The sequence below is a fragment of the Palaemon carinicauda genome, chromosome 3, assembly GCF_036898095.1.
Source record: "Palaemon carinicauda isolate YSFRI2023 chromosome 3, ASM3689809v2, whole genome shotgun sequence".
NCBI classification, from domain to species: Eukaryota; Metazoa; Arthropoda; class Malacostraca; order Decapoda; family Palaemonidae; genus Palaemon; species Palaemon carinicauda.
This window is the reverse complement of record NC_090727.1, coordinates 22,646,640-22,718,728: the sequence shown is the minus strand read 5'-3', so window position 1 is coordinate 22,718,728 and position 72,089 is coordinate 22,646,640. Positions and strand designations below refer to the sequence as shown.

General features: G+C 44.4%; 1 long non-coding RNA gene across 1 annotated transcript; it reads right to left on the bottom strand.

The window, feature by feature from the left end:
• Positions 1 to 31,110: 31,110 nt before the first annotated feature.
• On the bottom strand, positions 31,111 to 67,950 carry LOC137636909 (uncharacterized). Its single transcript, XR_011043288.1, has 3 exons — positions 67,884 to 67,950; positions 34,748 to 34,906; positions 31,111 to 32,265 (listed from the first exon to the last, which is right to left on the bottom strand). It is a non-coding gene; the product is annotated as an uncharacterized lncRNA (long non-coding RNA).
• Positions 67,951 to 72,089: the final 4,139 nt, after the last annotated feature.

Genomic DNA, 72,089 nt, shown 5'->3' with positions numbered 1-72,089 from the left:
GCATGAAGAGGGTCGGGAGCGATACCAGGACCCTTTCATACCAAGGGTTCCCCTGACCTTGAAAAGGGGAACCCTCGTGACTACGAGTATAACTTATACCCTGTGAGAGGAGTCAGATGAGTTTCATACCTCATTTCCATTGACAAGTCCAGCCGAAACTGGTCACAGACTAGGATACCCAGATGGGAGGAAGAAGAAAGAGCAGAAGATAGATGGATGTTCTTCTAAAACCTAGTGTAACTCAGAATCCTCGATCATTGGCTACTGTCCCCTGAAAGGGCGTAAAGGTAGTTACAGCACCTGCTGACCTGCCACAATAGGTCCTATAGAAAAGGTGTTTAGAGACCTATGTGTCACATCTGATAAATAGTAAGAGGTGAATGTAGATTGGCGCTTCCAGACTCCAGCTCTTAAGACTTGGGAGACTGAGAAATTCTTCTTAAACGCCAGTGAGGCAGCCACTCCCCTAACTTGATGGGCTTTGGGTTGAGCTGCCTCAGAGTCTCCGTAAATGGCTCCCGCAATAACTTTCTTGAGCCAGAAAGAGATGGTGTTGCGAGAGATTCTCTTCTTAACCTTGTTGGTACTGAGGAAGAGATGACGGAGACGTGGTCTGAAAGATCTGGTGCGTTTCAGGTATTTCCTTAACGCCCTGACCGGGCACAGTAGCAATTTGTCAGTATCCTGAGATGCCCTAATGAGGCTGGAAAATTGAAATTCTCTAAACCTCTCATTGGCAGATGAAGGATTTTGGGTTTTGGACACAAAGCCTGGCACGAAGCTGAGAAAGACTTCCCCCCATCCTCTAGTATGGGTGACATCGTAGGATAGACCATTAAGTTCACTAACCCTTTTTGCCAAGGCCAGCGCTACTAGGGAGACAGTCTTAAGGGTAAGGAAGAAATCAGAGGCCCTATTTAAGGGCTCATACGGAAGTCCCTTTAAGGAGCGTAAGACCAGGGACGCGTCCCAGGGTGGTGGTCTAATCTCCACTGGGGGGCAAGATCTCTCAAAACCACAAATCAACAAGGAGATCTCTTCTGAGGTGGAGAGGTCAACTCCTCTCAGTCTGCAGATGAGGCTTAAGGCTGAACAATAGCCCTTAATTGCCGAGATTGACAGGAGTTTCTCCTCCCTGAGGTAAACTTGGAAGTCTGCGACTAAAGGAAGAGAGGGATCAAGTGGAGACACGTTTCGCCCTCTACACCAAGCTGCAAACACTCCATTTTGCTTGGTAGAGGTTTGTGGAAGATTGGCGCAGGTGCCTGGACATGTGTTCAGCCACCTTTCCTGAAAAGCCTCTGCTTCTGAGGAGAGACTGGACAGCCTCCAGGCGTGAAGTTTCAGGAAGGGAATTTTCCCGTGGGGGATACCACTGTGTGGCTGCGTCAACAGACGGGGTTCTGGAGGCAGGAACCTCGGCACTTGAACCAGCAGGGAAAGGAGATCTGCGTACCACTCTCTGCTTAGCCAAGCCAGAGCTATTAGTGTTAGCTTGCAGTCCCGTGAGATCCTGAGCTTGTTGATCACCTTTCTGAGCAGGCAAAAGGGAGGGAAGGCATAGGCGTCCAGGTTGTCCCAAGTGTGTTGGAGGGCGTTCTGGATCGCTGCCTGATGGTCTGGAACTGGGGACCCGTAGCGGGGAAGCTTTGCATTCAGAGAGGTGGCGAACAGATCTATTGTGGGTAACCCCCACAAAGCTATTACTGTCTTCGCTACTCGATGATCCAAAGACCATTCTCCACTCAGCACTTGGTGATGCCTGCTCAGCTGATCTGCCATGATGTTTCTCCGGCTTGGAATAAACCTGGCTGAAAGGGAAATGTTGTGGCTTTCTGCCCACTGGCAGATCTGGACTGCCAACAGACAGAGGTCTCTTGCCAGAGTACCCCCTTGCTTGTTGATGTACGAGACGGCTGTGGAGTTGTCGCTCATCAGAACCACCTCTCGTCCGTGTAGATCTTCTACAAAGAATTTTAGGCCTTTCCAGGCAGCTAATAATTCTAGGTGGTTTATATGGAGAGACCTCTCTATCGGAGACCAAACTCCTGATGCTAATTTGAGGCCTAGGTGGGAACCCCATCCCCGTAGCGACGCGTCTGATAAGTTTTAACTTCAGACTCGGGTTTTGGAGGGGAATGCCCTTTTGGGTGTTCTCTCTGGTCGACCACCAATGAAGATCTTGTAGCACCAGACTTGGAACCTCCACTGCCAAGAATGGGGAGTCTGACTTTTGAGACCAATGGGTCTTCAGATGCCATTGGAGACTTCTCATTCTCGATCTCCCGCCTGGAACCAGTTTTTCCAGAGAGGCAAGATGGCCCAGAAGGCACTGCCACGACTTGGCTGAAGGTGGTAGTGGAGATAAGAGATGGGGGATGGACTGATCCAGTCTCCAAAGCCTGTCTTCCGACGGAAACACTCTCCCTGCTTGGGTTTTGATGGACATACCCAGATAGTTTAAGACTTGGGTCGGAGTTAAGCAAGACTTCTCTGCATTTACAAGGATCCCCAGATCCTTGCAAAGATTCAGAAGTCTTCTCAGATGATCCAGAGCTAGCTCCTTGGACGAGGCCAGGAGAAGCCAATCGTCCAGATATCTTAGCAGACAAATTCCATGTTTGTACGCCCACGAAAATACGAGTTCGAAGATCTTCGTAAAGACCTGTGGGGCGGTCGAGAGGCCGAAGCACAGGACTTTGAACTCGAAGATTCGACCCTGAGCCAGGAAGCGTAGGAATTTCGGAGAAGTGCGATGGATTGGCACTTGGAAATAAGCATCTCTCAAGTCTACAGATGCCATGAAGTCTCCTGGACGTACTGCTTGGGTCATGAAGGCTGCTGTCTCCATTTTGAATGGAGTCTGCTTTACGAACTGGTTTAGAGTCGAAAGATCTATCACTGGTCTCCAACCCCCCGAGGCTTTCTCTACCAGAAAGAGGCGACTGAAAAACCCCGGGGAAGAGTCGGAGACCTCTTGAATGGCGTCTTTTAGAAGCATGCTCTGTATCTCCCGAGCTAGGGCTTGCTGTTTCCCTGGATCCCGAGGGACCTGGGAGGACGAGATCGGGGGAGGAATTAGAGGAGGAGGAGAGTCTATGAAGGGAATGCGATATCCCCAACGAAGCACCCTGATGTTCCAAAGCATGGCCCCCATAGCTTTCCACCTCCTCCAACTCCCCTTCAGGCACCCCCCTACGCACTGCGAGGGGGGAGACGAGGACCCCCTACGCACTGCGAGGGGGGAGACGAGACCCCCCTACGCACTGCGAGGAGGGAGACGAGACCCTATTTTTGTCTAGGGTTCCTCCCACTGCCTTTAGCCTTGGGAGGAGCCAACTTTCCTCTGCCCATAGGTTTGGGTGTAAAAGAGGGGCGGCTGAGGTTCTTGGCTGGCAGTGGAGTTGCGATTGTTGCCTTGGGTTGTGGAGTTGGCTGCTGTTGCATTGGATGAAAGGAAGCAGCCTTTTGCATTGCAGTGTCCTGCGTCTCCTTCCTCCAAGTCTCTAGGGTAGAGGAGACTGCTTGTCTAGAGAAGAGGAGAGGTTGTAGAAGATCAGAGTTTCTCAAATCCAATTTCTCAGATTTACCAATGCTCCTATGCAGTCTGGAGACTATTGATTCCCTTCTTTTGAGAATCCAGTTGCCCCACATCGTTGCGGCTGTAGCCGTAAGAAAGTCCATTGTCTTGGCCCCAGCAGCCAAGACTTCCTGCAGGGACTGCATGGAATTCTGGTTTGAGAGGTCCTCGTGACTTGCAAGGTAGCCCACTGTGCCAGACCATGAGTCAAAACAGGAAAGTGCCTCTAGAAGAGACATTGACGCTGCTTTCATTGTCGAGGCTTCTGCTGTGGTAAAGGAGACTGGAAGGGAAGAGAGTCTCTCTGCAGAGCAGCCAGGTGTAAGCCTTGCTGTGAGGGGGTCTAGTGTCAGAGGAGAAGGATTAGCGTCTCTGACCTTGTAAAAGCGCCTTTGCCTCGAGAAAGGAAGCTACAGCAGTTTGTGGGATCCTTGAGACTTCAAGGAATTCGTTTCGCCCGAGACCACCTGCGAGACCTTCCTCAGACAGCCTGCAATGTGAATAGACCAGGGAAGATTGATTCTGGTCTTAGGGTTTGGTGGAGGACGACATAGTCTGTCTAAAGCTGGAGCGTCGGTATGACGAGGCGACAGGTGTAAATCTCCGAGACCTGAGATATTACACATAGTTCTTAGAGCCCTCAGATAGGCGGACTCTAAATCTTTTGATGGCTGTTCCTCTGAGGAATCCTCAGGTCGTGCTAATTCCTCGTGAGGGAGGGCAGTCGAAGCCCGAATGTCTGAAGATAATGGCGAGGTAACATACTCCATTGCCGACAATCCAGAGGAAGGCTGAGTCCTGCCTGGAAGTTGCAGGTTTAGGCGAAGGCGACCGAACTAACAGTACTGTCTCAATAAGAGGAAGGGTTGATTGGCGGCCTGGCCTTTCTCCTCTGTTCTCAGCCGAAGAGGAGAAGGGCTGAACCCCTGTGTCTTCCTCCGAAGTTCTTGCGAATCCCATATTTCGTAATTCATTAGAAAGTACGGAAATGGGTGCTATTCTGTCTAAAACGCGAGGGCGCGGTGAATAACCTCGCGCGGATATATCCGGAGACTTGCGCGCTCGGAAGTTTGACGCACGGGAGTGCTCTCTCTCTGATGATACTAAGCGACGGCGAGAAGAAGTGTTCTCTCTCGCTTCCCCAGCGCGGAATGAGCTCCTCGTGAATAAATGTGAAGGAGAGGAACCACGCTTAGAGTGTTCTCTTTGCTTGGTTGCGCTCTGGGCACGATCAGATTTAACCTCGCCCCGACGGGAGTGCTTATTGCGCTTGAGAGAACCATCGTGAAGAAGAGCGCGAACGTCTTGTAGAGCTCTTCTTCTTATAGCGCCTAGATGATTCCCCGCGAGAGGAAGACGATCGCGAAGCAGAGCGATAGCGCGAGAAAACATTCCTCTTGTTTGTGACGAGAGCGCTTATCACTTCTCGGCGAGACATTACGTGACGAGATAGAAGGCGAGGAAGAACGAGAATGATGACGTCTCTTCCTATGTCGCCTCTCTCTCCGACGAGAACGTCTTGGCGAAGGAGAGCGAGCTCTCCTTTTCCTCTTCTCTCTCTCTACTATCCTCTAAGGACGAAGACGACGAGGACGAGGAGAAGGAGAAGGAGGAAGTATCGTGATGAACACGCTTGCGACGTTGCTTCATAGTAACGCAAGCGAGGGGCGAAGTAGGCTCCCCAGGAGCTGACGTTATTACCTCCGCTGACACTTCAGCGGCCGCCGATTGAGCTGACGGGATATCGGCGAGGTCCGGAACTCCCGAGGGTTCCAAAAAAGAAGGGACCTGAGGTAAAACTGTGCCTGCGAGGAACTGGTTCCTCACCTCCACCGAAGGAGAACCAGGAAGTCCAAGGGCAGGCCATACCGTTCGCATGTTATCTGGAAGAGAAGCGGTAATAGAATTATTTCCGATGACGGAAGAAACTATCCCACTGGAGGGGAGGGGTAACTTGATATTCCTGCCCCGGGGGAATGGGTGCTAAGTCAATGGTGCCGCTCTTCCTTGACTTCCCCCCGGAGGAAAGAGGCAAGGAAGAGTCTGAAGGAAGAGATCGAGAGGCCGAAGAAGAGGCCCGAGACTCCTTACCTTTCGACGGCGAACCTGGAGGTAATGAATTCTTCTTGGACTTCTTCTTCTTCCTCTTCATGAACTTATCCCACTGCGTAGGCGACCATTCCTTACATACTTGGCAGGGGAATCTTCAGCACACCTATGACCTCTGCATGAAGGGCATAGGGAATGAGGGTCTACCTCCTGTGGTAACATAAATGTGCCACAAGATTTTTGGGGAATCCCGGGACACTTTCTCATATTAGTGGACATCACATCTAATTTAAAGAGTAAAAGAAAAAGTTAATGACAAAAAAAAAAAAAAACAATTAAAGAAAGGCTAGTCTGCCAGTCAAACAAAACCGGGAGCAGAGGTGTTACCACTGCGACGGCTAGAATTTGATTGAAGGTACTCTGTAGCTACCGGCCGGCAGTCCCCCATCAAGGGGATAACTATCGGCCCGGTTGTTAACGACCTTGTTAAGGTTTTCTGCCGTATTTTCCAGCTCGCGCTAGAATATCTCCTATAGTAAAGAACGAGGGTTTGTATTTAGTGTGGGAACAAAGATTGCTTCAGTATAACATACAGCATTGAATTAACATTCTACTCCTGTTGTAGATTGCCCGGCACTTGTGTTACAGGCTCTTGCAATTCTGAAACCTGTAGTTTACTCGCGAATTAAAATCATTATAAAAAGTCAGCCTCAATCTCCGTAACTATGTATTGGACATCTGACCTGGTAGGCTATAACGAAACCACAGAACGAGCAATACTACAGTATAGTCCTGACAAAATCCCTAACACTTAGTACCCTCTTCCTATGTAGCATCCCTGAGACCTTTCTCCACGTGCTCTTGAGTTTAAGAAACATCAGAAAGGGGACCACATTCATCCCCTCTACTCTGAAGTGTACAAGTTACACCTAAATACCAGAAACAAGGATGTTGTATCAACTTTCTAGGACATACTGCAGAGTTTTTCAACTAAAATTAAAGAAATATGTTATTTTTATTAATAAAATAAATTTTTGAATATACTTACCCGATAATCATGTAGCTGTCAACTCCGTTGCCCGACAGAATTCTATGGAGGGATACGCCAGCTATCACAATACTAGAAGGGGGTGTACTTACCAGCGCCACCTGTGGCCAGGTACTCAAGTACTTCTTGTTGACACCTCCTCAATTATTCCTCGGTCCACTGGTTCTCTCTGGGGAGGAAGGGAGGGTCGATTAAATCATGATTATCGGGTAAGTATATTCAAAAATTTATTTTATTAATAAAAATAACATTTTTCAATATTAAACTTACCCGATAATCATGTAGCTGATTCACACCCAGGGAGGTGGGTGAAAACCAGTGTACAAGATTAAAGGATAGCTAAGTATCCCATATTTCATATAACAGTTATCTCAAATAACAATGAAATAATAAGTACCTGGTAAGGAAGTCGAATAGAACCGTTACTCTGCCTTTTTATTTAAGTTCGTCTTCCTTACTGAGCGCAGCGTTCCTCTTGGAGGCTGAATCAACCCAAAGGTGCCAAAGTACACGGGGTTGCAACCCCTACTAAAGGACCTCTACCAAACCTTTAACCTAGGCGCTTCTCAAGAATGAATAGACCACCCGCCAAATCCAAGGATGCGGAAGGCTTCTTAGCCTACCGTAACAACCATAAAAACAACAATAAAAGTATTCAAGAGAAAGGTTAAAAAAGGTTATGGGATTAAGGGAATGTAGTGGCTGAGCCCTCACCTACTACTGCACTCGCTGCTACGAATGGTCCCAGGGTGTAGCAGTTCTCGTAAAGAGACTGGACATCTTTCAGATAAAACGATGCAAACACTGACTTGCTCCTCCAATAGGTTGCATCCATTATGCTCTGCAGAGAACGGTTTTTATTAAAGGCCATCGAAGTAGCTACAGCTCTTACTTCGTGGGTCCTTACCTTCAGCAATGCAAGGTCTTCCTCCTTTAAGTGAGAATGTGCTTCTCTGATCAGAAGCCTTATATAATACGAAAGCCCATTCTTGGACATGGGTCTCGAGGGTTTCTTGATGGCACACCATAAGGCTTCTGACTGTCCTCGAATAGGTTTAGACCTCTTAAGATAATATTTGAGAGCTCTGACAGGGCAAAGAACTCTCTCTAGTTCGTTACCTACCATGTTGGAGAGGCTAGGTATTTCGAACGATCTAGGCCAAGGACGTGAAGGAAGCTCGTTCTTTGCTAGGAATCCAAGCTGAAAAGAACATGTCGCAGATTCGGTTGTGAAACCAATGTTCTTGCTGAAGGCATGAACCTCACTGACTCTCTTAGCTGTTGCAAGACAAACGAGAAAAAGAGTCTTGAGGGTGAGGTCCTTGAAGGAAGCTGACTGGAGAGGTTCGAACCTAGATGTCATAAGGAACCTTAAGACCACGTCTAGATTCCAGCCTGGAGTGGAAAGACGACGTTCTTTAGACGTCTCAAAAGACTTGATAATGTCTTGAAGGTCCTTGTTGGAAGACAGGTCCAAACCTCTGTGGCGGAGAACTGAAGCCAACATGCTCCTATATCCTTTAATCGTAGGTGCTGAAAGGGATCTCTCATTCCTAAGATGTAGAAGGAAGTCAGCTATTTGTATCACAGAGGTATTGGTGGAGGAAATTGAATTGGCTCTACACCAGCTTCGGAAGACCTCCCACTTAGACTGGTAGACTCTACGAGTGGAAACTCTTCTAGCTCTGGCAATCGCACTGGCTGCCTCCTTCGAAAAGCCTCTAGCTCTAGCGAGTCTTTCGACAGTCTGAAGGCAGTCAGCTGAAGAGCGTGGAGGTTTGGGTGCAACCTGTCTACGTGAGGTTGACGTAGAAGGTCCACTCTTAGAGGTAGAGTCCTGGGGAAGTCGACTAGCCATTGACGTACCTCTGTGAACCATTCTCTTGCAGGCCAAAGGGGAGCAACCAGCGTCAGCCGTGTCCCTTCGTGCGAGACGAATTTCTGCAGAACTTTGTTGATTATCTTGAACGGCGGGAACGCGTACAGGTCGAGATGGGACCAGTTCAGAAGAAAGGCATCCACATGAACTGCTGCAGGGTCTGGAACAGGGGAACAATACAGCGGAAGTCTCTTGGTGATGGAGGTGGCAAACAGATCTATGGTAGGTTGGCCCCACAAGGTCCAAAGTCTGTTGCACACACTCTTGTGGAGGGTCCATTCCGTGGGAATGACCTGATTCCTTCTGCTTAGGCGATCCGCTGAAACATTCATATCGCCCTGGATGAACCTCGTGACCAGAGTGAGGTTTAGACCTCTTGACCAAATGAGGAGGTCCCTTGCGATCTCGTAAAGGCTCCTCGAATGGGTCCCTCCTTGCTTGGAGATGTAAGCCAAGGCTGTGGTGTTGTCTGAGTTCACCTCCACCACTTTGCCTAGCAGGAGGGACTTGAAGTTCAACAGGGCTAGATGAACTGCTAGCAGTTCCTTGCAGTTGATGTGGAGAGATCCTTGTTCCTCGTTCCACACTCCCGAGCATTCCCGTCCGTCCAAGGTTGCACCCCAGCCCGAGTCCGATGCATCTGAGAAGAGATGAAGATTGGGGGTCTGAATGGCCAATGATAGACCCTCCTTGAGAAGGAGGTTGTGCTTCCACCACAGGAGAGTGGTCTTCATCTCTTGGTTGATAGGGATAGAGACTGCTTCTAGCGTCGAGCCCTTGTCCCAATGAGCTGCAAGATGGAATTGAAGAGGGCGGAGGTGGAGTCTTCCTAGCTCGACAAACAGGGCCAGTGATGAAAGGGTCCCTGTGAGACTCATCCACTGTCTCACTGAGCAATTGCTCCTCTTCAGCATGCTCATGATGCACTCTAGGGCTTGGCTTATCCTGGGGGCCGATGGAAAAGCCCGAAAATTCTGACTCCGAATCTCCATTCCCAGGTACACAATGGATTGGGAGGGAATGAGTTGAGATTTCTCTATATTGACTAATAGACCTAGGTCTCTGATTAAGTCTAACGTCCAACTGAGGTTCTCCAGACAACGACGACTCGTGGAGGCTCTCAACAGCCAGTCGTCTAGGTAGAGGGAGGCTCTGATGTTCGACAAGTGTAGGAATTTTGCTACATTCCTCATCAGATGAGTAAAGACCATAGGAGCTGTGCTTAGGCCAAAGCACAGGGCTTGGAACTGATAGACAACCTTTCCGAAAACGAATCTCAGGAAAGGTTGGGAGTCTGGATGAATGGGAACGTGAAAGTATGCATCTTTCAAGTCCAACGAGACCATCCAGTCCTCCTGTCTGACCGCTGCTAAGACAGACTTGGTCGTCTCCATAGTGAACGTCTGTTTGGTGACATACTCGTTGAGAGAGCTGACGTCCAGCACCGGTCTCCAACCTCCTGTCTTCTTGGCCACAAGAAAGAGACGGTTGTAGAAGCCCGGGGATTGATGGTCCCGGACTATAACCACTGCCTTCTTCTGCACCAGTAGCGACACTTCCTGTTGCAATGCTAGCCTCTTGTCCTCTTCTTTGTAGTTGGGAGAGAGGTTGATGGGTGACGTGGTCAGAGGTGGTTTGAGGCAGAATGGAATCCTGTAACCGTTCCTCAGCCAACTGACAGACTGTGCGTCTGCACCTCTCTTCTCCCAGGCTCGCCAGAAGATCTTGAGTCTGGCTCCTACTGTTGTCTGGAGAAACGGAGAGTCAGTTTTTTCCTTTTGATGTCCTGGATCCTTTCCTAGACTTGCTTCTGTGAGAGTCTGGACGGGAGCTTCCTCGGCTGGGGGCTCTACCACGAAAGGGCGGTATGAACCTAGTCGCAGGTGTATCAGCAACTGGGGAGCGATAAGTCTTGGGGACTGAGGTGGCAACCTTAGACTTACGAGCTGATGAGGCTACAAGATCGTGTGTATCCTTTTGTATCAGGGCAGCAGACAAGTCCTTAACTAGCTCTTCGGGAAAGAGGAACTTCGAGAGCGGAGCAAAAAGGAGTTGTGACCGTTGGCAAGGTGTAATGCTGGCGGAAAGGAAGGTACACAGTTGCTCCCTTTTCTTCAACACCCCTGATACAAACAACGATGCTAGCTCACCCGATCCATCTCTGATGGCCTTATCCATACAGGACATTAATAGCATGGCAGAATCTTTGTCCGCAGGAGAGGTTTTCTTGCTGAGGGCCCCCAGGCACCAGTCGAGAAAGTTGAACATTTCAAATGCTCTGAACATCCCTTTCAGTAAGTGATCCAGGTCTGAGAAGGTCCAACAAACCTTCGAGCGTCTCATAGCAGTTCTCCGAGGCGAGTCCACCAGACTTGAGAAGTCAGCCTGGGCAGAGGCAGGTACTCCCAAGCCTGGTGCTTCCCCTGTGGCATACCAAACGCTCGCTTTCGAAGCGAGCTTCGTTGGAGGGAACATGAAGGAAGTCTTGCCAAGGTGTTGTTTAGACTGTAGCCACTCCCCTAAGATCCTTAAAGCCCTCTTAGAGGATCTAGCTAGGACAAGCTTAGTATAGGAGGACTTAGCTTGTTGTACGCCCAGCGAAAACTCAGATGGCGGAGAGCGGGGAATAGCAGAGACAAAGTGGTCTGGATAAATCTCCCTGAGTAGAGCCAAGACCTTACGAAAATCAATAGACGGTGGAGAAAGCTTGGATTCGTCCACGTCTGATGAGGGATCAAGGTGTGCCTCCTCATCATCCGACACCTCATCACCAGAGTGTAGCGAAGAGATCGGACAAGAATGCTGAACCGCAGAGTCAGAACGGGTAGGAACAACAACAGAGGTTTCCTCTTCCAGTAACTGTTGAGGGAAAAACTGAGGCTCAGACTGCAAAGGCTGAACAACAGACGAAGCAGAAGGAAGGCGCATGGGTGAAGGAGGTTGACTCCTAGCAAGAGAGGTTGAACCCAAGAGTTGCGCTAGCTGAGCGGAGGACGGAGGCGGAGCAGCCCGTTCCTGTTCCTGTGATATAAGCGGAGCATGATGAGGTTGAGGCTGCGCAGAACAAGGTAAAGTTCTCGCAAGCTGAGGCTCCTGAGGCGCAAGTCCAGGGTGTAGAGGAGCTTGCTTAGAGGAGGGTTGAGCTCGCTGCAGCGATGGTTGAGCAGACTGACTCATAGACGGGAGAGGATGTTGTACCTCAACCGAGAGTTGCACCACTGGTGGAGCAGCAGGGAGAGGCGGAGGAAGAGTGGAATAATCCTCCTGATCCCAACGTAAAGGTTGCCTTAAAGAAGGCTGAGGTTGAACACCACTGGGAACAGCGAACTCGGAAAGTGGCTCAACATCGTACGCCTGGCAGATAGCGCTGCGACCAGGCGGAGCGAGCGCAGGCTGGGCGAGCACAGGCGGAGCGAGAACAGGCGGAGGGAGTGTAGGCGGAGGAGGAGGTGCAACACTCTCAGCCCGACACTCACGCATCAAGTCCGAAAGCTGAGCTTGCATGGACTGAAGCAGAGTCCACTTGGGATCGGCAGAAACGAAAGTAGACTGAGGTAAAGCCTTAACAGTCGAGCTCTGTTGTGGCAGAACCTTACTCCTCTTGGGCGGAGTACAGTCGACAGATGACTGAGGCGAGTCAGAGCTGAGCCAATGACTGCAACCTGGCTGAGCACTCGCGGACTGGACTCTACGTTTAAGCGGTCTCGAGACCTGAGACCAACGTTTCTTCCCCGACAGTTGATCAGCGGACGAGAATAAGACGGGCTCAATCGTCTGCAGGTGGGAGTGACGGTCTTTGGAAGACACGCCCGCAACCACCGAGGATAGTTCTGTGCGCCTAACAAGGCCTGCCGAACCCTTATGCCCTTCGACATTGCTTCTCCCCTGGGCATGGGAGCTTGCAAGAGGTCCCGGACTGGGAGGACGACAGGCTCGCACAGAAAAATCCTCACGCACCACACTGGCACTAACACTAGCACTAGGCACTGCACCGACACTAGCACTCGTCACAGCACTGGCACTAACTCCACCCACTGCACTCTTGACCTTCAGCTCTTTAACTTCGGCCATCAGAGACTTATGGTCACTTACCACTGACTCTACTTTATCTCCTAAAGCCTGAATAGCACGCAAAACAACTGACATATCAGGCGGAGGGCACACAGTAGGTTCGGGGGTAGCCACTACAGGGGTAGGAAAAGGTAGGGGATCATGAGGTGAGGAAAACAAAGAAGAGTGAGAAGAACTCCTCCTAACTCTACCTCTCTCTAACTTAGTTGAATATTTTAAAAGACGGACAAATTCCAATTCGGAAAGTCCGGCGCATTCCTCACATCGATTTTCTAACTGACAGGGCCTGTCCCTACAGTCAGAACAAGCGGTGTGAGGATCTACCGAGGCCTTCGGAATACGTCTATTGCAAGACCTACATCGTCTATGGGAGGGAGCTTGCGAAATGTCAGACATCTTGTAAACCAAAGTTAGCCAAAGGGGGTTCCAAAAACAAGCAAAAATCGTTATATCAGAACTATATAAAAGCTATCTAGCTAATATAAGAAGGATTCCAGTAATGCGACAGCCGTTAATCTGAGAGAATACTTCACCAAATATCCGTGAATAAACTCGAAGACCATAAGCGTATCCCAGAACGTCTTGCCGGAAGCACGACAGAGGAATAATTGAGGAGGTGTCAACAAGAAGTACTTGAGTACCTGGCCACAGGTGGCGCTGGTAAGTACACCCCCTTCTAGTATTGTGATAGCTGGCGTATCCCTCCATAGAATTCTGTCGGGCAACGGAGTTGACAGCTACATGATTATCGGGTAAGTTTAATATTGAAAAAAAAGTATCAATTTAAGCACAAACAGTGAGAAAAGGAAACTAAAAACAAGACTTGAAAGATTCTGAGGACTTAGGTATTACTGATAAAATGGCTCAACGTTGTTCACACAAGCAGCTGACAACGTTCAACAAATGTAGCATTGGATCAAGAGAAGATTGGTTGTGGTCAATTGCTATTTCTGGGTCGACCTGTGGCGGCCGGTGAAGAGTCCTTCTTATATATCTTTTCTGATAAAACCTTCCAATTATACCAGAGAAAGATAAAAGCATGGAATGCTGAGGTTACAACCCTCGCGCGAGCACCTTTTGGGTGTCGTGTATAAAGCAAAGGCGCGTGAAATCCACTATTCATAGGTTGTCTTCCATTTAGTTAATTCCTTCGTCAAAAGGATGGGCCGATACAAAGGCCCTAGTCAACCACCAGTGCCACACCACCCACGCCACGACGCGAGCGCCATCTGAACACACAAGGACCAGCAGCTCTCACTTCAAGATAAAAGCAATGTGAGTTGTGGGTAAGACTTTACTCCCAAATCATACTTTGTCATGGTTAAAAATTATTCAACAAACATCTATGATCTAGTCCTATTAACCCTTTTACCCCCAGGCTCTTTGGAAATTTCCAACCCTTAACCCCCAAGGGGTTATTTTTTTCCCAGCATATTTTGCAGTATATTTTTTTTAAATTGCTCTAACAGCCTTAATTTTTGTCATAGAGAGGTCAGGTTGGTCTCATTCTCTTGGAAAATGCCTGAATTTTTTCAAAAAATTATCAAAAATATGAAAAAAAAATTTTTATAGCATTTTTTTGCAAGGACGTACCGGTACGTCCATGGGGGTAAAGGGATGGGTTTTGTGAAACGTACCAGTACGTCCTTTGGGGGTAAAAGGGTTAAGGAAATGTAATATGAGAATTTATAGATTCCAGATAAAATTCATTGCAATTGGACCACTGTACTGTAAAAATGATTGTCAACTTTGTTTTAAACCTCACAGAAAATAGCTTAACTTCAGATTCAAAATGAGACAAAACTAACATGATATTTATCAATCTTAAATTCTTAATAAGACAAAATTATATTGCATAGACAAATAAGAAACACTAAGCAATAATCAGTAGCAATTTAAAGGAAAATCAATCAGGGTATTACAGTTAAAACAATTAAAGATTATAATTTTGCAACTCAATCACCCAAAAATAGATTTTTCCTGCGTCAAAATCCTCTTTTTGGGCTCGAACCATGTCGTCCTGATCGAAGTGTACCAGAGAATTATTTATACTCGGTGTGAGGCTTCTCCATGGAAAAAAAACCTGTCATAAATGGGGGCTCACCATTTATACGTTGAAGTACAGTGTAATCATAAGTTTCTACCTTAAAAAGAATTCCAAAATGAATTTGATTTGGTAAATATGGTAGTTTTAAACGGAAAGATCTGTGACCCTCTATCCGGCATCCCTATGGTGAAGAACACTCCCAGTATGTTGTGAAGAACACATATTACCAATAACACGATAGTGAGTAATCATTGAAGAACTAATACTCATTGTTAAATAGATTCTTAATGTGCAGCGTTGGTAGAAATTAACTATAGTATGCTAAGTTTAATTCGACTAGGAATTAAGTCTAGCAATAAAATCATCCATTATATCAGTTTCATTAGACCATCTATTTGAGCAAATTTTAACACAGTATATATGAACAGCATTGTGATCTACCGGTGTACACCGAAATATATTCCTGATAAAATTCTTTACATAAGTAAACACGAGGGAAGACGAGGATAGATACAACTCTTAAGAAGGAGATTTTAAGATAGAGAATATTGCCGTATATGGCTACATGTAAAAGTGTCAAACCCAACCAAAGAAACTAAGTTATATTAAACTCAGTTTTGAAATAGGAATAGTATGCTCACATAGGTACACTTATAAAATTCAGAGAAACCAAATTGAATCCTGAATTTTAACCCTTTTACCCCCAGGCTCTTTGGAGATTTCCAACCCTTAACCCCCAAGGGTTTTTTTTTTTCCCCCCAGCAAATTTTGCAGTATATATTTTTTTTTAATTGCTCTAACAGCCTTAATTTTGGTCATAGAGAGGTCAGGTTGGTCTCATTCTCTTGGAAAATGCCTGAATTTTCTCAAAAAATTATCAAAAATATGAAAAAACAATTTTTAGAGCATTTTCTTGCAAGGACGTACCGGTATGTCCATGGGGGTAAAGGGATGAGTTTTGTGAAATGTACCAGTACGTCCTTTAGGGGTAAAAGGGTTAAAGAAAATAAACTGGAAGAATGCCCAAGGACGCACTTGAGGGCTACGTCGTTGCAGCAGGTTTTATATTACCTGCTGCCACCACAACTTGAACTTCATCCAATTGCTTCATTTAATACTTGAAGAACACCCTGGTGGACTTCCAACCAGGATAAGCTTGTAAAGCTTCAAATGATATATTGAAAGGGGTTCAGAGATGATCCCACTTTCCTAGGGTCATGACCCAACGGCATGCTAGCGGGGTCTGCTCTTCAAAAGGAAATAAGCCAATATTGCTATCAGTTGTTTCAAAGACAACTACGAACCGACCGTCTAAAGAATTGGCCCGGTTTAACCTTTTTCGTCCTGTCCAGATATGTCTTAAGACAACTCCGAACCGACCGTCTAAAGAATTGGCCCGGTTTAACCTTTTTCGTCCTGTCCAGATATGTCTTAAGACAACTCCGAACCGACCGTCTAAAGAATTGGCCCGGTTTAACCTTTTTCGTCCTGTCCAGATATGTCTTAAGACAACTCCGAACCGACCGTCTAAAGAATTGGCCCGGTTTAACCTTTTTCGTCCTGTCCAGATATGTCTTAAGACAACTCCGAACCGACCGTCTAAAGAATTGGCCCGGTTTAACCTTTTTCGTCCTGTCCAGATATGTCTTAAGACAACTCCGAACCGACCGTCTAAAGAATTGGCCCGGTTTAACCTTTTTCGTCCTGTCCAGATATGTCTTAAGACAACTCCGAACCGACCGTCTAAAGAATTGGCCCGGTTTAACCTTTTTCGTCCTGTCCAGATATGTCTTAAGACAACTCCGAACCGACCGTCTAAAGAATTGGCCCGGTTTAACCTTTTTCGTCCTGTCCAGATATGTCTTAAGACAACTCCGAACCGACCGTCTAAAGAATTGGCCCGGTTTAACCTTTTTCGTCCTGTCCAGATATGTCTTAAGACAACTCCGAACCGACCGTCTAAAGAATTGGCCCGGTTTAACCTTTTTCGTCCTGCCAGATATGTCTTTAAACACTGTACTGGACACGGGGCGAGATCCCTTCAGAGGGGAACTATTTTTCACGGTCACCAATGTTTAGATGGAAGCTTATCATAGCCAAAAAGGTAAGATCAGAGTATAAATTAACTTCACCATTGTCTGTAAATTCTATGTGACCCTCATCTCTAGAGAGAGCCATAGCACCAGAAGCCATAGCGATTAGAAAAATCGCTCTTTGATAAAACTCGGAAAGACACTGTTTGATCGTCAACTTCCGAAGCTAGTTATAAAACTTTATCCAATAACCAGGAGATCGGCCTCGGCAGAACTGCTGGTCTCGACCTGGCGCAAACTTATGGAATCGTGGCGAAGAGAACAGAGTTAAAATCTATGTCAAAGGCATATAAAATGGGTCCAGCTAGGGCCGACTTGCATGACGCAATCGTGGAGGATGCTAAATCTTTCGCATGTAAGTCGATCAGAAAGCCTAGACAAAAACCCATAGATTTAGAAGATGGATTTTTATCTTCCACAAATCGAACCCAATTCTTCCACGAAGTTTCATACCGATTCAAAGTAGTGGAAGTTTTATAATTTTCCTTAAATGCCAATTTGTCCCGTTGAATTTGAAATCCTTTTTTCCTAGGGCTAATGCAAAAAAATCATGATGAAGGGCATTCGGTTATTAGGATGAAGCGGAGATAGTTGTCCTCTGTATTTCTTGAGACAGGTTTGGGCTGGGTAGAGGTACCAGCCTGTTCATCAGGTCACCAAAGGATATCAGTTGCTCTTCGGCCAAAGAGCAACCAGGGCTGCTGTCCACCTGAACGATCAGAACTCGTCTAACACCTTCAAGAGAAGATTGAAGGGTATACATTAATCTTCTCCCAATAAATCCAATCCATGAATAACACATCCATGCCTATCACCTCTAGATCTATGTATGGTGCCACATAATTGGGAAGCGTCTTGTTGAGGCTCGTTGCAAACAGCTCCACTTGAAGACCTGGGACTACCTCCTGCATGAAATGGAATGATTCATCATGATTCATCTAGAGACCATACTGTCTCTAGAAGATGTGTTCGAGAGTCTGCCATCCCATTCCGGATTCCGTGAAGGTGAGAGGCAGACAGAAATCACCTCTTCCTCTGGGCCAATGAAAAAATGGCAGTCAGTACATGGTTTCTTTGGGGAGATCTTGACCCTTGTCTGTTGATGTAATGAACTATTACTCTGCTGTCAAATACAAGACGGAAATGAATGCTGTTTTGTAAAAAAGTAGACTTTGTAGGGATAAGAAGACTGCCATGGTCTCCAGAATATTGAAGTGGAATTGCTTGAAACTCTGGGACCAACGACATTGCACTTTCTTGAGTGGAGCATGACCGCCCCACCCCCAACCGTCCAGTGAGGCGTCTGTAGGTAGAATCACTGTAGGGGGAGGAAAGTGCAACGGAACCGTCTTGGAAAGACTCCTGGCATGTGACCACTGACGGAGTTGCCGTCGAAGCAACTCCAGGATCGTCTTCTGATGATTGCGGGGAGCTGTAAAAGCTCCTTTCTTCTAAACCCTACTTGCATGTTTGAGTCTGACCTTGAGGAGAGGGTTCGTTATCGAGAACTCTTTCCTGACAACGTCTGGTTGTCTTTCTCAAGTAGATGAAAGACAGAACTGACTGGGCCATTTCCTTCCTCTTGGCAGAAGGAATAGAGAGGGCATGAGTCTTTAGATTCCAATGAATCCCTAACCACGGGAACCCTTGAGCCGGGTTCAGCCTAGACTTCTGGAAGTTTATTTGGAATCCTAGATATTAGAGGAATCTTGCCGCATGATATGTTACTTCTGTGCATTCCCTTGCTGAGGGAGCTCGAATGGCATAGCTCTGGAACAAAAGCCCTTCTTTCTAGTCTGAAATCAAGGTAGGGGGAGAAGCGTCGACCTATCAGAAGATGCAAATAAGCGTCGGTAAGGTCTATAGAGACGGTGTAAACCCCCCGAAGTAGTAAGGTCTGTATCTGCGAGATAGTCAGCCTCCAGAACTTGTCGCAAAGACCGAATAGAATTACACGGGACAAGTTGAGAATAGTTCGAGGAATTATCGAAATTTTCTTTGCCACGCAGAATAGACGACCTCGAAATTTCATAGATTTCGTGCAACGGATAACTCTCTTCCCAAAAGGTCCTGCACATATTGTTCCAGATGAGGTGTAAATTTCTGGAAAAATCTCTTGATCCTTGGGGTTTGTCTCTATTTCCAGCCTAAACCGCTGGAAATCACGCTTTGTGGCCAAGGACTGAACTGCCATCTGTCCTTGAACCATTTCAGTCTTCCCCCTACTGGAGTATCCTCATTGCTTGGTTGAGGATGCATGCCATTAGTTCCCGTTACTTCGGAGACTCTGACTCCTTGGCCTACGACCCTCTTTCAGTCTTGGGGGGACGAAAAGACGAGGTCCCTTGTTCAAATCCGGGACTGAATGCTGGGGACCTTGAAGTCACTGGGTGAGGAACAGAGAAAAGATTCTGCAAAGCACTACCTGAAGCAGAGATGAAGTGCCTCCTAAGGTATGTTGGTGGACGGACCCTCTTAGGTTGAGGGCCAACCTCAGGAATAAATTCCCTTTCTTGAGACCTTCCCCATCTCTGGAAAAGACTCCCATGTTCTGCTGCCGCTTTATCAAAGATCTTCTTTAATAAATTCTGTGGAAAAAGATCTTTACCCCAAATACAGGCGTCAATAAGACGCTCCGGTTCAAGACGACTGAACGCGGAAGCTAAAGCATGCTTCATAAGTGGCCATGTGCATCTTGGCCAAAAGCGAAAAGGCAGGGGCATCAATGGATTACCAATCATCAATTCTACAAAGCATTGAAGAGACATCAAAGCTGATAGTCTCTCCCTAGCCTCCAATTCTGCCTTAAGTAGGTGTGCCGGAATTCTCAGCAGTCTTTCATTAACTGCTGGCTGGCTATATCATTATCTAATTTCCCTTCAGCAAAAGTAAACACAATACCCAACCAGTGTTCAGCGTCGAGGGGAAAAACGAGTGACAAAGGTTTCCCTTCATCCAAAACCGGAAGAGACTTACCCTCCTTGAAGGCCTTTTCCACAGCCAAAAAGGCTTTCGAGGCAAAGGGAAAAACCATTGTGTCGGGTGCTATAAAAGTGTCCAACCTTTCAGTAAAAGCACCTAATTGTGTGCTAATAAACCCTAGTGTCTTTATTTCCTTCACTGCCAGATACCGCGCTCTGGTGTGAACTAGAAGAATCGTTTCTTAGGGATAGTGTCGTCCCCACGGGCCACCTTCAGCTAGCCTATCATAGCAAAAGGGGTAGGCCTCTATATCTGGATAAAATTCCAGATCAGCAACTGATCCAATATCAAAAATACCCTCTGAAAGCATTGCATGACCCGCATACCTCCACCGGCTCTGTTGCGTGTAAGAGGGAAGCAGTTGATTCCAATAGCCAGGCCTTCTCCATCACGAGGCTCAATACTACGCAGTACTCTAGAAGTTTTATTCCAGCTGTTACCAAGTTGTGGAATGATCTTCCTAATAGGGTGGTTGAATCAGTAGAACTTCAAAAGTTCAAAGTTGGAGCAAATGCTTTTTTATTGACCTGTTACTTATTTTAGAATGATTTATTGTTAATTTGTTCTCTTCCTTTATTTATTTCCTTATTTCCTTTCCTCACTGGGCTATTTTTCCCTGTTGGAGCCCCTGGGCTTATAGCATCTTGCTTTTCCAACTAGGGTTGTAGCTTGGATAGTAATAATAATAATAATAAAAGGATCCTCTAATCTCCTCCTGTAAGGCTTTACCCATCCTTCTTAGGTATTCTTGGGTCCCTTCCATACAGGCCTTCATGTATTCCAACTGGGACCTATTTTCCAAGTTAGATGAGAATTTAGGAAGTGTTGGTTCGCCCGGCTCAACCAGGGAAGGAGGAGGGACAGAAACCGGAGGCGTACCTGAAAAGGAAGACGTGGTCGTAACGGTTGATAGAGCAGCCACCGTAGTGACGACAGCTGAAACAACGGAACGCACCGAGTCTCTCATGGAAGTCACACTAACCTCGTCCAATTTGGACGAGGAAGAATCATCCACATGAGGGAGGGGTTCGTGCATCAAAGGACAAAACTTACGAGAAGGTATTATGGCAGAGGCCAATTCCAAGAAGTGCAGAGAGCCCCAAATGGAATTTAAAACAGTAGTGAGCACAGCACATATCTCAAATAATAATCTAGAGATAAACAAGGTCTCCTTCACACATTTCCAGAAAGAATCAGTCTTCCTCATCAGAGACAACAGGCAACTATCCTTGAGCGAGAAGCAAGAGGAAGCCATAACAACAGAGCAGTGTCTGGAACAGGACACAGAAATACCCTTCATGAGAAACGGCAAGGTAAGAGCAACCAATGGATCACTTTGTTGACTTGAACTTCTCCCTGGACTGGGTCTTAAGAGCAAATCCTATAGCTTATTGATGCCTTAAGAACAAATTTCATGGCTTACAGCTGACCAATAGAGGACAATTTACTAGTGCAGTATGTGAAACGTAAACATACATCATCATTGGGCTATTTTCCCTGTTGGAGCCCCTGGGCTTATAGCATCTTGTTTTTCCAACTACGGTTGTAGCTTAGCAAATAATAATAATAATAATATAAATGATGAAAATAAAAAGAAATTATGATTAAAAACAAGAAATGAAGAAGGTAAAGAATGCCAAGCGAGATTCACACAGGAAAGTCATCTCATTTTACTTTGAAACTGTAAATAAGGTTATGAAATAAAAAAAATTATAGTAACTGACATATACTTTAGTACAGCTTTCTACACTGAAAAGTGAGGTACTGAATGAAGCTTTAGGAACATAGAAAATCCATCCAAAATCTGAGATAAATATGGATTTGCTTCAAAGACTGCCAGCCAAGTAATAAAAGCATATGTATAAAGGTTACGAGTTTATGAACACCCAAGATTTTGAGACTTCGCCCACTCAAATCTGATCTGCGAATGGGAAACCTCCCCCGAGTGCATTACAGGAAGAGGAAGCATGTTAGCAGTCAGAACTTTGTCAGATAACACTTGCGACTCACTAATAAGCGTGAGTCCACTGCAAGCGTGAAATGAAATTTAAAATGCATCCAACGAAGACTTGGCATGACATTTAGTCGTGTCTCCGAGTGATTTGAATCCTCTATTATTATTATTACTTGATACGCTACAACCCTAGTTGGAAAAGCAGGAGCGAGTTCTCTTGGTAGCTCCGTTGGGAGTTGCAGAAGGTCCGGAAACCATTCTGCGTGATGCCATAGCGGAGCTATGCGGGTCATTGAGAGATTGACCGATGTTCTGGTCTTGTTGAGTACCCTCCTCATCAGACAGAATTGGGGAAAGGCGTAAACGTCGATGTTGTCCCACCGTTGTTGGAAAGCATCTTGCCAGAGAGCCTTGGGGCCCCAAGAGGGAAAATAGCCCCGTGAGGAAAGGAAACAAGGAAACAAAATGTTTCAAGAACAGTAACAACATTAAAATAAATATTTCCCATAAAAACTATAAAACCTTAAATAACAAGAGGAAGAGAAATTAGATAGAATACTGTGCCCAAGTGTACCCTCAAGCAAGAGAACTCTAACCCAAGATAGCGGAAGACCATGGTACAGAGGCTATGGCATTACAAATTGGCCCTTACACACAGGGAAGATTGCCTGGAGAGAGAACCATTTCCCTTTAAAACAAGGGCCACTGAATAAATAAAACAATATCACTTCATGACAGGGCATACAGGAGCTGAATATCTTCTTCCCCAGACCAAAGACTGGACAATGAGGCATATTGTACAGCACATCAAAAAGAAAACAAAACAGACACAGAAAAGGGAGGTAGATAAAACACTTTTAATTTTTATTATTACTAGCCAAGGTACGACCCTAGTTGGAAAAGCAATTTCTGTTCCAACATATTTATCATTGTCATCTCCATTTTTTTTTTCTTTTTTGCTTTCTCCCTCTCTTTTTGTTTGCTGTTATGTATGTTATCATCATTGTTAAGCGTTAATTCTATTGTGAGTTTGTTATCCAGTCCTTAGAACTCTGTGGTCAACCTGCTAATTGATGTTTATAATATATCACTGATATTATTGCATATCTCATCTTTTTTTTTTTTTTTTTTTACCGATGTCAAAAGTGTAAGATCACTGTATCCTTATTGTAACTCTGTATATGGCTTTTGCTGAAATAAAGATTATTATTATTATTATTATTATTATATGCTCAAGGGCTCCAATAGGGAAAAATATCCCGGTGAGGAAATAAGGAAATAAGCGATGAGGAAAAATTAACAATAAATTATTCTAAAAACAGTAACATCAAAACAGATATGTGATATATAAACTATAAAAAGACTCATGTCAGCCTGGTCAACATAAAAACATTTGCTCCAACTTTGAACCTTCGAAATTCTGATTCAACTACCCGATTAGGAAGATCATTCCACAACTTGGTCACAGCTGGAATAAAACTTCTAGAATACTGTGTAGTACTGAGCCTCATGATGGAAAAGGCCAGACTATTAGAATTAACTGCCTGCCTAGTATTACGAACAGGATGGAACTGTCCGGGAGATCTGAATGTAAAGGATGGTCAGAATTATGAAAAATCTTATGCAACATGCATAATGAACTAATTGAACAACAGTGCCAAAAATTAACATCTAGATCAGGAATATGACAAATTTGTAGATATTTTGTATTTTTCCTAACTATACAAACCTTAGCTTTTTAATAGGGGTATTACTTTCAGCATAGCTGAAATGTCGAGCCATTAAAATTTAACGAGGGTTTACTACCCCCACCGCTAGTTAGCGGGGGTAGAGGAGGGTAGCTTGCTACCCCACCCCCCTCACACACACCTGTGCTTGAGCTCACTTTGCTTGGAGGTAGGACTTCAAGGGGGATAGGGCTGGCGGGCAAGTTTGATTAAATAGCAAAGGTTTGTATAGTTAGGAAAAATACAAATTATCTACGAATTTGTCATTTGTTCCGTAACTGACATACAAAACACGCTATTTAATATGGGTGACTCACCCGTTAGGAAGGGTGGAAAGTCCCAACCAGTACTGGCTTTTGGCTTTGCCCAGGGACTCAGTATCTGAGTGTGTCAGCACTGAAGAATAAGGAGTCCCTGCACCTCGCTAGAACCTTGCTACAAAAGGGCTGCAGCCTACATAAGCTGTGTGTAAAGGTATGAAGTGTGACTCGTTCTAGGAAGTTGACCTGTAGTCCTTTAGATGGAAACTTTAGGCTAGGACTCTCCCAATACCACCTCGTAAGGGTATGGGAACGTGACAGTATTAGCTTAATACTAGGAACACAAGGAAACATGGTTTACCTGCAGTGGTTTGAGGTCAGCTATGCAGAGAACCCAGGATGCTGCTTTCCCCAAGAGAAGGGATGATGAAGAAAAGAATAAGGGCCAGTCAAACCTTTTCATTTATGCAGACTAAAACCGGGTTACAATGCCCTTAACCTTCTGCTACTTGTCCAATAAGGAGCCTGAGGTTTAAACCAGCTGTTGTGCAGCCACCACAGGACCGATAGAGAACATATCGAACCTCCTGTGGGTCACGTCTTGCAGGTAGTGGGCTGTGAAAGTTGTCTGACGCTTCCACACCCCAGCTTGAAGAACCTGCGTCACTGAAAATTTTCTTTTGAAGGCCAGGGATGTAGCTATGCCCCTGACATCATGTGCTCTAGGGCAACGTGACGGAGGAGGATCTGGATTCAAAGCCAGATGTATCACCCTACGAATCCATGCCGAGATGGTGTTCTTGGTGACTCTCCTCTTAGTCCTCCCTGTGCTGAAGAATAATGCTGGCACATGAGGATGGACTAGAGCTGTTCTTTTAAGATATAGCCTCAAACTCCTTACTGGGCATAGTAAGAGATGGTCTGGGTCATCTGTTACAGAACGGAGACTAGAAATCCGGAAAGAGTCGAATCGAGGAACCGCTACTCCAGGATTCTGAGTCTTAGCAATAAACGCAGGGACGAAGCTGAACGTTACCTCCCCCCATCCCCTTGAATGGGCGATGTCATACGAGAGACCATGAAGTTCGCTAACACGCTTGGCAGAAGCCAAAGCTAGTAGGAACACCGTCTTCCAGGTTAGGTGGCGATCTGATGCCTGGCAAAATGGTTCATAGGGAGGTCTCTTAGAGACCTGAGAACTCGAACCACGTTCCATGGAGGAGGTCTCACTTCCAACTGAGGGCAGGTAAGTTCATAACTACGTATGAGTAGAGAAAGTTCCAGCGATGAAGAAATGTCCATTCCTTTCAGCCTAAAGGCTAGAATTAAGGCTGAGCGATAGCCTTTTCACTGCCGAGACTGAAAGGCACATTTCTTCTCGCAAATACACGAGGAACTCCGCTATTGTTAGAATAGTGGCATCAAGTGGAGAGATACCCCTTCCACGACACCAACCACAGAAGACTTCCCACTTTGCCTGGTAGACTGCTGCGGAAGACTTTCGCAGATGTCCGGACATCCTCTCTCAACGAGGAGATGCTGGATAGTCTCCAGGCATGAAGTCGTAGCGGAGCTACGGCTTTGTGGAAGATGTTGGCATGTGGTTGTCTGAGCAGGTCTTGCCGTGGAGGGAGTTCTCTTGATAGTTCCGTTAGGAGTTGCAGAAGGTCCAGAAACCATTCCGCGTGATGCCATAGCAGAGCTATGAGGGTCATTGAGAGATTGACCGATGTTCTGGTCTTGTTGAGTACCCTCCTCATCAGACAGAACGGGGGAAAGGCGTAAACGTCGATGTTGTCCCACCGTTGTTGGAAAGCATCTTGCCAGAGAGCCTTAGGGTCTGGGACTGGGCTGCAGTACAGCGGAAGTTTGAAGTTCAGGGCTGTTGCGAACAGATCCACAGTCGGAGAACCCCACAAAGTCAGGACTTTGTTGGCTACTAAATGATCCAAAGACCACTCGGTACTCACTATCTGAGACGCTCTGCTCAGATTGTCAGCGAGCACATTCCTTTTGTCTGGAATGAAGCGTGCCGATAGTGGAATCGAGTGGGCTTCGGCCCATCTCAGTATCTCTACTGCAAGATGGGATAGCTGCTTCGAAAAGGTACCTCCTTGTTTGTTGATGTAAGCCATTACTGTGGTATTGCCGCTCATCACCACCACAGAGTGACCCGCCAGGAATTGTTGGAACTGTTGAAGGGCCAGGAAGACGGCCTTCATCTCTGGGAGATTTATATGGAGGTACTTTTCTGATTCTGAGCACAGGCCTGAGGTCGTGTGGTGCAGTACGTGGGCTCCCCACCCTTTCTTTGAAGTGTCCAAAAACAGCATCAAATCTGGGGAAGGGACGAGAAGATCCACTCCTCCTCGTAGGTTCTCGTCTGTCGCCCACCACTGGAGGTCCGTCCGTTCCGCAGGTCCCATAGGGATCAGGACGTCCGGGGAATCGTAACCTAGATTCCACCGGGACTTGAGTCGCCACTGGAGGGATCTCATTCTGAGGCGACCGTTGGGAACTAGACGAGCCAATGATGAAAGGTGACCGAGGAGACGTAACCACAATTGGACTGGAAGTTCTTCTCGTCTGAGAAAAGGGCTTGCGACCTTCCTGAGCCTTGCTATCCAGTCGTCTGATGGGAAGGCTTTGTGGAGATTGGTGCCTATAATCATGCCTAGATATACCAGTCTTTTGAGTGGGAAGCAGAGTGGACTTTTCGAGATTTACCATGATCCCCAGATCTTGGCAAAGTCTCAGAAGTTTGTCCCGGTGTTGAAGAAGGGTTGACATCGAGTCTGCTAGGATCAACCAGTCGTCCAGATAACGAACGAGACGGATGCCGATCCTGTGTGCCCACGAAGAGATCAGGGTGAACAATCTGGTGAAAACCTGTGGTGCTGTGGAGAGACCGAAGCTCAGCACCTTGAACTGGTACTCTTTGTTGTCTAGGCTGAATCTTAAGTACTCCCTTGAAGACGGATGGACTGGGATCTGGAAGTAGGCGTCCTTTAGATCCAGTGTACACATGAAGTCTTGCGGTCTCACTACTAGTCTGACCATGTCTGCCGTCTCCATGCTGAACGGAGTTTGTTTGAAAAACTTGTTCAGGGCTGAGAGGTCGATGACTGGTCTCCAGCCTCCTTCTTTACAAGAAAGAGTCGACTGAAGAAGCCTGGAGACCCATCGAGGACCTCTTGGAGAGCGCCCTTCTTCAACAGGGTCTGGACTTCTGCCCGAAGGGCTTGGCCCCTTGCCGCTCCCATGGCAAGGGAGCTCAATGACACTGGATTCGTCGTCAGGGGAGGTAGATATGTTGTGAACGGGTTGCGATATCCCTGACTGATTACGGAAATTGTCCAGGAATCCTCGAGTTGCTGCCATCTGTCTGCGCAACTTTGTAGGCATCCCCCCACTGGTGGACATGCAGGGGGACTGCCAATCCTAGCGTTTGCGGCCTCGGCTGCTCCCTCTGGAGGACTTTTTGCCTTTTGTATCCTTGACAGGAAAGGGCTTAGACACCACTGTCTTCGCTGCTGCCGTTGGTTTCGTGGTCTTGGTCGGACGGGACTGCTGGGGTGCTGGAGGCTTATAGGGCTTCGATGTCAAAGCCCTATGAAGGAGGGAGTTTTGGTGGGACTTCCTCCATCTCTCAGTGGCCTGTTCCACATCCTTAGGCTCAAACAGGTTTGTTCCTTCTAAGGAAGAATGTCTGAGCCTATTGATCTCGGTGCTAGGGACCTTCTGATGGAACCTATCAGCCACCGCGTCCCGACGTTTCAGGATGGTGTTTGCCCACAAGTTCGAGACTTGGTGGGCCAGAAACTCGATCGTGCGAGTGCCTGAGAGGAGGAACGTCTCCATAACTTTCCTGGTACGTTCTTTGGAGAAATCCTCTGAGCGTATCAGGATACCTAAGGTCCCTAACTAGATGTCCAGCCACGAAGTGGCTTGCATAGCACACTTCGCAACCTTCTCCTGAGAACAAGACCTGCTGGTTGGAGTCTCTCTCAAGAGGGACTCCCCTGGTAAGCTCTTCCAACGAATGGTGCAGAGGAAGAGCTAAACAAGGCTCCTCCAATATCTCATCCTCCTCTGCTGTACGCGAGGAGGTGGGAGAAGCTTGTTGCCAGCACTGGAATGGTTGGAGGAGGACAACTCGGAGAGCTGTACAGCGATCTTGTCCCTGGTACTCTTAACCCCCGGAGACCAGGGCAGAGCCGCACTGGCCTTGGAAGGTTTTTGAGTGGCAAATACGCGGTCCAAGACCATGTCCTTGCCCTCTCGAGGAGGGATCTCTGGGTCGGCAAACCCATTGAAAGCCCTCAGAGTCAGAACTTGCCAAAACGCATGCTCTGACTCTTGTAGTTCTCCTCCTGACGATGGGCTTGCAGCAAAGTGTCCTGTCCCCAAAGGCTCTTCTTGGGGAGATTCGCAGACGTCCTCCGAGTGGCTAGTTGGCTCAGTCTTAGGTCTTGTAGAGGACTTTGGTACCGTCTTCGAGTCGACTCCTTCCTGGGAAGGATGATGGACTCCAACATAGACGGTGGAAAGTTCTTTCCAGCCCCTACTCGGGAAGACTTCTCAGCGCGAGGTGGGGTTTCCTCCATGGGTGCGATGGGGGAACGTCTCACCTCACGTGATTCCCCTGAGGACGGGAAGTACTCGTCTGACAGGGAAGGAGAAAAAGTCTGAGGGGGTGAAGGAACCTGCCTCGAAGGCCTGCGTGGAGTCAACTTAGCTCTCGGAGAAGCTACCGCGTCCGGAACTCCTCTTTTTCTCTTCAGAGGAGTAGAGGATCTGTGACATAATTCAGAGAGAACAGGCTTGAAAGCCTGCGTAACCGCTGTGATTAGTGCACCGAACCATGGTTGTTGACTGAGTCGCCCTTTCAGACACTCCCTCTGGAGGGACAGGGATCGACGGATCCCTGGGAGGAGTTCCCAAAGGTGGGTTTGCCTGAAAAGAAAGAGGGATCCTGGACCTTTCTGGATGTTTCCCTTCCGCCGCAATGCGCGCTGTTATGCGTTTGTAGGGAAGGGAATGCAGCAATGGCGACCTTGCCGTGCGTTGTCCAGCAGCCTCGCGCGCACGAGGGTATTGACGTTCGTGCGGGGGCGCGTAATGGTGCTCGCGCCATGGAGAATACCCGGGGGAGATTGCTGATGCGCGTGTGATTGCAAGGGCGCGCAGGAGAATGATGGCGCGTAGGAGCGAGTGCGGGTGACTGTGGGTGCACAGGAGAGTGCACAGGAGACTGATGGCGAGCGTGGGCGAATGTTCGCGCACAGGATCAGGGCGTTGAACACTCGGGCGAGAGTTCGCGCACCCCAGCAGATGTCGTAGGGCGCGCACACGCAGGAGAGATATCCCTGGTGCACGGTTGAAGCTTGTGCGTGCATCTTGTGGACGCGCGTCAGCATGGTGGCTGTCAACTACAAGAGAAAATGGGCGCGTGCACGTATCCTCCTGGGCGCCAGAAGGAGACTGCGCGTTGGCGCGCTGGAGACAGCTGTTGGCGCATAGGAGAAGTCACCTTCGACTTCCCAACAACACCCAGATCCGAAGATCATGGGCGCGCAGGAGAAAAGATCGCTGTGCGTGGGTGCTGGCGAGCGGGAGAGCGCTGGCACGCAGGAGATTGCTGTCGTATAGGAGAGCGCTGGCGTGCAGGAGAGCGCTGGCGCGCTGGAGAGCGCTGATGCGCTGGCGTGCAGGAGAGCGCTGGCGCGCTGGAGACCGCTGACGCGCTGGCGTGCAGGAGGTTGATGGCGCGCAAGCTTAGGCAAAGCCTGGCGCGCATGCCCATCATCAGCATGGCGCGTGAGGAACGTATGCACGCAATGGCGCATACGCCCTTGATGCCCCGTATTAGAGTTCGATGCCTGACGAGCATGTAAGTCAGGTTTCGTAGGCGCGTAGCGCGCATCAGCCCTCAGGAACGGCGACGGCAGGTCAGCAGGTCTGTCGGGTGGAAGGTCGACGTGTCCTTTGAAAGGACGACCTTCCACCGAAGGGGATCGCGAACGATCCGCTGAGAGGTCCAGGACCAGAGCAGGAACAGTCGGTGATCGCTGACGAGGCTCCTCTGCGGCGGACTGTAGCGAAGATGATGAATCAAATAGGCGCCTCCTCACGCAGGTGAAGGAAGGCCTCTCTGGCGAAGGGAAAGGTGAGCCTTGCGACGAATACGCCCTCTGGGGGCCGTTGGATCAGCAAGCTGACCTTCTGCAGTCCTCCGAAGAGGAGTCTCTGTAAGTGAACTCCCCCGAGAGAGAGAAACACTAGCAGGAGAGACTGTTGGACTTAGTTTCTCCCTCGTTGGTTGAGCAGGAACGGGAGAAACTAAGCCTTCAGCTACTACGGGATGTGAAGAGGCAGAGGTATTAGGAGATACCGCATTGGATACCTCTGACACCACAACGTCGACAATCGACAGAGGATCAACCTCTGCCAGAGTCGGCGATTGCTTGACAGCGGCACCCAATCGGATGTAGTCAAGTACTATAATGCTTCCTTGGAGGGCGAACCCTCGAGCCCCAAGGAAGACCAAAGCTGCAAAAGATTTGTTAGTGCCACATCCTCCCCCGAGGGGGGAGAGGTGGAGCTGCCTCGCTAGGGGAGGCAACGCCATCTCTCGAACCCCGAGCTTGGAAAACAGTACCATGGTCTACGCTACCACTCGACGGTCTCTCGAAAGAGACCGAACGAGTGGGAGCTTCGGAGGAGGTTTGGGCATCTGAAGAAGAGTCCTTGGGTTTTTCTTTTTTCAAAAAAACCTTCGAAGGAGAAATATCCCGCCTGGACTTCTTCTTACGTCGCTGCGAAAACCTCTCCCACTGGGAGGTAGACCACGCCCTACACTCACCACACTTATTATCTCTGTCACACCATTGGCCTCTACAGCAAGAGCAAAGGGTGTGAGGGTCTGTCTCGACCGCTGACATGAATGTTCTGCAGGGGCGGTCGGGTAATCCAGGGCAGGTGCGCATAATCGCAGAGGCCAACTTCACACACAAACCTGTCATGAAGAGAAAGCAAAAAAAGCATTAAAGGCTGCCAATGAGCGGCAAGAATGAGAGCAGACACGTCCAACTACCATCCGAGCCGAGAGCAAAGTGAGCTCAAGCACAGGTGTGTGTGGGTGTGGGGGGGGGGGTGTTAGCAAGCTACCCTCCCCTACCCACGCTAACTAGCGGTGGGGTAGTAAACCCTCGTTAAATTTTAATGGCTCGTCATTTCAGCTACGCCGAAAGTAATACCCCTATTAAATAGCGTGGTTTGTATTTCAGTTACGGAACAAAAGAAATTTAATAGATCGTAAGTTTCTGTCCAACAAGTTAAGATGAGAATCGGCAGCAGAAGACCAGACAGAAGAAAAATACTTGAAACAAGGTAGAATGAAAGAATTAAAAAACATTTTTTAGAATACTGTAGATTGATCACCGAAAAGACACAGACCTAGTGTGTTTCTCAAAAGTAAATTTGCTGTCAAGAATCACACCTAAAATCTTAAAAGTCATTCAAAGTTAAAGAAACCTTATCAATACTGAAATCTGGATGTTGAGGAGCCACCGTCCTTGACCTACTTACAATCATACTTTGTTTTGTTAGGATTCAACTTCATTCCCCATAATTTACACCATGCAATAATTTAAGCTAGATCTCTATTAAGGGATTCCACCCACCCAGATCTACATTCAGGAAATAGAATTGATGCAAAGAGAGTAGCATCATCTGCATATGCAACAAGCTTGTTTTCTAGGCCAAACCACATGTCATGTATATATAGTATGAAAAGCAATGGGCCAAGAGCACTACCCTGTGGAACACCATATATCACATTCCTATACTTACTATGGTGCCCATCAACAATAACTCCTTAACCCTTTAACCCCCAAGCTATTTGGAAATTTCCAACCCTTAACCCCCAGGGTTTCTTTTCAAGCACATTTTGCAATATATATTTTTTAAATTGCTCTAACGGCCTAAATTTTCCTCATAGAGAGGTCAGGTTGGTCTCTTTCTCTTGGAAAATGTCTGAAGTTTCTCAAAAAATTATCAAAAATATGCAAAAAAAAAAAAATGTAAACAGCAGTTTTTTGCAAGGACGTACAGGTACGTCCATGGGGGTAAAGGGATGAGTTTTGTGAAATGTACCAGTACGTCCTTTGGGGGTAAAAGGATTAATACAATACAAGGGATCTATGGTCGTGGTTCAATCACGCCCCAGTTTTCTATACCGACACTCAAAGAGTGAGCGAGCTCTTCTCATCTTGTGACAATGTATCATTAAGGTTTTTTTCTCTTCTTTCATCCTACATCCTTCATGGACTTCATGACATCGTACACGCCGCCTGTCTCATATGTCTTGAGCCACGGTGAAAACGGTGTGGGCCAAGTGTGTGTGCGTGGCCGTTGCAAAGCCACGACCACCCAAAACAATATACCCAGCTACTGGCATTCTGTCGTTTCCGCCACCCTTCTTCATCTCTTTCTCAGGAGGCTGATGGCTAACGACAGAACCCAATACTCGGACACGAGTGGGCGCCGACGACGACGACGACACGCCGGGAACCTGAAATGAAGCTGTGAATTAGAACCGATACAATTTTGTAAGCTTTAAACTACTTAAACCAAATTATTATTTAAGAACCTCAAAAAGAAAAAATATACAAATATCACTATTAGTCAATCTTTTTTAGCGAGGCAGATTTGCACCGACTCGCAGCGCTGCCTCTTTAGCTCGGAAAAGTTTCCTGATCGCTGATTGGTTGGATAAGATCATTCTAACCAATCAGCGATCGAGAAACTTTTCCGAGCTAAAAGGGCACCGCTGAGAGTCGGTGCAAATCTGCCTCGCTTAAAAAAAATTGACTATAGATATTTCTACCCTAATGCAATGCTTACGGAATTCTAATCATAATCATCCATATTTCTTATACTAATATCATCATTATAGATATTAATACATACATACACACATACATATACCAAGGCGCTTCCCCCAATTTTGAGGGTAGCTGACATCAACAAATGAAACAAAACAAAAAGGGGACCTCTACTCTCTACGTTCCTCCCAGACTGACAAGGGACTCAACTGAGTTCAGCTGGTACTGCTAGGGTGCCACAGCCCACCCTCCCACATTATCCACCACAGATGAAGCTTCATAACGATGAATCCCCTACTGCTGCTACCTCCGCGTCATCCAAGGTCCTTCCTATTTCTAGCATGCTCTCTTGCCTCTCTCACATCTATCCTATCACCCAAAGCTTTCTTCACTCCATCCATCCAACCAAACCTTGGCCTTTCTCTTGTACTTCTCCCATCAACTTTTGCATTCATCACCTTCTTTAGCAGACAGCCATTTTCCATTCTCTCAACATGGCCAAACCACCTCAACACATCCACTCTAGCTGCTAACTCATTTCTTACACCCGTTCTCACCCTCACCACTTCGTTCCCAACCCTATCTACTCGAGATACACCAGCCATACTCCTTAGACACTTCATCTCAAACACATTCAATTTCAGTCTCTCCATCACTTTCATTCCCCACAACTGCGATCCATACATCACAGTTGGTACAATCACTTTCTCATATAGAACTCTCTTTACATTCATCCCCAACCCTCTTATTTTTTACTACTCCCTTAACTGCCCCCAACACTTTAACTGCCCCCAACACTTTGCAACCTTCATTCACTCTCTGACGTACATCTGCTTCCACTCCACCATTTGCTGCAACAATAGACCCCAAGTACTTAAACTGATCCACCTCCTCAAGTAACTCTCCATTCAACCTTTTACCACCTTCCCTTCTCGTACATCTCATAACCTTACTCTTACCCACATTAACTCTCAACTTCCTTCTCTCACACACACTTCCAAATTCTGTTACTAATTGGCAAAGCTTCTCTTCTGTGTCTGCTACCAGTACAGTATCATCCGCAAACAAAGTTATTAATAATGTCATTATTATTATCAATAAACAATATGATCGTCAAATATTTCCACAATGGACATTAGGCATTCCAGAGGCCAGTCCTAAGGGATCCAAGCAATATCAAAAGAAGATGAAAAGCTTATTGGAAAGTAACCAAAATAGCAAAGGGACGGAAAGCCGTGCAGCTTGAGAAAAGTCACCATGAAAAAACCCCACTCGAGTGACATCTACATTTGTAAACGGCAGTAACCTATCACCCGAACTCGTTTGAGTCACTCGTCTTCTGGGAGGAACGTAGAGAGGAAATGTCCCCCTTTTTTTTCATTTGTTTGATGTCGGCTACACCCCAAAATTGGGGAAGTGCCTTGGTATATGTATGTATGTACTTCCAGCCGAACAGACATGCAAGAAACGCTATCAATTTGTCTTCGATGGAAATGCAATTTTAATCCAAGATTATGAAAAAATGCTTTTTTCATGAAAACTAAACAGAGTTTGAGCCACTAAAAGACATATGTATAAAACTCAACACACACGGAACCAAGGATTTTCAGTGTCTAGCATAACACCAACTCTATCCTTTCAGTCTTTGTTTTTTTCCCCTCACTCATTTCTTCCTGTCCTGACTTTTTTCAAACATATTTGTACCTTTCTTAACTCAATGATAATGGAAGCAACTAAATAATGCTATGAACTTTAGTGTAAAACAGGAAATAAAGGATCTTTTACACAGATTTAAGATCAGCGAAATGATTACATGGTAGTAATAAATGTAGTATACAATCATTCAAATTATATTAAAAAATAAAAGATTGTCAAATGGAACCTCATTTTTACTACTTTATAATAATCATTGCCATCATCTCCTACGCCTATTGACGTAAAGGGCCTCGGTTAGATTTCGCCAGTCTTTCTCTATCTTGAGCTTTTGAATCAACATTTCTCCATTCTTTGCAATCTATAACTTAAAAATCTAATAGTGATGCTAAGAATAGATCCACTTACTTCTCAGTCAACTCATAATAAAGAAAGTGTCTCTTGTGGATTAGTGTACAGTAGACAATTGATTTACAAAATTTTCTCAGCCTTTCTTAATGAACTTTTACCCCTTACTTTTGTATTCCATCACTGGAAGGGCCAATTCCTATTGTGTCGTCATCATAGACAACAGGTTTTCTTGCTTGCTATAATTGAAACTGCCGGGATTTTGCTGAAGCCTCTTGGGGGACTGCTTTGCTGATTCATTTTGCTGGCAATTCTTATAGTTGAAACCTGAAATGAAAGAAAAATCTCAAGTCACATGCCACTCCATAACTAATTTTCATGTTGGGTCAGGATTCATGATTGAAACAAATTTACATGCTTATTGAATATACTAGATTACTGAAGAAGATCGGTACTATGTAGTTTCTAATAGAACTAGGTTTTTTCGGTGCTCTTCCAAAATGAGATCAGCCAATCTATGACACTCATCTGCTATTTATGGCAAAAGCAATTTGAGGAAAATAATAAACATAATATAAATTATAGGTAATTAAGATAATTTAATACTGATCCATGCGACTGGCGAGCGCAACACATTCACGTACCACAGTGAGTATACGTTTATTTGCGAGAGAAGCAAGCCACGGCCAAGGAAAAAATATTAGAATGACGGCAAATAATGATGTTTATGATTGGATCATGTTAAATGAGTAGACAATAAAACTGGGTGTTAACAAGCTCATTTCTCAAGTATAATGATTAAAAAATATTATTTTTATAATAAAATAAATTTTTGAATATACTTACCCGGTGATTATATAAGCTGCAACTCTGTTGCTCGACAGAAAACTCTACGTAAAAAATCCGCCAGCGATCGCTATGCAGGTAGGGGGTGTACTTCAACAGCGCCATCTGTCGTGCAGGTACTCAGTACTCAATGTAAACACAGAACTCAATTTTCTCCTCGGTCCCCTGGGTCTCTATTGGGGAGGAAGGGAGGGTCCTTTAATATATAATCACCGGGTAAGTATATTCAAAAATTTATTTTATTATAAAAATAACATTTTTCAATATTAAACTTAGCCGGTGATTATATAAGCTGAATCACACCCAGGGGGGTGGGTAGAGACCAGCAATAATTGTTTACATTATTATGAGCTAAGGATTTTTTATTTCATTTTAGCAGTTATTCAAAATAACAAACATAAAATAAATAAGTACCTGGTAAGGAAGTCGACTTGAACAATTACTCTGCCTTTTTAAGTACGTCTTCCTTACGGAGCCTCGCGATCCTCTTAGGATGCTGAGCGACCCCTAAGAGCTGAAGTATCAAGGGTTGCAACCCATACAACAGGACCTCATCAAAACCTCTAATCTAGGCGCTTCTCAAGAAATGACTTTGACCACCCGCCAAATCAAGTAGGATGCGAAAGGCTTCTTAGCCTTCCGGACAACCCAAAAACAATAATAAAACATTTCAAGAGAAAGATTAAAAAGGTTATGGAATTAGGGAATTGTAGTGGTTGAGCCCTCACCCACTACTGCACTCGTTGTTACGAATGGTCCCAGAGTGTAGCAGTTCTCGTAAAGAGACTGGACATTCTTAACCCTGGATAGGTACGGTGGGTCGTTTGCGACCCCGAGCGTCAAAAAAAAACAGGTTTTTCTCACGTGACTCACCCCTGTGACTGAATTTGTGGGAGATCGACCTGCAGGAGGTGTCTCCCCTACACGCTCTAGTAGTGTCCAGATGTGCATTGCTGTAGCTGTACTCCTTCCCCGATTTCTGAGACGTGTCGGGGTCGTTCGCGTCCGAGTTTACCCTTCTGAGGTAGTTTGCATAATTATCAAAGTTATTACGTATTATGAAATTGTCGTAGAATGGTGCAACTTGTATAGGTTATCAGTTGTGGAAAGTCTTGGTGGATTGTTTGGCTACCATGTGCATGTTTTTTTTTTTTTAATTAAAATGTCGTTCATCACCACGAGGACCATTTTACCGCGAGTGCCCCTTTTTCATTTTTTTTCATTTTTTTGCCAAGTCATTTTTCCGTAAGATATTGCCAAATAGTGTCGTAAAACTTTTGCTTGTTTAGTGTTGGAAAGTGTGTCTAGATGATCTGGCTACCCATGCATGACTTTGTTTTTGTCAGATACGACGTAGTTATTGGTATATTGGGTATTTAACTGCGGTTACCAATTTCTGTTTTTTTTTCAATATTTGTAAAAATTACTACGTAGTAAGGAATTGCCGTATATTATTCATTTTTTTTTTCATGTTTATGTGTTAGAAAGTGTGCCTTGATGGTTGGGCTAACACGTGCATGTCTTTTTTTTTATCTGAGATGTCGTATATTAGAATGTCGGGCATTTAACCGCGAGTGTCCCTTTTTAATTTTTTTTCATTTTTTTGCCAAGTCATTTTTCCGTAAGATATTGCGAAATAGTGTCGTAAAACTTTTGCTTTTTTAATGTTGGAAAGTGTGTCTAGATGATCTGGCTACCCATGCGTGATTTTGTTTTTGTCAGATACGACGTAGTTATTGGTATATTGGGTATTTAACTGCGGTTGCCAATTTCTGTTTTTTTTTCAATATTTGTAAAAATTTACTACGTAGTAAGGAATTGCCATATATTATTGATTTTTTTTTCATGTTTATGTGTTAGAAAGTGTGCCTTGACGGTTGGGCTAACACGTGCATGTCTTTTTTTTTTTATCTGAGATGCCGTATATTAGAATGTTGGGCATTTTTCCGCGAGTGCCCCTTTTTATTTGTTTTGCATTTTTTTGCTTAGTCATGTTACCGTAAGGAATTGGCAAGTAGTGTCGCAAAACTTATATTTTTATAGTGTTGGAAAGTGTTTCTAGATGATCTGGCTACCCATGCCTATTTTTTTTTTAGCCAGATATGGCGTATATATAAGTATGTGTTCGATTTTCCTGTGATTGCCATTTTTTCGTTTTTTCCCATTTCTTTCAAAATTACTACGTACTAAGGAACTATCACAGAGTAATATTTCATTTATATGTTTATTTGTCGGAAAATATGCCTTGATGGTTTGCCTAGCACGTGGCTGAAATTTTTTTTTTCTGAAATGCCGTATATTAGAATGGCCATTTTTCCACGAGTGCCCCTTTTTATTTGTTTTGCATTTTTTTGCTTAGTCATGTTACCGTAAGGAATTGGCAAGTAGTGTCGCAAAACTTATATTTTTATAGTGTTGGAAAGTGTTTCTAGATGATCTGGCTACCCATGCCTATCTTTTTTTTAGCCAGATATGGCGTATATATAGGTATGTGTTCGATTTTCCGGTGATTGCCATTTTTTCGTTTTTTCCCAATTCTTTCAAAATTACTACGTACTAAGGAACTATCACAGAGTAATGATTCCTCTAGATGTTTATTTGTCGGAAAATTTTGTTTACTTTTTTTTTGATTGAATATCATCAAATTTTTTTAGCTAAAATATTGTTTTACATTTTTTTTTTTCGATTTTATTTCCCTTCAAAAAAATTTTTTTGGGTCAGAATTTTAATTTTATAGTCGTAAAATAATCGACAATTATCCAGCAACCCACCATACAATTTTTATGCATATCCAATAATAATTAGATTAGTAAATAACACCTTGAAATTGACATACCCTTCCTACATTTCAAGTGGCAGATTAGGGAGTCTGAGTCAGTGTGGTTGGCGGCCATTTTGTGGACATATCCGAAGCGTAAGCTGCCCTATCTATATATATTCTTGTTCCCTATAGAATTTGTGATATTTTTGTATATTTTTACCTGCATAAATATCATATTATATATTAAATATATGTATTTTTTTACGAAATTTCCAAGTACTCAAAAAATTACCTTTAGATATGGCCCCTGATATAAATGTAATTTACAAAATAATGAAGATTTTTTTACATATTTCTATTTTAGGATAACATATGTTTATTCCCTAAAAAAATTAGCCACTTCCTATTTCATTTGGGTACCCAAAAAAATTCATGAAATTTGGACAATTTTTTTTGGCCAAAAAAAGTTACCCTTTTTTTCTCATTTCAGATCTTCACCTCCATGGGTCTGACTTCATCCAAAATACATCAAGATGTGTCCTAAACATTCAAGAATCAATTCCTAAAAGGATTTGTGTATATATGTATAAACTTTTTTTTTATGAATTTTTATGTCAGGTCTTTTTTTTTTCTACTTAATTTTTTAAAATATTTATAATAAATAGTTTTTCTGCAGATGAGTAGTATTTATCTTTACAGTTGTTTTAAGCATTCATTGAAGTTTTTTTTTGGCAAAAGAAAAAAGGAGGTTACTGCAAAAACTGATTTTTCAAGAATTTTTTTTGGCGTGGGGGTCGTTCGCGTCCGAGTATACCCTTAAAGGGGTGTCCGAGGACCGTACCTATCCAGGGTTAAGATAAAAAGACGCGAACACTGACTTGCTTTTCCAATAGGTTGCGTCGATTATACTTTGCAGAGATCTATTTTGTTTAAAGGCCACGGAAGTTGCGACAGCTCTAACTTCGTGTGTCCTTACCTTCAGCCAAGCTTGGTCTTCCTCATTCAGATGGGAATGAGCTTCTCGTATTAACAGTCTGATAAAATAGGATAAAGAATTCTCTGACATAGGCAAAGATGGATTCTTAACTGAACACCATAAAGCTTCAGACGGGCCTCGTAAAGGTTTTTTAAAAATAGAACTTAAGAGCTCTTACAGGACATAATACTCTTTCTAGTTCATTTCCAACCATACGATAAGTTTGGAATATCGAACGATAATGGCCAAGGCCGAGAAGGCAGCTCGTTTTTGGCTAGAAAACCAAGATGTAGAACATGTAGCCGTTTCGGATGAGAATCCGATGTTCTTGCTGAAGGCATGAATCTCACTGACTCTTTTAGCTGTGGCTAAGCATACCAGGAAAAGAGTCTTTAAGGTGAGATCTTTCAGGGAGGCTGATTGTAGCGGTTCGAACCTGTCTGACATAAGGAATCTTAGTACCACGTCTAAATTCCAACCAGGTGTAACCAAACGACGCTCCTTCATGGTCTCAAAAGACTTAAGGAGGTCCTGTAGATCTTTATTGTTGGAAAGATCTAAGCCTCTGTGACGGAAGACTGATGCCAACATGCTTCTGTAACCCTTGATAGTGGGAGCTGAAAGAGATCGTTCTTTCCTCAGATATAAGAGGAAGTCAGCTATTTGAGTTACAGAGGTACTGGTCGAGGAAACGGATACTGACTTGCACCAGTTTCGGAAGATTTCCCACTTCGATTGGTAGACTCTAAGGGTGGATGTTCTCCTTGCTCTAGCAATCGCTCTGGCTGCCTCCTTCGAAACGCTTCTAGCTCTCGAGTCTTTCGATAGTCTGAAGGCAGTCAGACGAAGAGCGTGGAGGCCTTGGTGTACCTTCTTTACGTGTGGCTGACGTAGAAGGTCCACCCTTAGGGGAAGTGTTCTGGGAACGTCTACTAGCCATCGAAGTACCTCGGTGAACCATTCTCTCGCGGGCCAGAGGGAAGCAACTAGCGTCAACCTTGTCCCTTCGTGAGAGGCGAACTTCTGCAGTACCTTGTTGACAATCTTGAACGGAGGGAATGCATATAGATCTAGATGTGACCAATCTAGGAGAAAGGCATCTATATGAACTGCTGCTGGGTCCGGGATTGGTGAGCAAAATATTGGGAGCCTCTTGGTCATCGAGGTTGCGAAGAGATCTATGGTTGGCTGGCCTCAGGTGGCCCAAAGTCTCTTGCATACATCCTTGTGGAGGGTCCATTCTGTTGGAATTATTTGTCCCTTCCGACTGAGACAATCTGCCATGACATTCAAGTTGCCTTGGATGAACCTCGTTACTAGTGATATGTCTAGACCTTTTGACCAGGTGAGGAGGTTCCTTGCGATCTCGTACAACGTCAGAGAGTAGGTCCCTCCTTGCTTGGAGATGTACGCCAAAGCCGTGGTGTTGTCCGAGTTCACCTCCACCACTTTGCCTTCAAGGAGAGACCTGAAGCTTTTCCAGGCCAGACGTACTGCCAGTAGCTCCTTGCAGTTGAAATGCATTGTCCTTTGACTCGAGTTCCATAATCCCGAGCATTCCCGACCGTCTAATGTCGCACCCCAGCCTACGTCCGATGCGTCCGAGAAGAGAACGTGGTTGGGAGTCTGAACAGTCAGGGGAAGACCCTATAAAAGGTTGATATAGTCCTTTCACCAAGTCAGACAAGACTTTATCTTTTCGGAAACCGGGATCGAGACCGCTTCTAGCGTCTTGTCCTTTTCCAGTGAAAAGCTAGATGGTATAGAAGAGGACGGAGGTGTAGTCTTCCTAGTGACACAAATTGATCCACGGATGACAGCGTCTCTACCAGACTCATCCACAGCCTGACTGAGCAGTGTTCCTTCTTCAGCATCCTCTGGATGGATAGCAGGGCTGGGGGCTGATCGTCTTGTTCAGCAACGTCCTCATCAGAGGGTTCCTCATCCGAAACTGATGAGGAAACGGCAACGGAGTGGGCAACGTCTGACTCGCTGAATCCCGTCGCACTGGTGGATGCGTGACGGAGCCGGACGCTATATCATGGAACTGCTGCACAGTCTGTGAACTGTCAACAACCATGGGTGCGCGAGGAAGTACAGCGTCAACCCGAAACTGACTAGACCGTCTGGGTTGTGCAGTCAACACCCTACCGGGTTGCTGAGGTTGACGCACTGCATCACAACAAGTCACCTCTACTGGTTGTTGAACGTCCTGAACGTCAACAACCACCTCCGAGCGTCGCTTAACGTCAACGTGCGGCTGGCAACCCACACTGGGTCGCATCGGTGGAGGAACCACCTCAACTGGCAGACGCGAGTAGGTTACCTCAGCGTCAACAGGGCGCACAACCGACCGGTTGGAAGGTTGTTGGCCAGAAGGTTCTTATCCGCATTTAAGTCCTCTATCAAGGACGCAAGCTTGGACTGCATGTCTTGCAGCAAAGACCACTTAGGGTCTACAGGAGCAGGTGCGGCAACAGACAGTGTGACTGCCTGATGAACCGACCGGTTGGAAGGTTGTTGGCCAGAAGGTTCTTCTCCGCATTTAAGTCCTCTATCAAGGACGCAAGCTTGGACTGCATGTCTTGCAGCAAAGCCCATTTAGGGTCTACGGGAGCAGGTGTGGCAACAGACGGGGTTAGCGACTGAGGCGGAACCGTTTACCATCCCTGAAAGCCTTGTTATGCGTGACATAATAGTACAGCAAAACTTAAAAAGGCTCGACAAAAGCTGAGAAGTTGACCTGTAAACAACTTGGAGCGTCTCCTGGCTAGGCGCCAGGGAGAGTCTACCAGAATTGAGAAGTCTATCTGGGCAGAGGCATGAACTCCCAAGCCGAGAACTTCTCTCGTGTCATATCAGACTCTCGCTCTATAAACCAGTTTAAAAGAAGGGAAACCAAAGGCTGTATCCCCAAACTCCTCCTGGTGAAAAAACCAGTCGCCCAGCCAACGTAACGCTCTCTAGGAGAGCGAGAGAGCACTAGCTTAAAAACAACGGCTTCGAAGTAGCTAGGCCTAGTGTAAGCTCTGACGTTTAGGCGAACGAGGAGCAGCAGTTACAAGATCCGGACGAAGATCCTTAAAAAAAAATCATCATGATTTAATAAAAGTCCATAGAAGGCTAAGCAGCTTAAGTCTCCTCTCCATCTGACAGAGTCCTCAAGGGAATATCAGTAGGAGGGAGAACAGCAACTTCCTCATCTACAGGAACCTTGTCCGATAAAAGCTGAGTCTCTCACTGGTGCATTAGTAGCGGACCAGAACGCAACGTCATGTAACTGCTTGACAGTCTGTGAACTGTCAACAACTGAACTGTCAACCACAACAGGTGCGTGAGGACGTACAGCGTCCACTCGAGACTGCTTTGACTGTCTAGACTGAGCAGTCAAAACAACTCTAGAATGCGGAGGTTGACGCACCGCGTCAAAACAAAACAACTTAGACTGTTGTTGTACCTCGCGAACGTCAACGGAAGGTTCCGTGCGTCGCTGAACGTCAACATGCGGCTGGCAGGGTACACTGGAACGCATGGGTGGCGGGACTCTCTCAGCTGGAGTGCGGCAGAAGGTTGCCTCAGCGTCCACAGGACGCACAACCGTGGTTGGTTGTAGGCTAGAGGTTGGTGCAGTGTCAACCTTCTCCGCACGAAAGTCCTGCATCAATGACGTTAACTGAGACTGCATGGTCTGCAGCAAAGACCACTTAGGGTCTACAAGAGCAGGTGCGGCAACAGACGGTGTGACTGCCTGATGCGGTACCGCTTTGCCTCTCTTAGGAGGTGAGCAGTCGTCGGAAGACTGCAGCGAGTCTGAACTGACCCAGTGGCTACAACTGGGCCGTTGGACTTGCGCAGAAGGGACCGACTTGCGCTTAATAAGCCGCGAGACCTTGGTCCATGGTTTCTTACGAGAAACCTCTTCCGCAGACGAGGAATAAATGGGCTCTCTCGTCTTTGTGTGGGTGGGGCGATCTTGGGTAGATACGCCCGAAACCACGGAGGGAAACGTCTGTTCGTTGATCAAGGCCTCTCGAACCCATAAGTCGTTCGACATTACTTCTCCCCTGGGCTTGGGAGCTTGCAAGAGGTCCCGGACTAGGTGAACGACAGGCACGAACAGACGAACCCTCGGACGCAACACTGTAACACTTTGCGCATATCACTTTATCACTTCGATTTTCTGTTTTGCACTTATTTCACTGAAATCGAAACTTTTACTGATTTCTACCTGAAACACGCAATTCTACCCTTCATTAAAAGGTAGTAATTGCGAAATCAGTCGTATAATGCAGCTCATTAATACCAGCAAAAAACAGAAAACATATATTAAGATAAAAAATTCAGTGGCTGGGAAAGAGACTAAACACTAGTTCATATAAACTACGTTTTCAATCTCTCACCGCACATAGCCTGGGGACGAGAATAAAAACCTAAAACGTTTTATCCTTCCTCCCCGTGTAGAGACTAGGGACGAGAGTAACATGAGAACAACGTTACCCGCTTGAACGGAACGTTTTCTCTCCTCTCTCTCCCTCCGTCTCTATCTCTCTCTCTCTCTTTCTCTCTTGATTTCGCACCTAAGAGAAGAGCCCAATTATATTTCGTCAAAAAAACATGTTATTTGACTAAAGGAAAAAAAAAAAACTGAAAGGTTTTTCAAATAAAAAGTTCCTTTAAATTAGAATTTAAAACATTTAAGTTAAGAAAGAATGAACAAAACGTTAGAATCGATTTACTCTTACTGCAGAGTGAAACCGTGATACACTCTCTCTCTATCGTAACGATAGAGCGCATGTTGAACGTCCTGAACGTCAACAACTGCGTAGCATAAAAAACTAAACGTTAGTTCATCTTTGAAAACAGTACGAAGACTATCAAAGAAATTCTTTCATAAAATATTACATTTAAAAAGTTTTAAATTCTTTAAAAGCTAATTACGATATAAAGGGCTCAACGTTGATTAACTTCGTTCCAAGTTAGGACCGCCTACTATCAGGAAAGGTCGCATATAAACAAAACATTAAAATTTATTTTTATATGTTTATAATAAATGGAAAGTTAATCGAAGAGGCCTAATAGAGGCGGAGAGATATAAAATATATAGATCTATAACGTGATAAGATAATTACTAAAAACCTAAACACACTTCCGTCTAAGGGAAGGGTCGGCCATTTAAAAGTGAAAGAAAGTCCATACTCTCTTTGTCACCATAATTAAATCTATCCAAAACGAGTTCAAGTTTTGAGATGAAGATAAAACATCTGCATAGCGAAAGCTCAAAACTAGAATAGTGTACTTCACCAAATAGTTGTGAAAACAAATCCAGTTAGCAACAGCGAATTAGTAGGTCTTGCTGGTAGCCCGACAGAGAGAAAATTGAGTTCTGTGTTTACATTGAGTACTGAGTACCTGCACGACAGATGGCGCTGTTGAAGTACACCCCCTACCTGCATAGCGATCGCTGGCGGATTTTTTACGTAGAGTTTTCTGTCGAGCAACAGAGTTGCAGCTTATATAATCACCGGCTAAGTTTAATATTGAAAAATGACAATTTGGAAAATCACATATTGGAACTAGAGGGGCACTCAGTAGAGCACAAGACCTCCGCCAAGGCAACCTATTTCTTGACCTTGACCTTGACATGTATTAGTTGGCGTGGATATTCATACTCTCAAATATGAACTAAGTTTGAATTCTCAGTGACAACGATGTCCAAAGGTATGGCTGATTGCGTGAATTGGACATTTTGCTTAACTGAGACCTTGACCTTCCAAAATCTAATAATTTCCAGCTTTTTACATAAGTTAATCCCAACAAGTTTCATCACTCTACAATTAAAATTGTGGCCAGGTAGCCGTTCATAAACGCGGGGTAAAACAAAACTTCCGTCCAGCTCTATAGATCACATATTGGAAGAGCACCAAACTTTGAAAAAATTATTCATTACGATTGAAAACATCACTAATTCATTTTAAGATCAAATCACTCTGTCATGTGAACGCATACAACTTATGGGTGAACTGGTTCCTCTCTGTACTAAATTCTAAAAGTTCCCGCAAATCCTGGATTAAATGACCCTTTTTACGGGCTGCAAGAATATTTGCATTTTTTCTAACTATACCAAACTCGGTTCTTTAATAAGAGTATGCTTTCAGCGTAGCTGGGTGACGGAAGGTAAAGTTTTAACATGGTGCTGGTAGTTAAAATCAAGTGGCAAGGAAGATCTTCCCACCCCACAATTTGACCTACGGCCTAAGACTTGCTGGGTGATTGAAGAGGGAAGTTTAACTTAATGGACTTCGGTTTACAGGAAGTCGTCGGCTTATGACTGTGACACGGACCGAGAAATGGGTCGTAACTCCAACCTTACTTGTTATAATGCAAGGGGAGTCAGTGTATACGAGGTCCAAGCAGTTACCAGACCTGTGTGTAGCTTCACTTAAAATTTACTTAACAGCCCAATTCAGAAGCAATGTCCAAAGCTCTTAAGCCATGGCGATCAGGAGGAGAAACAGAATTTAACCACTTGCTATGGTGAGCACTGAAATCATCAACATTATTACCATGGACTGTTAACCCTGGATAGGTACGGTCCTCGGACACCCCTTTAAGGGTATACTCGGACGCGAACGACCCCGACGCCAAAAAAAAATTCTTGAAAAATCAGTTTTTGCAGTAACCTCCTTTTTTCTTTTGCCAAAAAAAACTTCAATGAATGCTTAAAACAACTGTAAAGATAAATACTACTCATCTGCAGAAAAATTATTTATTATAAATATTTTAAAAAATTAAGTAGAAAAAAAAAAGACCTGACATAAAAATTCATAAAAAAAACGTTTATACATATATACACAAATCCTTTTAGGAATTGATTCTTGAATGTTTAGGACACATCTTGATGTATTTTGGATGAAGTCAGACCCATGGAGGTGAAGATCTGAAATGAGAAAAAAAGGGTAACTTTTTTTGGCCAAAAAAAATTGTCCAAATTTCATGAATTTTTTTGGGTACCCAAATGAAATAGGAAGTGGCTAATTTTTTTAGGGAATAAACATATGTTATCCTAAAATAGAAATATGTAAAAAATCTTCATTATTTTGTAAATTACATTTATATCAGGGGCCATATCTAAAGGTAATTTTTTGAGTACTTGGAAATTTCGTAAAAAAATACATATATTTAATATATAATATGATATTTATGCAGGTAAAAATATACCAAAATATCACAAATTCTATAGGGAACAAGAATATATATAGATAGGGCAGCTTACGCTTCGGATATGTCCACAAAATGGCCGCCAACCACACTGACTCAGACTCCCTAATCTGCCACTTGAAATGTAGGAAGGGTATGTCAATTTCAAGGTGTTATTTACTAATCTAATTATTATTGGATATGCATAAAAATTGTATGGTGGGTTGCTGGATAATTGTCGATTATTTTACGACTATAAAATTAAAATTCTGACCCAAAAAATTTTTTTTGAAGGGAAATAAAATCGAAAAAAAAAATGTAAAACAATATTTTAGCTAAAAAAATTTGATGATATTCAATCAAAAAAAAAGTAAACAAAATTTTCCGACAAATAAACATCTAGAGGAATCATTACTCTGTGATAGTTCCTTAGTACGTAGTAATTTTGAAAGAATTGGGAAAAAACGAAAAAATGGCAATCACCGGAAAATCGAACACATACCTATATATACGCCATATCTGGCTAAAAAAAAGATAGGCATGGGTAGCCAGATCATCTAGAAACACTTTCCAACACTATAAAAATATAAGTTTTGCGACACTACTTGCCAATTCCTTACGGTAACATGACTAAGCAAAAAAATGCAAAACAAATAAAAAGGGGCACTCGTGGAAAAATGGCCATTCTAATATACGGCATTTCAGAAAAAAAAAATTTCAGCCACGTGCTAGGCAAACCATCAAGGCATATTTTCCGACAAATAAACATATAAATGAAATATTACTCTGTGATAGTTCCTTAGTACGTAGTAATTTTGAAAGAAATGGGAAAAAACGAAAAAATGGCAATCACAGGAAAATCGAACACATACTTATATATACGCCATATCTGGCTAAAAAAAAAAATAGGCATGGGTAGCCAGATCATCTAGAAACACTTTCCAACACTATAAAAATATAAGTTTTGCGACACTACTTGCCAATTCCTTACGGTAACATGACTAAGCAAAAAAATGCAAAACAAATAAAAAGGGGCACTCGCGGAAAAATGCCCAACATTCTAATATACGGCATCTCAGATAAAAAAAAAAAGACATGCACGTGTTAGCCCAACCATCAAGGCACACTTTCTAACACATAAACATGAAAAAAAAATCAATAATATACGGCAATTCCTTACTACGTAGTAAATTTTTACAAATATTGAAAAAAAAACAGAAATTGGCAACCGCAGTTAAATACCCAATATACCAATAACTACGTCGTATCTGACAAAAACAAAATCACGCATGGGTAGCCAGATCATCTAGACACACTTTCCAACATTAAAAAAGCAAAAGTTTTACGACACTATTTCGCAATATCTTACGGAAAAATGACTTGGCAAAAAAATTAAAAAAAATTAAAAAGGGACACTCGCGGTAAAATGCCCGACATTCTAATATACGACATCTCAGATAAAAAAAAAGACATGCACGTGTTAGCCCAACCATCAAGGCACACTTTCTAACACATAAACATGAAAAAAAAATGAATAATATACGGCAATTCCTTACTACGTAGTAATTTTTACAAATATTGAAAAAAAAACAGAAATTGGTAACCGCAGTTAAATACCCAATATACCAATAACTACGTCGTATCTGACAAAAACAAAGTCAAGCATGGGTAGCCAGATCATCTAGACACACTTTCCAACACTAAACAAGCAAAAGTTTTACGACACTATTTGGCAATATCTTACGGAAAAATGACTTGGCAAAAAAATGAAAAAAAATGAAAAAGGGGCACTCGCGGTAAAATGGTCCTCGTGGTGATGAACGACATTTTAACTAAAAAAAAAAACATGCACATGGTAGCCAAACAATCCACCAAGACTTTCCACAACTGATAACCTATACAAGTTGCACCATTCTACGACAATTTCATAATACGTAATAACTTTGATAATTATGCAAACTACCTCAGAAGGGTAAACTCGGACGCGAACGACCCCGACGCGTCTCAGAAATCGGGGAAGGAGTACAGCTACAGCAATGCACATCTGGACACTACTAGAGCGTGTAGGGGAGACACCTCCTGCAGGTCGATCACCCACAAATTCAGTCACAGGGGTGAGTCACGTGAGAAAAACCTGTTTTTTTTTTACGCTCGGGGTCGCAAACGACCCACCGTACCTATCCAGGGTTAAGCAGTCGTGGAAGAACCTATGCCCATAGATTTAAGTCAACAGATTGTACGGTCTTTTATGAGAGGCTTGTTTTCATACAATGGGCCATCTCCCTCATCTTGTAAGAAGGGGGATTAAGAAAAGCTACTCAATTGTGTGGCTTACTGCGCTTGCATCCAGCGTCTGATCCTGCAAACAGCAGTGACTTCTGCACCCCAAGGAAGGGCAAGAAAGAATAGGTAGAAAAGTCATTCAATTTCACCTCTCACTCATTGTATCGCGACTTTTCTTCCGCTGAGATGTTTATTGTCCCGAGAAGGAGCCAGGTTTCTTACACAACCTGTTGAACAACAATCAACGGGCCAAGGCTACCGATATCGAGGGACAGATGGGTACACTCGGTTGGTAATAGCCAAAAGGAGTTTGTCTGATGTTAGTCGACTCTTGTCTTAAAGAACTGTGCCTCTGACATGTTCTTCCTAAGAGCTGGTATATAAAATATGTTTGATTTCATGCACTTTAATCCAAGATGGTTTTTAATCTCTTTCTCAGCAGGGAAGGCAAGGCTAACTGTCCCATGAAACCAGAGAGAAAGAGAGTTCTAGGAACTTTTCTTATTTTTTCCGTTGCTATAAGAAGAGCTGTGGCGTCCTCAACATAAAGGAAGGCCAGCCCTTATGGTCGGCACTATGCGCTTTTATAGGGAAGAGTTGAAAAAAAAGAGTCGAGGTCTTGAACCTGGTTATGGCCACAAGCTCCCATTATCATCATTGTTAATACTAGCTAAGCTATAACTCTAGTTGGAAAAGCAGGATGTTATAAGCCCAAGGGATTCAACAAAAAATAGCCCAGTGAGGAAAGGAAATTTATAAACTACAAGAGAGGAAATGAACAATTAAAACATGACAAATTCGAAGATAATTTGTATTTTTCCTAACCATACAAACCTTAGCTATTTACAAAGGGTATTACTTTTAGCGTAGCTGAAATGGCGAGCCATTAGAATTTAACGAGGGTGTATTACCCCCGCGCTAGTTAGCGGGGGGATAGGGGAGTGGTAGCTAGCTACCCCTCCTCCCCCTCACACACAGGTGAATACTCACTTTCACTTAGAGGTAGGACTTGTCTTGGGGGACAGGGCTGGCGGGCAAATATGTGTAAATAGCTAAGGTTTCTATGGTTAGGAAAAATACAAATTATCTTCGAATTTGTCATTTGTTCCGTAACCGAAATACAAACCACGCTATTTACAAAGGGTGACTTATCCCTTAGGAAGGGTGGAAAGTCCCCAGCCATACTGGCTTTGGCTTTACCCGGGGACTCAGAATCCGAGTGAGTCGCACTCGAGAAAAGGAGTCCCTGCACCTCACAAGTTCCTTGCTCCGCAGGGAACCATGTGGCCTACGTAAGCTTGTGTGTGAAGGAAGAAGTGTGACTCGTCCTAGGCAGTTGACCTGGAGTTCCAGAAGGAACTCTGGGTTAGGACGTTCCCAATACCACCTCGTCAGGGTATGGGGGACGCGACAGTATTGACTCAATACTCGGAACACAAGGAAGCATGGTTTACCTGCAGAGGTTCGAGGTCAGCTATGCAGAGACCAGGATGCTGCTTCCCCGTAGAGGGGATGATGAAGAAAGAAGTAAGGGCCAGACATACTTCTTTCGTTCATGCAGACTAAAACCTGATAACAATGCCCTCATCCATCTGCTACCTGTCCAAAAGGGAGCCTGAGGTTAGACCAGCTGTTGTGTAGCCACCACAGAGCGATAGAAAACGTATCGAGACTCCTGTGGGTCACGCCCTGCAGGAAGCGGGCTGCGAAGGTCATCAGATGCTTCCAGACTCCAGCTTGAAGAGGTATACTGGTGACTCTCCCCCCCATGTCCTCCTTGTGATCCCAAATCGGCTGCAACTGAGGACAAACTGCAGCTGTTCCCAGCGCTAACCTCTCGATTCCTTACTGGCAAGAAAGAGAAGGTCTTGGGACATCAGACACAGAATGGAGACTCGAAATCTTGAATGAATCGGACCGAAGGGCCGGGACCCTCAGATTCTGAGTCTAGCCAACAACTCAGGAGCGAGCCTGAATGTTGCCTTCCCCTCTTCCTTAGAAATGGGGAAGTAGTAAGAGACCAAGAAGATTGCTTACACACTCCGTGGCCAGAGTGAGCAGAAGACCCAAGGCGGAATACAATCCAAGGCCTGTCGTAAAAGGGGTCTTGAGAAGATCTCTTAAAGGACTAAAAGTCCGAGCCATGCTCCAAGTTGGAGGTCTTCCTCCGACTAGGGCAGGGACGATCGTAGCTTCGCATGAGCGAGGATATATCCAGCGGGCAGGAAAGTTATCCCTTTAAGCCTGAAGGTCAGGGAAAGGCTGAGCGACAGGCTTCATTGCCGAGAGCGGAAAGGAGTTTCCTCCCGCCGAAAGGCAATAAGACTGTTATTGCTGGAGAAGAGGCCTCAAGGGAAGGGGTATATCTCCCACGGCACCAACCACCTTAGACTCTTCACTTTGCCTGGGAGACCCCTGTGGATGACTATCGCAGATGACGCGACCTCCGTACCGCGACTGTAGCGGGTTGTCTCTTCTAGAGGAGGAAGCGTAGTGTCTCCAGGCATGAAGCCGAAGCGACGTCCCGGTTCGGGAGAGATGTCGCAGTGTGGTTGCTTGAGTAGCCTGCGCCGTGGGAGAAGCTCTCCCGGGAGTTCCGTCAGGGGAAGCAGAGGGTCCAGAAACCGTTCTGCGCGTAGTCCCAGTGGAGCTCTCCCATTGAAAGGTTGACAGACAACCTGGTCTTGTTGAGGCCCATTGTCCGCAGACAAAAAGGAGGGAAGACGCAGGCGTCGAAGTTGTCCCACCATCACCGGAATGCATCTTGCCAGTGTCTCGGGGACTGAGACTGGGGGGAAGACTAGCGGAAGCTTGAGGTTCCAAGCTGTCGCGATCAGGTCCCCCAGACCAGCACTTGCTGGTTACCCAAGGTCAAAGACACCTAGGTACACTCTCTCTATGAGGCTCTGCTCGGATAGTCTGAGAGAAACATTCCCCTGCCTGGAATGAGAGAGCCGATGGTGGTATTGAGAGAATCTCAATCATCCCGGTATCTCTACTGCAAGATGTGAAGGTGTGAAAATGCGTCCCCTGCTGGTTAGAATGAAGTCGACGCGCAACGGGGACACTCGGCAGTAGCTGTAGGATCTGAAGAGGGGCCAGACTAAGGTCCCTAAGCCTGCCTGAATGACGGAGAGGTATCCTTCAGGTCTTGACCATAGGCCTGGACCGGAACATGCCCCCCCCCCCCCTTTCCTTTGACGAGTCCGAGAACCGCATCAAGAATGTGGGGAAAGGACGAGAATATCCACTACCATCAAGAGGCTCCATAGGTCAACACCCATTGCAGGTCTAATAGTTCCGCTGGTCCCATAGGGCCAGGGAGTCCGGTTAAACATTGCCTGAAGCCACCGGAACTTGGATCGCCCCACATGGAACTTATCCTGAGGCGACCGTTCGGACTATAGACGGGTCAATGAGGAAAGAAGAACTAGGAAACGTTTCAAGGTAGGGCTGAAAGCTCTGCTTGACTGAGAACAGGTACTGCGACTCTCCTCAGTCTTGCCACAGTCAACCGAAAGGAAGGCTCGGAGGATGTGGTAACAGAATCTGGCGTCCCCAGGTGGTCACCCATCCAAGTACCGACGTTGCTTAACCTCGCTGGATGGACGAGAAGCGGGGTTTCCAATGTGGTAAGGCGGTTGACTCAATATCATGGCCAGATACTCCAGATGTTGAGGCAGAGGAAGAGAAGGCTCCAAGCAAAATACCATGAGCCCACACTCATGGTAAGCATCCGGAAGCTTGTCCCGGCGCTGAAGAAGGTCGAAACCCGAGCCTACAGGAGTTGACCAGCCCTCCAAACAGCAGAGGGGGCGGAAGCCTGCCCCTGAGCGGCCAAGAGGAAGGCAGGGAGAGTTCTCTGGGGAAACAAACCTGCTATGCCACGGCGGGATAGCCACACTGCATCATAAGCAGGAATACTTGCAGTCTAGGCTGAATTTGACGAGCACCCTGGAAGATGGATGGAATGGAAACTGAAAGTACCCGTCCTTCCGATCCAGGGTTTTTAAGGAGTCCTGTCGCCTCGTTACCAGTCTGATCGATTCTGCTGGCCGAAGTTTGTTCGACAAACTTGATCTGGGCTGAGAGGTCGACTATGGACATCCCCTCTCAGATCCTTCCTTACAAGAAAGGATCGACTGAGGGGGCCGGGGGTGAAGCCGTCGATGATCCTAAGGAAGACCTTTGCCTAAGGTATGGATCATTCTGCCCAACCGGGCAATTCTGCTGACGCTATGGCATAGAGGTTCAGAGACACTGAATTCGCTGACAGAGACGGCAGGCGCGATATCCTTGGCTACTCACAGAGAATATGCGGGAATGGGCATCGGGAAGCTGTCATTCGGATGAGTAACCTTAAGCATCCTCCCAGCGAAAAACCTGCAATCCTAGAGTTCGTGAACTCCTTTTAGGACTATGCCCCCCCGGGGGAGTCTCCCGTGCCATCTGTTCCTGACAGGAGAAAACTGCAATTGGACACCTTGTCCCAGTTGTCGTAGCCGATAACTTAGGCCGACGTGGTTGAAAGAAAAGGCGCTGGAGCCCTGCAGAGTCTGGAAGAAAGCGCCTTGGAGGAGTGAAACCGGAAGTCGATTTACTCCGCACAGCAGCTGTCTAAGTCTCTGTCCTTGGGCACAAACAAACTCTTCTCAAGGATGGAAGGGTGTCTGAGGTCGTCGACCTCCACAGATGAGACACCCGAAGGAAGCCCTCAGTCAGCGCGTCTAGATGGTACAACATCGAGCTTGTCCGCAAGTTAGATACTAACGACGAAAGGCCAAGGTGCCTGAGCTCGAGAGGAGGAAAGTACCCTTGATCTTCCTGTAGCTTCCTTGAACCAAACCTCGGGCCATAACCGAGGAGGGAAAGAACCTGGTAAGCTCCCAGAGGAAGAGGTAAGCAGTCACCCCTTGTCCGATGGAGAAATCTCGAACGGAAAGCGACCCCCCCCCCCAAAAATCCTTCCAGGGAATGACGGGGAAAGGCTAACCCAGGTTCAGGAATAGAGGAGTGTTGCTCAGATCTCCCTTAAGTTTCTCCTATTCTTGCAAGTGCCATGCTCTGTGTTTACGGGGTGAGACAGTGTTCTGGAAATACGCTCCAGAAGAACTCGCCAGGCTGGTCATGCTGCGAAAACCCCATTGGGAATCATGGTCGCAATTGCCCTGGAGCTCGCGCGACGGGAATTCCTGGTGGTCGGCGGGCGATAACCCATAGACGAGCAATGGATACTGCAAGAAATAACCCGACATTTGTGCGAAGAAACACTGTAGGTTCGCGCGACGGAACATCATCCGTCTGCGCGATGGAAAAAAACCGTTGGTTCGCGCGTGGGCGAACATTGGAGAGCATGAGCGTAGACGTGCAGGCACGTGGGCGTGTGGGCGAGTGGTCGTGCGGTTGCACGGGCGAGCGGTCGCGCGGTTGCACGGGCGAGCGGTCGCGCTGGCGCGCAGGCGAGCGGTCGCGCGGGCGCGCAGGCGAGCGGTCGCGCGGGCGAGCGGTCACGCAGGCGAGCGGTCGCGCGGGCGAGCGGTCGCGCAGGCGAGCGGTCGCGAGGGTGGGCAGGTGGATGAGAGCGAGTCCGAGGCGGCGAACGCAAGCGTTAGCGCGATGGCGAGTAAACGCGCTGCCGCGTGGGCGAGGAGGACTGCTGGCGATATGGATCAACAAGCGATCGGTGGTGAGCGCTAACTCACAGGTTGGCGATGGCGCGTTGTGATATGCCGACGCGATGGTCGAGCAGTATGCGCAGGTGAGCGATCGTGCGATGGCGAGCAGTATGCGAAGGTGAGCGATCGCGAGCAGTGATCAGCATGCGCAGGGTCGCGCGATGGTGGTCAGCATGCCAGGGTCTCGCGATGGCGATCAGCATGCGCAGGTTGGTGGTCGCGCAATGGCGAACAGCCTCTGCAGGTGGGCGATCGCGTGATGGCGAACAGCATACGCAGTTGAGGGTCGCGTGATGGTGATCAGCATGCGCAAGGTTGAGCGATGGTGATCAGCATCCGCAGGTGTGTGGTCGCGCGATGGCGATCAGCATCCGCAGTTGAGGGTCGCGCGATGGCGATCAGCATCCGCAGGTGAGGGTCGCGCGATGGCGATCAGCATCCGCCGTTGAGGGTCGCGCGATGGCGATCAGCATCCGCAGTTGAGGGTAGCGCGATGGCGATCAGCATCCGCAGTTGAGGGTAGCGCGATGGTGATCAGCATCCGCAGTTGATTGTCGCGCGATGGCGATCAGCATCCGCAGTTTGAGGGTCGCGCGATGGCGATCAGCATCCGCAGTTTGAGGGTCGCGCGATGGCGATCAGCATCCGCAGTTGAGGGTTGTGCGATGGCGATCAGCATCCGTTGTTGAGGGTCGCGCGATGGTGATCAGCATGCGCAGGTGAGCTAGTAGCTGGCGAACCATGTTCCTTCAGAAGTGTTGGAGAACGTTGGCGTGCCGGCTGTAACACACGTGGGCGAGCTGATGATCGCTGGCGAGCTGATGATCGCTGACGAGCTGATGATCGCTGACGAGCTGATGATCGCTGACGAGCAGAAGGCTACGCGTGGAAGCCTGCGCAAAGAAGAAGAGTCCTTGACCCCGACCTGAACCGAAGTTCTAGATCGCGAGGGCGAACGTGGGCGCACAGGGCGCGTAACAGGAACCAACAGGAACCGCAGGGAAGATCATCTTGAAAGCGCTGACGAACAGGAGAGCGCTGATGAGCAGAAGGGCGCGCAGGGAAACCCTGACACGCAAGGGAAGAACCCCCGTGGGGGCAACCCTTTGCCCCGAAGGGATCGTTGTCCGCCGGGAGACTGATGTCCGTCGGAAGACCGCTGTCCGTCGGGCAGACCGTTGTTCGTCGGGATGACCGTTGCCCGTCGGAAGACGAGATCAGACTGCTGTCCATCTGCACCAAGGCGGAAGATCGAGAAAAAGGAGTTGTAGGCTGCAAACGGAGATCCAAAAAGGCACCTCAAGCACCCTTATAGGGAGATGAGAGGCCCTTACGACGAGGCGGACGGTGGGCCTTACGGCGAGGGAGGCCAACAGCAACAGCAACAGAAGAAACCTCCGAAGAGGAGTCTCTATGAGTGTACTCTCTCGCGAACGAAAGAGAAACACTTCGTGGAAGAGACTGGTCAGCCAGTGACCTAAAAGGAGCAATCCTCCGAAGAGGAGCTCCTGCAGTTGCCCAGCCCCTTGAGCGAAACTGCAGGTGCGACCGCTCAGCACCAAGAGCATAGTCGCACGAAAAAAAGGCAAGAGAAGAACCCCCCAAAAGGGGAAAAACTCAAGCCTGGACAGGAAAAACTTCCCTCGGAAGGAAAGTTATCCGCCCAAGGAGGCAAGCCTCCTGACTGTTCTAAAATGAACTGGAGAGCTGTCCGTCGACACGGGAGTACTACCAGTAGAAGGAGACACGCCCCTGACGAAAATACAAGGGGGGAGGCAGCAACAGCCGAATCCCCAGGACTCCTCCAGACAGCTCACACTGTTGCTATATTACAGAAACGAACTATATCGGTAACTGTAAAAAAAAACAAATAATATTAGTACACATTCATTCCCCCGGGAAGGCTCCGAAGAGGAATCCCGAGGAAAAGGAACAAGAATTACACAACAGGCACGTGCCCTCACAACCACTTACACTCGCGGAAGGAGAGCTGTAACCAAAACAGAATTATAACAATTATAATAATGTAACTATGTAATTATGTAATTTAAAAATGAATGAACACTAAAGAAAGAACGAAAACTCCGAAAGGAATCGTTCTAAACAAAATGTTATTTTCATTAGTAAAATAAATTTTTGAATATACTTACCCGATGATCATATAGCTGTCAGCTCTGCTGCCCGACAGAAAAACCTACGGGCGGAATACACCAGCGATCGCTATACAGGTGGGGGTGTACATCAACAGCGCCATCTGTCAAGTAGGTACTCAAGTACTCGATGTCAACATAGAACCAATTTTCTCCTCTGTCCACTGGGTCTCTATTGGGGAGGAAGGGTGGGTCCTTTAATTTATGATCATCGGGTAAGTATATTCAAAAATTTATTTTACTAATGAAAATAACATTTTTCAATATTAAACTTACCCGATGATCATATAGCTGATTCACACCCAGGGGGGTGGGTAGAGACCAGCATTACATGTTGACATTATTATGAGCTAAGTATTCCGTATTTCATTTTAGCAGTTATTCAAAATAACAAGCATAAAATAAATAAGTACCTGGTAAGGAAGTCGACTTGAACAATTACTCTGCCTTTTTAAGTACGTCTTCCTTACTGAGCCTCGCGATCCTCATAGGATGCTGAGCGACTCCTAGGAGCTGAAGTATGAAGGGTTGCAACCCATACTAAAGGTCCTCATCAAAACCTCTAATCTAGGCGCTTCTCAAGAAATGACTTTGACCACCCGCCAAATCAAGTAGGATGCGAAAGGCTTCTTAGCCTTCCGGACAACCCAAAAATATTAATAAAACATTTCAAGAGAAAGATTAAAAAGGTTATGGAATTAGGGAATTGTAGTGGTGGAGCCCTCACCACTACTGCACTCGTTGCTACGAATGGTCCCAGAGTGTAGCAGTTCTCGTAAAGAGACTGGACATTCTTAAGATAAAAGACGCGAACACTGATTTGCTTTTCCAATAGGTTGCGTCGAATATACTTTGCAGAGATCTATTTTGTTTAAAGGCCACGGAAGTTGCGACAGCTCTAACTTCGTGTGTCCTTACCTTCAGCCAAGCTTGGTCTTCCTCATTCAGATGGGAATGAGCTTCTCGTATTAACAGTCTGATAAAATAGGATAAAGAATTCTCTGACATAGGCAAAGATGGATTCTTAACTGAACACCATAAAGCTTCAGACGGGCCTCGTAAAGGTTTTTTAAAAATAGAACTTAAGAGCTCTTACAGGACATAATACTCTTTCTAGTTCATTTCCAACCATACGATAAGTTTGGAATATCGAACGATATTGGTCAAGGCCGAGAAGGCAGCTCGTGTTTGGCTAGAAAACCAAGTTGTAGAACATGTAGCCGTTTCGGATGAGAATCCGATGTTCTTGCTGAAGGCATGAATCTCACTGACTCTTTTAGCTGTGGTTAAGCATATCAGGAAAAGAGTCTTAAAGGTGAGATCTTTCAGGGAGGCTGATTGAAGCGGTTCGAACCTGTCTGACATAAGGAATCTTAGAACCACGTCTAAATTCCAACCAGGTGTAACCAAACGACGCTCCTTCGTGGTCTCAAAAGACTTAAGGAGGTCTTGTAGATCTTTATTGTTGGAAAGATCTAAGCCTCTGTGACGGAAGACTGATGCCAACATGCTTCTGTAACCCTTGATAGTGGGAGCTGAAAGAGATCGTTCTTTCCTCAGATATAAGAGAAAGTCAGCTATTGAGTTACAGAGGTACTGGTCGAGGATACGGATACTGACTTGCACCAGTTTCGGAAGATTTCCCACTTCGATTGGTAGACTCTAAGGGTGGATGTTCTCCTTGCTCTAGCAAACGCTCTGGTTGCCTCCTTCGAAAAACCTCTAGCTCTCGAGAGTCTTTCGATAGTCTGAAGGCAGTCAGACGAAGAGCGTGGAGGCCTTGGAGTACCTTCTTTACGCGTGGCTGACGTAGCAGGTCCACCCTTAGGGGAAGTGTTCTGGGAACGTCTACTAGCCATCGAAGTACCTCGGTGAGTTATTCTCTCGCGGGCCAGAGGGAAGCAACTAGCGTCAACTTTGTCCCTTCGTGAGAGGCGAACTTCTGCAGTACTGTACCTTGTTGACAATCTAGAACGGAGGGAATGCATATAGATCTAGATGTGACCAATCTAGTAGAAAGGCATCTATATGAACTACTGCTGGGTCCGGGATAGGTGAGCAAACTATTGGGAGCCTCTTGGTCATCGAGGTTGCGAAGAGATCTATGGTTGGCTGGCCCCAGGTGGCCCAAAGTCTCTTGCATACATCCTTGTGGAGGGTCCAATCTGTTGGAATTATTTGTCCCTTCCTACTGAGACAATCTGCTATGACATTCAAGTTGCCTTGGATGAACCTCGTTACTAGTGAAAAGTCTAGACCTGTTGACCAGGTGAGGAGGTCTCTTGCGAACTCGTACCATGTCAGAGAGTAGGTCCCTCCTTGCTTGGAGATGTACGTCAAAGCAGGGTGTTGTCCGTGTTCACCTCCACCACTTTGCCTTGAAGGAGAGATCTGAAGCTTTTCCAGGTCAGACGTACTGCCAGTTGCTTCTTGCAGTTGAAATGCATTGTCCTTTGACTCGAGTTCCATAATCCCGAGCATTCCCTACCGCCTAATGTCGCACCCCAGCCTACGTCCGATGCGTCCGAGAAGAGAACGTGGTTGGGAGTCTGAACAGTCAGGGGAAGACCTTTTCAAAGGTTGATAAAGTCCTTTCACCAAGTCAGACCAGACTTTATCTTTCCGGAAACCGGGATCAAGACCGCTTCTAGCGTCTTGTCCTTTTCCAGTGAAAAGCTAGATGATACAGAAGAGGACGGAGGAGTAGTCTTCCAAGTGACACAAATTGAACCACGGATGACAGTGTCCTAACCAGACTCATCCACAGCCTGACAGGGCAGCGTTCCTTCTTCAGCATCTTCTGGATGGATAGCAGGGCTGGGGGTTGATCGTCTTGTTCAGCAATGTCCTCATCAGAGGGTTCCTCATCCGAAACTAATGAGGAAACGGCAACGGAGTGGGCAACGTCTGACTCGCTGAATCCGGTCGCACTGGTGGATGCGTGACGGAGCCGGACACAATATCATGGTACTGCTGCACAGTCTGTGAACTGTCAACCATGGGGACACGAGGAAGTACAGCGTCAACCCGAAACTGTCTAGACTGTCTGGGTTGTGCAGTCAACCCCCTACCGGGTTGCTGAGGTTGCTGCACTGCGTCACAACAAGTCACCTCTGCTGGTTGTTGAACGTCTTCCTAGTGACACACTGAACGTCCACAACCACCTCCGAGAATCGCTTAACGTCAACGTGCGACTGGCAACCCACACTGGGTCGCATCGGTGGAGGAACCACCTCAACTGGCGGACGCGAGTAGGATACCTCAGCGTCAACAGGGCGCACAACCAACCGGTAGGAAGGTTGTTGGCCATAAGGTTCTTCTCCGTAAAAAATCCTCTATCAAGGGCACAGCTTGGACTGCATGTCTTGCAGCAAAGCCCATTAGGGTCTACGGGAGCAGGTGTGGCAACAGACGGGGTTAGCGACTGAAGCGAACCATTTACCATCCCTGGAAGCCTTGTTATGCTTTAATTAAAGTCCATAGGAGGCTAAGCAGCTTAAGGCTCCTCTCCAAATGACAGAGTCCTCAAAGGAATATCAGTAGGAGGGAGAACAGCACTTTCTCATCTACAGGAACCATGTCCGAGAAAAGCTAGGTTATCTCAGTGAGGGTCTCACTGGTGCATAAGCAGCAGACCAGAAGGCAACGTTATGTAACTGCTTGACAGTCTGTGAACTGTCAAAAACTGAACTGTCAACCACAACAGGTGCGTGAGGACCTACAGCACTGGTGCATTAGCAGCAGACCAGAAGGCAACGTTATGTAACTGCCTGACAGTCTGTGAACTGTCAAAAAACTGAACTGTCAACCACAACAGGTGCGTGAGGACATACAGCACTGGTGCATTAGTAGCAGACCAGAAGGCAACGTCATGTAACTGCTTGACAGTCTGTGAGCTGGCAACAACCAAAGCTGTGTGGGGAAGCCTCAACTCCTGACTGACTAGTCTGCTGCGGGCGAGTGGCGGTAACAACAGTGGGTTGCGGAGGCTGACACACCGTGTCAAAACACGGCAGCTTGTGGTAGCTCACGCACGGCAACGGAGTGCTCCGTGTGTCTGTGGGAGTCAGCATGCGTCTGGCAAGGTCGACTGCGCATGGGTGGAGGAGCTCTCACAACAAGAGTGTGGGAGCAGGCAGCCGCAGCGTCTGCTGGGCGCACAACCGTGGCAGGTTGTAGGCAAACGGGTGCATCGTCAACCTTCTCCGCAGTCGGAGTGTGGGAGAAGGCAACAACCAAAGCGGAGTGGTGGTGCGTGGTGGGGACTGCCGTGGGTTGCGGAAACTAACGCATCGCGTCAAAACACGGCAGCTTGACTCCACCTTCCCACTGCTGATGCGGTAGCTCACGCATGTCAACGGAGGGTGCCGCACGTCGGCTAACGTCAACATGCGTCTGGCAGGGTCGACTGCGCATCGGTGGTGGAGCTCTCCGCAGCCGGAGTGTGGGAGCAGGCAGCCTCAGCGTGAGCTGGGCGCACAACCGTGGCAGGTTGTAGGCTAACGGGAGCAGTGTCAACCTTCTCCGCACGAAACTCCTGCATAACCGCAGCTAACTGAGTCTGCATAGACTGCAGTAAAGACCACTTAGGGTCTACAAAAGCGGCAACAGACGGAGCTACTGTCCGTTGTGACTGAGGGTCTAAAACAGCTGGTGCGGCAACAGACGGAGTTACTGCCTGTTGCGGTACCACCTTGCCTCTCTTGGGAGGTGTGCAGTCGTCGGATGACTGCAGCGAGTCCGAACTGACCCAGTGGCTACACCTGGGCCGTTGGACTTGCGCGGAAGGGACCGACTTGCACTTAAAAAGCTGCGAGATGTGGTCCATGGTTTCTTACGAGAAACCTCTTCCGCAGACGAGGAATAAATGGGCTCTCTCGTCTTTGTGTGGGTGGGGCGATCTTGGGTAGATACGCCCGAAACCACGGAGGGAAAAACGTCTGTTCGTTGATCAAGGCCTGTGGAACCCATAAGTCGTTCGACATTACTTCTCCCCTGGGCTTGGGAGCTTGTAAGAGGTCCCGGACTAGGTGAACGACTGGCACGAACAGACGAACCCTCGGACGCAACACTGTAACACTTTGCGCATATCACTTTATCACTTTGATTTTCTGTTTTGCACTTATTTCACTGAAATCGAAACTTTAACTGATTTCTACCTGAAACACGCAATCCTATCCTTCATTAAAAGGTAGTAATTGCGAAAACAGTCGTACAATGCAACAGAAAACATAAATAAAGATAAAGAATTCAGTGGCTGGGAAAGAGACTAAACACTAGATCAAATAAACTACGTTTACAATCTCTCACCGCACATAGCCTGGGAACAAGAATAAAACCCTAGAAACGTTTTACCTTCTTCCCCTACAGCGACTAGGGAGGAGAGTAAAAAACGAGAACAACGTTACCAGCTTGAACGAAACGTTTATTCTCCTCTCTCTCCCTCCGTCTCTATCTCTCTCTCTCTTTCTCTCTTGATTTCGCACCTGAGAGAAGAGCCCAATTATATATCGTTAAAACATGTTATTTGCTAAAGGAAAAAAACTGAAAGGTTTTCCAAATAAAAAGTTCCTTTAATTTAGAATTTAAACCATTTAAGCTAAGAAAGAATGAACGAAACGCCAGAATCGGTTTACTCTTACTGCAAAGTGAAACCGTGAAACACTCTCTCTCTATCGTAACGATAGAGCACATGTTGAACGTCCTGAACGTCAACAACTGCGTAGACTAAAAACTAAACGTTAGTTCATCTTTGAAAACAGTACGAGACTATCAAAGAAATTCTTTCATAAAACATTAAAATTTAAAAAGTATTAAATTCTTTAAAGGTTAAATACGATATAACGGGCTCAATGTTAATTAACTTCGGTTCCAAGTTAGGACCGCCTACTATCAGGAAAGGTCGCATATAAACAAACATAAAAATTTATTGTTATATGTTTATAATAAATGGAAAGTTAATCGAAGAGGCCTATAAAGGCGGAGAGATATAAAATATATAGATCTATAACGTGTTAAGCAAAATTACCAAAAACCTAAACACACTTCCGTCTAAGGGAAGGGTCGGCCATTTAAAAGTGAAAGAGAGTCCATACTCTCTTCGTCACCATAATTAAATCTATCCAAAACGAGTTCAAGTTTTGAAATGAAGATAAAACCCCTGCATAGCGAAAGCTCAAAACTGGAATAGTGTACTTCACCAAATCGTTGTGAAAACAAATCCAGTTAGTAACAGCGTATTTAGTAGGTCTTGCCAGTGGCACGACAGAGAGAAAATTGGTTCTATGTTGACATCGAGTACTTGAGTACCTACTTGACAGATGGCGCTGTTGATGTACACCCCCACCTGTATAGCGATCGCTGGCGTATTCCGCCCGTAGGTTTTTCTGTCAGGCAGCAGAGCTGACAGCTATATGATCATCGGGTAAGTTTAATATTGAAAAATTACAACCAGGATAGGTGTAAACACCATATATTTCCCGTTATAACACAACCCAAAATACAGACAAATTTTAATGTTTGTCATATCTATTGTATAATACAACTGGTGAATAGCAAAACCATCACTCTATAGACTAGCTTGTTGTATGATTGAAAATCCAGAATTATCAAAATAAAGGCGATTTTATATCATGCGTTTCCTAAACACGCTAAAAAGCACAATAGAAAACGACAACCAAGGTTTTGTTTACGTTTATCTCTGATCACAACGAAGAAACAGACGCATTTATACATCTGTGTTTTTTAATTGACAGCAATTTTACCAATTATAGATTATATGTTGAATTTGTTATTACCAATGTTCTAATTATTTTTTATTAGAACTTTCAAATAAATGAAATGAATGCCATTTATGAAATGTTTTTCTTTATGATGCCGCCTGAAACGGAAACCTTCCATTTGTTTACGCTCCATCTTCGATCATAATAAACAAACGAATGTATTAAACACACATGATCTAAGTCATAACTAATGATATTACAAACATTTAGTAAACATTATATTATTACAAATATTTTACTTACCGTATCCATATAAATTCCTAAATTCGTAGCAAAGCTGGAAATTTTTTTTTCCTTATGCGTTTAATCCACAATAGCAAACTGCCGCTAATGACAGAGTGATAACTTACGATAATTCTAAACTGTTACGAAAGATAATTGTCCTTTCCATATCCAAAATACTTTTCCTAACTTCAGTTATAAGTCAACTTGTACCCACCTCAATTATAGATCCATATGCAAAAAAGGTAAAAGAAGAAAGTAATAGGCCTATTTTTAAAGTCACCGAACAATTAGGTTACCGCTATAACGTTCGATGAGAGAGAGAGAGAGAGAGAGAGAGAGAGAGAGAGAGAGAGAGAGAGAGAGAGAGAGAGAGAGAGAGAGAGAGAGGGATGGTTTTAAAGTACTAAACAATAAATATGATAGGTTATAACACATTGGTGTTTATGTAATATTAACTGTATAGATGGTTTGAATAAGTTAAGAAATGGTGTAAACAATTCTTTGTTATTGTATTCGCGCGGAAGCTAGACATCAGCTGATGTGATCACAGCCAAAAGTAAAACAAAAATAAGTTAGCAATACTCGATTTTTAAAACACACCCGAAATTTAACATCATAAGTACATGTTTTATTATAGCGCAATTGACATTTAAAAGGTAAAAATTTTCTGGAATAGAATGGTGTTTCCTAAAAAATAGTGGTTTGCGGACGAAATCGGTTACCGTATTTTAAGCTATGATTGAAATGGATGTATACACGGTATAATTTTTTCGTTTTGTATTTAATTGACACTTCAAGAAAACCGATTTTGGTTTCTTCATCTATTTGTAAGTACTGTATTGTATAACGAGAGAGAGAGAGAGAGAGAGAGAGAGAGAGAGAGAGAGAGAGAGAGAGAGAGAGAGAGAGAGAGAGAGAGATGATATGACGCAGAAGGTTACAGACCTAGAACAGGGGAGGATGAAGGTGGGGGGAGTGATGAGATAGGCTGGGTGGACTCGCAGGGGAGACGGTAGGAGACGGGGGAAGGGGGGATTTGGTTGCCAGTGGCTAAAAATAGATTCTGAAAGACGGTAAAGGGAAAAACGAATCCCATCGAATAAACAGAATAAGGAAAGGGAATAAGATCCAGAGGAATAATAGATATAATGGAATGAAAATGACTAGATGGTGTTAGTTGTGATAAGAATAATTTAGATATTTGAAATAAGAGTGTCTGAGGAGGTATAGAAGGAATTCGTGATAAATATAGAGCAATATCAAAGAATACAGTTAGTTTGCATTAAAGGGTTTGTTATCGTTTATCGGCAGTGAATAGCCTAAACTTCGGTAACGAGTCGTCAATATTTTGTCATATTTTAAACAGTATACATTTGATTTGCAAACATTGGTTTTGTAGAGTAGACGGTAAAATAAAATCTAGAGAGAGAGAGAGAGAGGGGGGGTCGATATCTCTCTCTCTCTCTCTCTCTCTCTCTCTCTCTCTCTCTCTCTCTCTCTCTCTCTCTCTCTCTCTCTCTCTCTAGATTTTATTTTACCGTCTACTCTACAAAACCAATGTTTGCAAATCAAATGTATACTGTTTAAAATATGACAAAATATTGACGACTCGTTACCGAAGTTTAGGCTATTCACTGCCGATAAACGAACCCAGTCTACTCGTGAAAACCTTGAACACCCAGAGGGAAAAATAAGGCTTTTAAATATACTATACTAAACAAAAATAATGCTTTAATATACCATCATTAACACTACCATTACAATTATCGTAAGGTTGGAGAAAGATAAAGATTACCGAGAACGTAACCACATTTCTGTTTACATTTTGTCAGCTGGACTCGCACAGTTAACAGTTGATTTCATTGTTGATGTGGAATTTTATCCTTAAATAGGCTATTCATTATGAAATTATGTTAATGAAATATAATGTTGATATTGTTTTGTAACATTTATTATAAATCACCGTATTTAGGGCTACCAATATACTTAAAAAGACAATAGATTTGATACATTTTGTAGTGCTTGACTCGCGAACTTTGAACAGCCTCGCAGATACAGAAAATTTATTTTTGAAAAATAGCGATCGCGGAAAAGGGGAATCGTGTAATTCGAACACGCTTAATTCGGGACCCTACTGTACTAGGTTCGGTTAGGTTGGGTTTGTATGATAGCGACAGTGGTTGGGGGGTCGCAGGGGGGGGCGTTAGCCCTCCTGTTAGGTCATTAGAAAGGTAAGGACACGGCTTGCAGGTCAGGTTAGGTGGGGAAGTTTGGGCTAGTTGTTGTCCATTTTTCTCGGCGTGTCCCCATAAACTACAAAAGCTCCGTAAATATATACCCAGCTGACCGGTGTGACGGTCTGAACAATCCCCCGGTCTCAGAATTCTCCTTGACATTATATAATGGTTTTATCCGCCATTAGCTCGCTTCACTCGCATGAAAATAAAACATGGAGCGTTTGTAGTGTGACGGCCAGATCCCGTAAAAAACAGGAATATTCTGAACTGTGGCCGTCGTTCTAAAAACGATTTTGGCGGGAGAAGGTAACTTAAAAAACCCACCTAACCTATGCTAAAAGCCGTATCCTTACCCAGGGGGGCTGTGCACCCCCTCTTACACAACATATTTAAGATCTGTAGACCATTTCCAAACGTTTTTATTCTATACAAGATAACAGTCGGAGCGACAATAAGCAAATTAGGACGCTTGGCCGTAGCGCTACAAGCTACCCTAAAATTCAGGTAATTTTGTATATTATTCCATGCTAATGTAACCTAGGAAAAAACTACTGTTTCTAACAGAAAAAATTATGATTTCTTCAAAAATGACCCTCGTTTCCGTCGCAAATGAATAGTTTCAGAAATATATATACATCTATATCCTACGATAATGGGGGACCCCCAGTGGGAACTCGGGGTTTTGGGTGGGGAAAACATACTGGGGAAACGAAAAATAATTGTTAAATAACGTGAATTAAGCGAATTTGATGTTCATTTCAATGGGAAACAAACAGATCAACCAATTCAGATAACTTTAAGATGCACGGTGTCACTTCTCTTACGAACTAACGATAACATTAGCAACGTTACCAATAATATACAATGTTACCAACGTTGACGTATGGTACACAGAGTTACCAACGGCACGTTGACATTACTAAAGATAGTAATGATAGATATTTCCATAATTTAAATAATTTCTCCATATAAGTTTTACTCAATATATAAAATGTACAAAAAGGGCACAGAACCTAACAAACCCACCTAACCTAGCCTAGTTGTATGACAGGTCACAAAATAACATTTGATCTACATCGGACGTTGGCAGCACTGGTTACTGTATTTTTCAATGACACAATCTTTGTAACGGCGCCTCCAAAGTTTATCCAGATATACTGTTTTGTATTTTCCTCCAGTTATTATAATTTCAAGAAGGTAATGTATAGAGAAGAAAAGGCTTGTTTTACGTTTATATATCGATTATCCAGTATGTTTTCCCCACCCAAAACCCCGAGTTCCCACTGGGGGTCCCCCATTATTGGAGGATATAGATGTATATTTATTTCTGAAACTATTAATTTGCGACGGGAACGAGTGTCATTTTCGAAGGGAGCGTAATTTTTTCTATAAGAAACAGTAGTTTTTCCCTAGGTTACATTAGAATGGAATAATATACAATGAAACCAAAATTCAAGCTCGTATGTACTGGCAAGCGGTAATGTTGAGCTGCGCACGCTAACATTACAGGAAAATAAAACGTCAACCTCGTATGCACTGGCAAACGGTAATGTTCGCGTATGCGCAGATTATCAAGGAGAATTCTGAGACCGGGGGATCGTTCAGACCGTCACACCGGTGCTACAGTAAATACATACCAAACTGTGCGTCCCACCTAACTACAAAGGCTCCAGGTTTCCCTAAGTCTTTCTAAAAGGGAAATAGCCTTTTAGCAAAACAATTTAGTACATCAAAATAACACCTAAAAACAACAAAAAAACAAAAAAACTAAATTTCACAGCAGCCATGAAATGATAATTTTGAATACTTTTCAGTTGACCGAAACTTACTAAGCTACGCATGTCTGTGTTTAGTAATAGCCGTGACCTAATACCTAAGTTAAATAGCTTAGAATAAGGCTAAGAATGCTATTCAATTGTAATACAATTACCGGAAACTAAGATAATCAACGAATAATATCAAAATCAAGCCATATCAAAGCCAAAATACGATATAAATAAGGAAATTATGGCTTGGGGGTTTTTGGGAGCAACCGGCTGCTGTTAACAAATAAACACAATGTTATAACTGTTATCACAACCTAAATTTAAAGTTTGTTTGTTAATTAATATAATTACACAAAAAAACAAGGATAATATGCTATAATTTATTAAATAATGGATAATAACTTACATGTAAACACCTAAGAAGCACAGTTTTAGTCACGTGGTGGTAGTAGTAGTGGCTGGAAAGGTTCTACTTATGCAACGGCTCTCCTTTAATAATCCAGTTCATAGAAAAACATGAATTAAATGTCTATTATGCTTTAAAATAGATAAAAAAGTTGATAAAAATGATAATTATTGTTCTATTCATCTTATTTTATGTTTTATATATATTTCATGTACCTATTTAATATACTATTTCCAGGAGACAGAGTTCTCCTCATTTATTTCCTTATTTCCTTTCCTCACTGGGCTATTTTTCCCCTATTGGAGCCCTTGGGCTTATAGCTTCTTGGTTTTCCAATTAGGGTTGTAAATGATAATTATTGTTCTCTTCATCTTATTTTATGTTTTACATGTATTTAATGTACCTATTTAATGTACTATTTCCAGGAGACAGAGTTCTCCTCATTTATTTCCCTATTTCCTTTCCTCACTGGGCTATTTTTCCCCTATTGGAGCCCTTCCAAGAGACAGAGTTCTCATTTATTTCCTTATTTCCTTTCCTCACTGGGCTATTTTTCCACCATTGGAGCCCTTGGGCTTATAGCATCTTGCTTTTCCAACTAGGGTTGTAGCTTGGTTAATAATAATAATAATAATAATAATAATAATAATAATAATAATAATAATAATAATAATAATATGCCGGCAAGCGTTTTTTCAATCTAAAAGCATATTATTATTATTATTATTATTATTATTATTATTATTATTATTATTATTATTATTATTTTTATTATTATTAATATTTGTGTCGACAAAATATCATTTAATTGTCTATCTTTAAATATAGCTTTTGAATTTATTAACATGATATTCAATTTTGTCTATGTATATATATATATATATATATATATATATATATATATATATATATATATATATATATACTGTATATATATATATATATATATATATATATATATATATATATATATATATATATATATATATATATATCCATGGCCTTTCTAATATTGCAATTGATCAGTGGCTACTTTCCTCTTGGTAAGGGTAGAAGAGACTCTAGCTATAGCAAGTCTCCTAGAAGGACACTCCAAAATCAAACTTTTGTTCTCTAGTCTCGGGTAGTGCCATAGCCTTTGTACCATGGTCTTCCACTGTCTTGGGTTGGAGTTTTCTTATGAGGGTACAATCAAGCACACGAATCTATTATGTTTCCTTATTTTCTTTCCTCATTAGGCTATTTGCTTTAAAACCTCACAATCAAATTTCACATTTAAATTCCATTTTCAATTTTCACGTTTAAACCTTACTTTCAAACTTAACGTTCAAACTTCACTTTCATACCACTTCCAAACCTCACTATCAAACTTCACTTTCAAACCCCAGTATCAAACTTTGCATTCAAACTCCAAACCTCACGTTCCAAACTTCACATTCAAATCTCACTTTCAGACTACTTCCAAAGTTCACATTCAAACCTCTCTTTCAACTTGCAAGTTAAAATCTCACTATCAAACTTCATTTTGAAAATTCATATTCAAACCTCACTTTCAAACTTCATTTCAAAAATTCATATTCAAACCTCACTTTCAAACTACATTTCCTAACATCTTGTTCTAACCTCACTTTTAAACTTTGTGTTCAAACCTCAATTCTAACTTCACACTCAAACCTCACTTTCAAACTACATTTTCAAACATCATGTTCTAACCTCACTTATAAACTTTGTGTTCAAACCTCACTTTCAAACTTCACATTCAAACCACACTCAAACTTCACATTCAAATCTCACTTTCAAACTTCACATTCAAATCTCACATTCAGACTACTTCCAAAGTTTACATTCAAACCTCTCTTTCAACTTGCATGTTCAAACCTCACTTTCAAACTTCATTTCAAAAATTCATATTCAAACCTCACTTTCAAACTACATTTCCAAACATATTCTAACCTCACTTTCTAACTTCACGTTCAAACCTCACTTTCAAACTACATTTCCAAACATGTTGTAACCTCACTTTTAAACTTTGTGTTCAAACCTCACTTTCTAATTTCACGTTCAAACCTCACTTTCAAACTACACTTCCAAACATAATGTTCTAACCTCACTTACAAACTTCACGTTCAAACCTCACTTTCAAACTTCGTGTTCAATCCACACTCAAACTTCACATTAAAATCTCACTTTCAAACTAAACACACAAACCTCACTTTCAAACTTCATTTCTAATATTCACATTCAAAACTCACTTCCAAGCTTTATGTTCAAACCTCACTTTCAAACTTCATGTTCAAACCTCACTTTGAAACTTCATGTTCAAACCTCACATTCAAACTTCACATTCAATCCTCACTTTCAAACTTATGTTCAAACCTCACTTTCAAACTTCACATTTAAACCTAGCTTTCAAACCTCATTTCAATTTTTTATTCAAACCTGTTTCAAACTTTGTGTTCAAACCCACTTCTAAACTTCGTGTTCAAACCTCACTTTCAAACTCCATATTCAAACCTCACAAACTTCATATTCAAACCTTGCTTCAATATTATCTTCAAACCTCGCTTTCAAACTTCTTTTCCAAACGTCATAATCAAACCTCACTCAAATTGCTTCTAACCTTCATATTCAAACCTCACTTTTAAATTGCTTCTAAACTTTATGTTCAAACTTACTCTTAAACTTTATGTTCAAACCTCACCTTCAAATTTCATATTCAAATCTCACTTTTAAGCTACCTAAACTTCACATTTAAACCTTACTTTCAAACTTCAAGTTCAAACCTCACATTCACGTTCAAATCTCAGATTCATGTTCAAACCTCACATTCAAACTACATAAACTTACCGATTAAAACCTACTTTCAAACTTCACATTCAAACCTCGCTTACAAACTTCAAACCTCATTTTCAAACTTCACATTCAAACCTCGCATACAAACTTCAAACCTCACTTTCAAACTTCATGTTCAGCCTTGCTCAAAATACCCAAACTTCACATTTAAACCCCACTTTCTAACTTCACATTCAAACGTCACTTTAAAACTTCACATTTAAACCCCATTTTTAAGCCTCACTTTTAAACCACACTTTTGAACTGTTCAAACCCACTCCAAACTTCATGTTTATAACTTTCAAACTTTACGTTCAAACCTCGCTTTAAAAACTTCACTTCCAAAAGTTTATATTCAAACCTCTTTCAAACTGTACGTTCAAACCTTTTTCAAATTTACCTTCAAACATCACTTTCAAGCGATACTTTCATACTTCATGTTTAAACCTTTTTCCAAACTTTACTCTCAAACCTCATTATCAATCTTCATTTTCTTAATCCATGTTCAAACTTCACATTTAAACTTCCATTTGAGATGTCACATTTCAAACTTGAATGTGAAGTTTGATAATCATGGACTGCTCTTGTTGGATTCTGATCAACTGGGTTCCTTCCCTTGTCCTTCTCAGTGCAACTATGGGGTTTTCCTCGTTTTACACATGTGCGTGTTTTAATTTACCTTATCGTCCAAAATTAAAACATAATTTCTTTATATTATACTCGTGGCTTTAATTCTAAAGCCCACAAAAGAACTGGAAAGTGATCAATATAAATTTCAATGTCTAACAACACAAAATTAAGTCGTTTTATGTATTAAAATCGTTATAAATTGGATAAAAAGTAAGAAATTGTTAATTTTTTTTTAGCTATATTGAGATTATGATATATGTACTCAAACATAACATATATGGTTTTAGTTTATATAACTATAATATTATGTCATTTCTTGGCTTGAAAACACTATAAGCTGCGTAAAAAAATCTAAATCATTTCATTTTACTTCTATTGAGAATATAATATATTCATAACATCACACGAATGTATTTAGTTAATTTAACAGAGATATATTTATCCTAAACATCACACGGATGTATCTAGATAATATAACAAGTATATATTTATCATAAACAACATCACTCGAATGTATTTAGATAATTCAACAGGGATATATTTATCCTAAACAACATCACATGAATGTATTTAGATAATTTAACAGGGATATATTTATCCTAAACAACATCACATGAATGTATTTAGATAATTTAACAGGGATATATTTATCCTAAACAACATCACATGAATGTATTTAGATAATTTAACAGGGATATATTCATCCTAAACAACATCACACAAATGTATTTACATAATTTAACA